This window comes from Miscanthus floridulus, chromosome 12, assembly GCF_019320115.1.
Source record: "Miscanthus floridulus cultivar M001 chromosome 12, ASM1932011v1, whole genome shotgun sequence".
NCBI lineage: Eukaryota > Viridiplantae > Streptophyta > Magnoliopsida > Poales > Poaceae > Miscanthus > Miscanthus floridulus.
In genome coordinates, this window is record NC_089591.1 from 56,848,948 (window position 1) to 56,921,036 (window position 72,089).

General features: G+C 45.3%; 1 pseudogene; it reads right to left on the reverse strand.

The window, feature by feature from the left end:
- Positions 1-11,813: 11,813 nt before the first annotated feature.
- Positions 11,814-34,998, reverse strand: LOC136498258 (uncharacterized; annotated as a pseudogene).
- Between the last annotated feature and the right edge of the window lie 37,091 nt (positions 34,999-72,089).

Consider the following 72,089-nt stretch of genomic DNA (forward strand, 5'->3'; position numbering starts at 1 on the left):
TGATCCTATCCGCCCGCTCTTTTGGACGGCATGTTAATGGACGGTGACTATCTCGCTCTTTAGATGACTATATAGGTGTTAGTAGAAGTGAGCTCAATCATGCATGGAATACTCCTACTCAGTTCCAAATTATAATTTCATTTGACTTTTCTAGATATATAGTAAATACTATGTATCTTGAAAAGCCAGAATAATTTATACTTTGAAATGGAGATAGTATATACCAAAGATCCCCCGTATCACGTATGAGATGTTTTGGGTAGGATCATTGTATATTATAATTAGAAGCATTAGTGCATCAACCTGTGCTCATGTACGGGTTAATATTCTAAGAGATATAAAGTATTAAAAAGTAATTGATAAATGTGAGGCCAACAACAAAATTTCTTAAATTGTATCTCCCTCATTTGTTCAAATTCTAACACAATATAATATTCGCGTAGATTCTTTCTTATCTTTAGTTGGTTGTGGTAGGATTTATTATATATATTACTTTATATGTTTTTCCATTGTCATCCATAGTTTTTCTCCTTTGCATTACACCATATGTCTATTTGACATATGTGTATTTGAAATCTCAACTTGAATTATGTGTTCCATCGATATTCTGCCTGGTGACACGCGTCATGCATGCATATCTTGAGTTAGTTTTTTTTCTCTATACTAACAATAATAGAAGTGGGTGATTTATAAAGAAACATATATAGAAGTAATTTATATGTAGATTCGGAGGCTTTATGTTATTTCTAAAATAATGGAGGTGGGAAATTTATATGAAAATTTAGAGGGTCATTTTATATTATTCTTAAAGTGAGAAGTGCACTTTTCTAGAGACGAAGGGAATATATGCGAAATTAAGGGATTTTTTATGTTACTTTGAATAGTGGTGGGGATGGTTAACTTATATGTGAATTTATTTTACATTATTTTGAAAATGGCTTTGGTGGATAATTTGGATGACAATCACAATCACATTATATTATTTTTCATAAGGACAGAGGCGGTAGGTATTTTATATAATTTCTATTAGCGGATTACTTAAAACCATTTCCATAGTGTTATTGGGGTGAACAATGCAGATATAATTTAGATTGCTACCTAATGCTACTCAAGATATTTTTTACTTAATTGTAAGATACTAATCACATGACATAAGTTAATTAAAGTTCCTAGTAGCGCTAGTGATACTGTAGTAGGATCAGGTGTATTATTGACGTGTCAGATAGTGCATACAGATATCATGAATTGACAACCAGCCTGTTCGCTGGTTGGTTTCTGAGCTAATAAGCCCGACTGATACTGGTTTATTGTGAAAGAAAAATACTGTACCATGACTAATAAGTCCTGGCTGAAACTAACAACCGAGCAGGCTGAACAACTGTGGCATCATGTGTCCCATGTGGCCTAGTCGCCTACTAGATGCACAAGTGGCGAGGTAGATCAAGATGCTTTTTCTAGAAGAGAAAGGAGTGTGGATTGTTAAGCTGCTGGCCCGTACTAGCTAGTTGTTAATTGATGCAAGTACGGTACGAAATCTAATTTATTCCTGATCGAAGAGCGGATTATTTTCATTCACGAGAAAAGAAGAGAGGATCATTTTGTATATACAAACCCTTTTAAGCAACTTCTCCAGTAATTGAGAGCACATGGAAACCTCCAATTCTCAACAACGAAGTGGCAAAATCACAGCCATTTGTTTGAAGGCCAACTCTTGGTCGCCCCATTCATCATGAACGTTGAGTGGTTCCGTGTAACCCTACTACCTAGCTCTCGGTCTCGATTAGTAAGCGTCGAAGCGAAGTTCATTGCACCGGCCGGCCCTCTCCGACGACAGCCCCGTCCGTCTTCTGTTCAGTCTCCACTAGTACCGGTCGGCGAAAAACTGTGGAAGACGGCAGGCAGCTGTGGCGCGAGCTGAGACAACGGGCAGACTAAACCAGCCAACCAACCGGTTTTCCTCGGCGATCGATCAAACACGGCATGCATGTGACTATGTGAGCAGAGCAGAGGTTGGATACATCACTGGCGCGCCTTGTCGGGCGTCGGCGACGGGCACGGATGACGGAGCCGATCCGATCGCCCGGCACGTAGACGTAGTGGTCTCCGATCGACGCCGACGCGCGCGCGGGGGCGTGGCTGGGTTTGCCGGTTTGGCCACCAGCGCGGATGAAAGCAACCTCACGGGCACGCGCGCCCAGCACCGAGGAGCAGCGGGCGATCGACGCGGACGGGCGGGCCCCCGGCCCGGCCAAGTTGCGCGCGCACTCACGGCAGGCAGCTGCAGCTGCCGAGCAGCGGCGGGAGAGGCAGCCAGCCAAGCCACCCCTGAAGCTTTCGCCGCAGCGCACACGCGCACGCCACTTTTGCCCGTTAGTTTACTCGCCTTTCCGCGTGCGCGAGTGCGTGGGCGTGAGCCAGCGGGGCGCCATGCCCGTAGTGCTGCTGCTGCGATCGCTAATTGGCACGTGATAGTAGGCAGCCGGGCTGGCCGCGCTGGGTCTCCTCCGGCGGTGGAGGTTCACGTACGTGGCGGCCGGCGAGCGCGACGGCTGGAGACTTTAGCCGCCGCCGTCGTGCGATTGTGGTGGGCGGATTGATGGGCGCATCAGCGCATGGTAGTTAGGTACCCGGGTCAGTACACTCACTCGGTAGTCGGGTTTGCGACGCGATTTTGGGATTTGAGCTGAAGAGTTGTGATTTGATCCGATACGATATGATCCGGGTTTTTTTGGGATGCTGCTGCATGCGATGGGATGGAATTGGGATGGGATGGTTGATTGTTCTTGGGTTTTGGTTGGTGAATGCCCACTGAAAATGTAGGGGGATGGATCGCAAGGCGTGTGTCAGTGTGTCACGGGCGGGCGCGGCGCCGGGATAGCAAAGATCATGGGACGCATATAAATGTTTGAAGAAAAAGGGGCTTCACGAGTCAGACGTGACGCACATGTGTGTACGCACTTCTAAACAAGGATTGAAATGCTATTCTCACGTAGCACTAGCACCGTCGTGGGCTTTGGGGCTTGACTGAACCGGCTAAGGGCTCGGTTAAGGTGGAATGAGCTCAGGAATTATTTCCACTGATCAAAGCTATATAGATTAGACAATCAATTCGGCTGGGAATTGTTTCAGGTGACCATTCCTAGTCAAACGATCAGGCCATAAGTCTATTATTTGTCGAAGCTAAAAATTAGCTAGCTAACTATTATAACATGTTTGAATCCTTAGCTAATAGACGTACATATCCATAGCAATGAATTGTTAGCTTTTGTTAACTAGCTGTGTTAGTTAATAGGCTAATGACACAGCTAGACGCTAAAAACTAGCCTACTCATTAACCCCTTGTTTGGATAGCCAATTTTTAGTTGCTGATAGTTACCCATGTGATTCAAACATGCCTTTATTCGCACACGGGTGCACCTGCTATTTTCTATCTGCAATTTAAATTTAGAATTCAGGCTGTTTTTTTCTCCTAATAAAATTAGTTTTTGTTACTATCTTGTAAAAATGCTACTGTGTCTCTCTGATGAAAAAAAAAAACAAAACATGTTACTGTCTTTGAAAGCATGGTGTGAAAGAAGTGCATATTATCCAATGGTTGGCTGGATGGACCGAGCTGTCTCGCTCATTTGGAGATTGGAGCCCCGCTAGCTTGCTAGTGGCTTTTGTCACAAACTGCTTTTCGTAGAGAGGTCCCGTTGATTGTGTGATCTCCTACTATAGCACCTCCGAGATACTTTGCTGACTCTGAGTCTGCGTTATCTCTATACATTCTGCTTGTTTTTCTCAAGTTTGTCAATAGCTCAACATATAGCGTGTACGGTAATGCTCGACGTCCATCTGCCTGGACACTTGTTCGCTGGGCCTGCGGACCGGCCCAAGCAACATGCCTATGGTAAATATTACACGTGACCCTGTCTCCATCGTGCACCGCTCCTCCTTCACAGCCTTGCAGTCACAGGCTCCCTGTCTCCCACGTCCAGACCTGCACTCGAGCCCCCCCCCCCCCCCCCCCCGTGGCGCAGTCTTGCCTCCACCAACGATGCCTGCCGTCGCGTGCCCGCGTCCACCCACCTCCTCCTACTCGTCCTGCTTCCTTCTCCTCCCCGCACCGCGACATCTGCCCTCCGCGGCCGCACCACCGAGCCGACGAGCCTCCACGACGAATGCTCCAGCAAGCAGGCGAGGGGAGGAGCTTCGTGTGACGCCAACCCGCCAACGAGTTCCCACGCCGATGTCGCACCGGCGAGCTCCATGCGGCGCCGCCAACCTTCATTCGTCCAAGCAGCAAGGTGACATTGCGCTGAAAGCGCATGTTGCAAGCGTATGTTGCAAGTGTATATTTCAAGTGTTTCAGAAGTTTGAGAGGTATGCTTCAATTGTTTTATATGTATCTTGTAAAAGTAGATCGGGATGTTGCACATGTTACGATGGCTATACACATATGTTTCAAGTGATGTTCGAAATGTTCCATCTGTTTTAGACGTACATTGCAATTATTTCATTTGGATGTTGTAAAACTAGATCGGGGTGTTGCATATATATGCAAGTGTTTCAGGTGTTTTTAAGTGTTTTATCTTGATGTTTGCAATGGATACACACATGTTTTCAAGTTTTTTTGTGTGTGTTTTGCTAGTGTTTTCAACATATGTTGCAAGTGTTTTAGATATTTCGAGCGTATATTGCAAGTGTTTCATCTATATGTTGTAAAATTAGATTGTGTTTTGCACATGTTGCAATAGGATTCACCTGCCGCAGCCGCCTGGTGCAAGTGTTGGGACGCCGCCGAGCGGACGGTCTCACGCGTGCGGTTTTTGATGGCATGGGCGACGTCCGGACGGCACGGGCACCGCGTGGACACGCGAAACACAGGCGCGACAGAGTGCAGGTGCGGACATTTGGACGCTGTCGTCCCTCCGGATGTCCGGGTGTTAGCACTACCGGTTTACATTTAACATAACATCTAATAGAATGTATGTTCTCTCAAGATCACGTTACCCCGTTATCCATATGTACATACGTATATCATGATTATACCATACATTTTTTCACACAAAATTTCAATGCTTCTTGAAGGAAACGTGTCTATTTTGGTCCAAATAATTTAGTTGAGAATTGAATATTACCACGCAGCTGACACGTTTGTCCCACTGGCAAATGGTTTCGGGAACTGATTGTGATTGATATGCAACCATCTGCGTGTACACGGCAGAAACGCAGAACTACACACGAGACACCGCACTCAAGACTCATGTAAAGGTTAGTGGCAGTCACAATCAAAGGCGATGTCCCTCACAAATTGAACGAAAAGGTGAGATCCATGCCGTGCAAATTATATAATGTCGGCAAATGTAATCCAAAGCGTATTTGTCTGTAAGCACTCGACACATCAATGATCAATCAATCGTTCCTTTCTACAGAATACTACTCCCTGCGTGTATATGGTTCTAAACAAGGGCAGAGGCAGAGCAAAAGGCACACGTAAGCTCAGTATAAAAAATCTAGTTAATCCAAACAGCCTAGCTTATAGTTTATTTAACCACCAAATTTATAAAAAGCTATTAACTGGTTCCATCTGGCTATTATACTGCAGATTATAAAAAGTATAGTTAATTCAAACGGGCTTAATCCCTTTAGGCTATGTTTGGATCCTTGGAATTGAAATCTATTCTGATAATCATAATGTAGGCATAAATCAATTCAATTAATATGGCCGTATGCGGAATATATTTGTATATTTTTGTTGGCCACATGAGGGAGGTAATTATGTGTTGCACTTGTGCTGTAGCGGAGCAATTTCGAAGAGCGTGCTATAAGCTGCAGAGTAAGGGCCTGTTTGGTTTCCATAAGTCAGGTGACTTATTAAGTCAGGTGACTGAAAACCAGTGACTTATAAGTCATGCCTGTTTGGTTGTAGATGACTTATAAGCTCATTAAAGGTGTGGGCCCCACACAGAAAAGGGTGACTTATAAGTTTTAAGCAGGGGTAAACCAACTTAAAACTTATAAGCAGGGGTGACTTATAAGTTGGTGGTGTTTGGCAAAATAAGTCGCTTATTTCACTTTTTAACTTATAAGTAGGTGACTTATTTGGAACCAAACATGCCCTAAAAACATATCATGAGGATTTATGGAATCAAATTCTAACACTCACCCCCTAAATTTAAGGCAAGATTATATCTAAACTTTGAAAACTTATGGAATGTTAAATTTCAAATAGCCTAGTTCATAAAGTAATTCCAATTCCTTCAAAATTAAAGGATCTGGACGGGCCCTTAGCTTTTTTTTTTCCTAACAAAAGTATTAATTTACCGTACTCACATCCAAAAGACTACATATCCCACATACTACAACTATGAAAACCTCTACTTCCAAAAGACTAAGCTTACAGGTCTTGTATAAGTGTCTTGTTCAAATACTAATAATAAATATAAAAAATAGGATTACCTTTACCAATTTGAGTACTTGAATATGGGTCAACAGATTTGACCATAGTGAAATTGACCACCTAAGCTAGGTCGTGACAAATACTAAACATTTAGCTACAACTGAAATGTCTATGAAATGAAGAGCAATAATTATTTTCAAAAACAAACTCATTATTGAGTGGATGGAAATATGTATCGTGACAATATTCATATTGAATCTAATTATGTTATGTTAAGTGGATGTAATTATTCATTGTGACAATATTGTCATAACAAATCTAATTATGTTATCTTGGATGGAATTATGTATTGTGACAATATTTTTATAATGAATCTAATTATGTTAACTTCAGTTATCAATCTTTATAAAATTTTGAATACTTTTTGTCAAAGGTAAACAAAAATTTAATTGTTTTATGAACGGTAGGAATGAAAATTGTGACTCTTTAGTTAGTATAGTATACGAAACATTATGGATTAGAGAATTAGAGCAGTGCTCTCTCCGTCGCACAAACAGTATCATGCTATCATTTGAATTTTGTCACATACGTGTCATTCTCACAATGCACCTTTCTTTTCTCCCAATATAGCTGTCTCTATCTTTCTCCTCCTCGTTTCCTATGCACAGCACCTTTTTCACCTCACCTTAAATGGATATGAATTACACGCGTGCATGGAAAGTTGAGAATGATTTGCGTAGCTTAGCCAACAATCAAAAGGCGATACTGCCTAGAGCAGCCAGCCAAAAAAAAAAAGTCTTGACATGACAAATGCAAATGCGCGATGGAAGGTTATTTTTTTTTGAAAGGGCATAAAGCATAGCTTGTTAGGCGATCCACGAGTCGCATAGTACGCTAGTTCCGATTGATCAATTTTGGTTTTAAAATTGATACTCGCCTTATTTGGCACAATGATTGAACATTTCTTCTTTATGACTACTAAATAGCTTTTATGATATGGGACCGTGGATTGCGTGACTCAATGGCGTAACTCACAAATCAAATAGAAAAGCATGGATAGGATAACAACGTCATCGAGGAAGAACGCTTCAATATGCATCCATGACTAAGCAGTAAGCACTTCTTTTCCATGAAAGAAAGCTGACTGCATGGAGCTAGTTATTTTTAATAAAACACCTTAATACAACTCTTCTTTTGGAGAATCGACTCAACAAGCTAAGATTCCACCATAATAAATCCGATTTTCAAAACACAGTACAAAAAAAACGCTCATATACATGCATCCTATGAATGTACACAAGCACACACACTATCCTATTTATAAGTACATTTGAGAGGCTAATAGATCTTGAGATTAGTGAAATCATCACAAACGCCTTGCTATTAGTGAATACGTTGTCTACTACCAAAAAAATATCATCGTTGAATCCTGAAATAAATCTAAGAAAATATGAGCATTATAGCTAAACAATATTAATGTTGAGAACTGAGTATATATTGGCTAAGATCCTAGTCAATATTAATGTTAATATTGAGAACTCGGTCTATATTGGTTAGGATCCTGGGTTCGTACAGAGGAGTCTAGTCATCTGGATATGAGACTCGAACTCGGTATGAATTAAGGCCTTTTTTTTTGCACAACTCTAAATAGCTTCGACTCTTCGCTAAAGTGCGTGGAGGAGCTGGAGCTGGTAAATAGACCTTAGCATTTTGCGGGCTAGACCAAAAAAACCCTTGTCTATTTTGTGCCAAAAAAATACCATCCATGACCGTCCCAACGAATGAATCGGGCCTAATTTTCCGGTAGTGTAAACTAGCTAAAATAAATATTTCAGACGGACCTCGGACCGAGAAAAAAGTTTATGGGTAGCGGGATCTCTATCAAGGCCCTGCCCACTAAGGTTCGTGGGTGGACCAAAATTTAGCGGGCTCAGACCAGACCCGCAAGCTAGGCCGGGCTCATTTTGCTCAGGTCTATGGCTTCACCGGCTCCTAATTCATTTTGAGTTGAAAGAGAAAAAGATCTTTGCTACAGTGCACAAAGAAGCCGAAGGCGGAGCCATCCAACACTCTACCAAACCGGGCCTAAATTTTGGAAAAGAAACAGTACATCAACACGATGAATTAGTTTGGTTGGCATCTTTTTGCGGTAACTGTTTAGCTCTTTTCTCGCTTCTTCTCTTATGTCATAGATACAAGATACTCCATCTAATCACAGGAACAATAATGTTGTCCTCTACTTTTATATATATCAGATGTCTGATTTTTTGTTGTTATTGCTCAATGAACATATAATTTTATCATTATTTTTCTATTAGAGAAATATAAATTATCTCTTATGTTCTATTCTTTTAGTTGTACTAGTTGGTTTTATCCAGTTCTCATATGATATTTTAGTATTATCCTAAGTCAAATTTCTCTAATCTTAATGGTGTTTATAGAAAAATGTATTAACACCGATAATACCGAATAAAACACTATCAAGGCTTAATTATTAGTGATTGTAATAACATCTAATTGATGTGATACATGTTAGTAAATTTCTACATAATTATTAAAATTAGAGAAATTCCAGTTTGAGACAACTAAAATGATCTACAGTTTGTAACGGATGGAGCAACATCTTTCTATGCCTCTTACCTACCACCATTGCTTGATCCCAACATGCATGTGCGTCCTAATCAAATAATTGGACCGCCAGGCTTCGATTAGCCATGCCTTTTACTTTCTCCGGCTGCACTGCAGACGTTAGAAAAACATAGGTTCCCGCGTGCTTGTCCATTGGAAAATAGCACTTCAATCAGATTCCACATAGAAGCACTACTAATAGTAACACTGTCCATTCGCAGGTATTTTTTTAATTAAAAAAGGGTACCGATAAGCACGATCAGTCTGCTGAAAATGAGTGATCATCAAAAGCACTGTAGAATAAAAAATCATCATAACAAAATAGCAAACCAAAAGGTCTTTCCTTCTAGATTTAGTAACCAAGCATCAGGACAGTCGACAGTGGTTGGAGGTTGGCGCTACTACATTGCCATCCACCATGGATGAGGCAGCAGAGACAGAGAGGACGCCTGTCTTCCTCGACAGATTTAGTCGATTTGATGAGCACAAAACAAGTGCCAATCTGCAGCACCAGAAAGCTCGTCGGCGACGTGCTGGTCGGAGGTGACAGGATGCACGACGAGGATTGATTTTGTCTGGAGGCGAAGGGGGCCGTGCTGTCTCTCGTTCTCGTCTCGGCTTTCTTTCTCATCGCCATTTTTCTTAGTGATCTTGGCCTGTGATGATACTCCCTCACTTTTTCGTTGTTGTTGGAATGTTGGTGTTGGGAAACGGTGATCTTTGGCAATTGTGGAAGTGGTGGCATTTCAGATTGGACATGTGCCCCTACACTTTGTGCTGCTGCCACTTGCAGTGCTTTCAGAAATCCATGATATTCAGGTGACATCTGTAATAACTAATAATCAATGAAACCAACACTCATTTTTACTGAAATAGAGGATCTCTCGAGCTTACTAGAAGATAGGCACGCGTTGTAAATGTCAGGGCTTGCACTGGACCTGCAGAAATGGCTAGAATAACAGAGGAATTATTCTAGAGGGAGTGATGATTGTTGGCTGGGGCATTATAACGTGTACTGAGCAGGTGCAGCAGAGTATAACTAACAAAATGCAGATTAGATTGCAATTATGGTTGGCCCTGGGAATAAAAATGTACACTACCAGGCTGACAAATCGTAACACCTCTTTTGTCTTGTGCAGTTGTGCTAGTCAGCAGTAGACAGTCACTATTCTAGTGCACAACTGCTAATTCACCTGCCCATATTTTACGATATTAAAATACGACATCCGTTAGAAGTTTATCATCATCATATAATCGGGGCCTGTCAACTTAACATAGTTTCAGTTTGTCAACACTTGGATGGCTGGGTAAAAAACTGAAAATGCCAAGCGGAACAGATACTCGATCACTTGGAGGTCACTTCTGGCATTTCTCTGCACACATCACCCAGCCTAGAGCTGCACACATCATGGCGTAGAAACTGGACTGAGCTCAGCTGAGCAACACTCGTCTCGAAGCCTCGAAGTCTTCGCACGCATGTGCAGCTCTTTCTGCAGGCGAGGACAGTCCAGATTTCTGAGAAAAAAAAGGCATAACACGGCCGGCTTGGCGTGTTGGTTCAACCAATCGCGATAAACTAAGCACCGCGCGCATGCATACTAAATTTCCAACGCGATCCAGTGAAGTAATGATGACTTGACTGGGTCAAGATTTCCCACAGCTCCAATCGTGACAAGAGCAGAAGGCACAAGCCAAAACAGATGCTCTGATTCCCTTGTGAATTATTGTGCTGACAAAATTCAGTGGTTGCAGTGAAGGTGAGTGTTCGCAGCAAGAGCGGGGCATGCCTCCTTGATCCTGTCGCTAGCAAATCCCCGTTGCTGAAAATTGAAATGCTGAAAACGTCTACTCGTAAGCTTGTATACCAAACTTCCATCTGTGATCTGTCTGCTAGAGTTTCAGGCCATTGGCCAATCATTGGCCATTGGATGATACTACTGAATCTTCGGTTCATCAGAAATTTACCGGGCGTTTCAGTGGTACTTACGGCAGTTAAATTAATGCAAAGACCATAGCCAGTCCCCAGTCAGTCAGAACTCAGAAATTCAGAACATGTAGATCGGTCTCTACGGCACGTCCCCAAACGAACCAGCGGAAGCTTGCAAGTTTATATTTTCGCCAAATTCAGCATAAGACGGCGGTTAATGCATCATTAATTGCTTCAAGGCTGCTCAAACCTCAAGCATCGCCGTGTCAGTTGTCACGTCAGCCCTAAGCCTCTCCCCGCGACTGCGACTGCGACTGCGGCCAGGACCACGATTTCTCGCCCAAGAACGTGCGTGCGTGCCCGACAGGAAGAAGGGGGTAATGTTCACGCAAAAGCAACGCATCCGGTTTGCCGTGGATCGGAGCGGACATCGATCGTCGCATCCCCCTCGCCGAACGTCGCGTCGGATCGGACGGAAGATTTGAATCGGGGTCGACGGCGACGGAAGAGTGAAATGGCGGTCCAGCCGTCCAAGAGATGGGACAGCGCGGAGGGAGGCAGCACCGGCGTCACGCGTGGGAGGAACCCCAACGAGCGCGTGACGCGTTTTCCCGGGGCAATGATCGGAGTCGGCGACGGCCCCGGCAAGTGACGCCTGATGACAAGTCTCACGCTGCTCCTGTCGATTTCTATTTTCGATGTGTTGATTGATTTGCAAACACGAAAGAAGCCGAGCGACTAGTATGCACCCCTCATGAATAAAGCCCATGGTGTTTGAGCCCATGGGCCGTAGCCCACATGAAACGAAAGCCTAAAGAAGTAGCAAAACAAAGTTGACGTTCAGACATGAATTTCCATTCTTTTCGTGTGGTTTCGATGTACAAGTGTAGATATTTAAAGAATATAGCATATAACGATCTTTTAGCAGGATATATCAGCAGGAAAGAATCAGTGGGTTACAGAAATCATGTTTCTCTATCGTCAAGACTATATTGTAGGTCTATGTGGCATGAACTCATCATTGACAAGTTGGTTCCTCAATACGGCTGGGGAGATCAGCCTCCAGACTGCAAAGGTGAAGACCTCAACGTTAGCAGCTTCTTAGTTGTGTACAATACAGAACCTTTTAGCAAACATAACTGGATGGCAGACAACGGGGAATAGGCGACTTACTGTATATGCTAGCCGCGAACCACTCGTTGATGATCTTCACCCATGTACTAGCCCATCCAACATCTATGCTCCACCTGGTTATGAAATGAAGGATGTGAGAGTTGGAGGTGTTAGATGGATCTCTAATCCTAACTGGACCCAATGGCCCCCCCAGTTGGGCCTTTGATTCGCGCCCTGATCGGGGCCCAGCCCACCATGGTTGGATGCCCATGTCACCCTGTGCTATAAAAAGAGGTGGGGCCGGCGGCTCTGATTACGAGGTTGACCTGAGCCGAGCTCCCCACCGACACCAAAACCCTAACCCGATCTAGAGAGGGGCGCAGCCAGTGACGGGAAGCCACCAGCCGCGCCGCCCGCTCCATCGACGTCGACATCTTCACCGCCCTCTTCACCGACCGTCGCTGCCCATGCACAGACCACACCGACGAACATGATGGCGTCCTCTGAACCCCCCCCCTCTGCAGTGTCAGGTTCAACACCTTCTCCCTTCCCTCTCTGTCTCTCTAGTTCTACATATATTAGGATGTACTGCGTCTTTTATCCCGAATAGAATCACTCTACTGGCTAGATCTATGATCCTAGTGATCCTATAGCTTCAACAATGGTATCAGAGCCGGTCCACTAGGTGTAGATCTCGGCAGAGGTGTTAGAAAAGAGAGAAAGGTCAGATCCGATTCGGATCTGAGAAGACAAAGGGTTCGGTTGAACCCTAACCCTAACTGGGTTAAGGAAAGGGGAAGAAGAAGAGGGTTTCGGCCTTAAGAACGTAAGAGCCGAACCCTAAACCCATGAAGACTTCACGGGAAAGATAAACAGTGAAACCCTAACAAGAAAAGAAACCCTAACCCTAGATCCCCAATCGGTTGAATCCGAGAAGAACAAAAGAAAGAAGCAAATCAGAGGAGGATGTTGGGGAAGGGGAGGCCTATCTCACCACTGTGTAGCGCTGCTGCCTCGCTGGTGCGCGGGGAGAAGAAGGCCGAGCCGGGGGCGCTGCTCGCCGGGCTCCGGCCAAAGAGGCGTCGTGGCTAGGCCGCTCGACGGCGGCGCGCTCACCCACTGGGGAGCGCGCACGCCGGCGAGGGGGCGGGCGACGACGCCATCGCTCCACCGTTTCGCCCGCTCGACTCGCTCGGACTGTGGCTACGCTGTGGGGAGAGTGGCGAAGAGAGAGAGAGAGAGCACAGAGAGTGAATTAGGGTTTTCCCCGAGGGCGCCGCGGCGTCGGTTTTTATTCCTAGCGAAGTCGACGCGCGATCGTCCGATGCTAGGTGAACGAACGAGCGTGATCAGGCCAGCGATCGGCCCAGGCGGGAGCGTGCGCGGGCGGCTTTGCCGGCCCAGGCCCAGATTGCGGTCTGGGAGGCACAGCGCGTGCGTCAAGGGAGTTGGCCCGGGCCATTTTGCCGGCTGGGCCGAATGAACAGTGCTGAAATGAATCAGTTTTTTGTTTTTTCCAGTAAATATTTATTTCCTAGAAAATGAATAAATGGTTTAAAGAAAATAGAAAAGAGAATTTTCCTGTGGATAAAATTCACTAAATTGAGATTTATTTTCTGCTGCGTATTTAAAGATATTATTTTTATTATTAAATTCGAACCAACGGGAGAATTTAATTTTGAAAAATAGATATATTTTAATTGATTATAATATTGTTATTATTCTGACCAACATTGATTAATGGTAATATTATAATGTTATTTATGATGAGTTTTGTCATGCATTAATTCTATTTCTGCCCAATGGTGATGTAGAGTTGGTGTAGAGGACAATTATATGTTTTAATTTTGACCAACGTTGGAACTAAGCCATGCAATTGTTTTTGTTATTATTTATGTTCTCACTCTATATGAATTGTGCTTTCAGGCGGATACAACTTGATGGGTTGTATCAAAGAGATCCCCACTCTCAAAGGTGATAACTACACGGAGTAGAAGAAAAAGATTGACCCGACCTTATCTTGGCTGAGGTGGACTGGGTAGTCACCTCACATTGACCCGGCCTTATCTTGGCTGAGGTGGACTGGGTAGTCATCTCACCGTGTCCCACTGAGCCTGTGGCACCGATGAGGGAGACAAACAAGGCTGATGCCGCTTGGGCAACCAAAGAGAGGGATTTTACATCCTAAAGAATGTCCTATGACCTTGAGCATAGGAAGTGGGTCACTGCCAACAAGAAATATTTGGCTGTGATAAAGGACACGATTGAGCCTGTAATTGTGGGCTCAATCCCAGAGTGTGATTGTCGGTGCGGGACCCATGGGATACCCCACAGGGAAGGGAGAAGAACTAGCCTGACTAGGATTCTTCCTCTATAATCTTAGTAATAGTATTATCCTGTAATCCTACTAGGAACTCTCATTGTAAACCGACTAGGACTCTGGCCTCCTGACTATATAAAGGAGAAGAGGGCTCCTTGAGTCGGGAGTTCAGACAACAATTGTACGACACAACACTTTACAATCAATCCAACACAAAGGCTAACGCCGACTGGACGTAGGGCTATTACTCGATCAATGATCGAGGGTCCGAACTAGGTTAAATCGACTGTCTCTTGTGTTTACCGTCGAGTTCTACATACTCTGAAGCCCAAACATACTGCCTCGGAGACCCCCATGGTAGGCTATCGGTGGTCAAACATCGACAGCTAGCGCGCCAGGTAGGGGCTTTCGACGATTTTGCATCCGAGAGCTCGATGGACCTCGATAACATGATCTTCTCGAAGGGATCAATCTTCATCTTCGGTTCATGGATCTACGAGGCAGGCAACGACGACAAGCTCCAAGGCCGTCTCCTCGAAGATTCGGATCATCATCAGGACTTTTTTATTTCGACGACAACAATAGATCAGCTTGCCAAAAGATTCGCGCAGTTTGTAATTTCCGATCCAACTTGGATTCTGCGACTTCATGCATCCGATTCGAACTCAAGTTCCGCTTCCGAGACTAAGTCTTATCCTAGTTCTTTCGGAAAACCGAGTTCTTTTCTGAAAAAGCTCTGGAACATGACGTCAACCTATCAAGAGTACTACTCAGAATACACTCAGAATACTTCAAAGAAGTTGGGTCCTCTTCCGTTCGGACTCCACAACATGGCGACGTCTAATCAGACATGGCCCGAAGAATTCCTCGATCCGGTGCTCAGAATGCCACTGAAGGGAGCCTAGGAAGGTCTCGTTCTAACTATAACTTCTCAAGACTGCATCGTTCACTGGCCAGGTACCATTCCTGAGGATGACGACACCCAACTAGTCGACGATACGACGACGAAAACTCTACCCTACCAAGAAGGAGATTCGATCTATGACCTTGAAACATCTACTGAAGTTATCAACAGCTCTGGTAGTATGGAAATCAACGACGATGACAGAACAACTCACGCTAGAGAAGTATTCATGATTCGCCGTCCTCGATCACCATTGATCCCCCAGAAGTACCTGACGTGAGGTCTTCAGATGAATCCGAATCCAACATATCACCATTTATCTAGGGGCACGATGGTGAGACTGAGAGTCAGAGGCAAGCGAGAGAAAGAAAGAACAAATTGAAACAAAGATGTCAACGCCGTGCTAAGCAGCGAAAAGACACTTGGATCAAGTATGAATCAGACCTAGCCGAGTATAATAGAAGAAAATTAGAACGAGAGGTTGAAGAAGAACGAGCAGCAAATACACCCTACGATAAGATTTGAGAAGCACTAGAAGAACTCAAGGCGACCTTATATCCCAATGAAAAACAAGAACAGCTCCGAGATTTTTTGTGATCAACAGTCCTTAAAACGCACGACGGAAGGGCAACGTCTCATGAACAGGAAGATCAAAATCAAAGGAAGTCCGCTTTCGAAAGACTTGGACCAAGTGGAAGTCACAACGGAGAGAGCCGAAGAAATCACAGTCAAAACAACCGAGTCGAGCAACCAAGAAAGACCAGAAGCAAAGCACCTACTCGGACAGCCACGCAGAGCTACTCTCACCAAGACGACAGTTGGCAAGAAGGGGGGCATAGAATCAGAATATACGGAAGCCAAAATGCATGATAGATTCCCCTGTTTTGCGAATCGACTTGCTTCAATACGACTACCTCACAAGTTCAAGCCGTCCAACCACTCCAAGTATGATGGCAAGACCAAACCAAATCAATGGCTCAGGATTTACTCATAATTGATTGAATTGGCCGAAGGAGACGATGACATCAAAACCTTGTTCTTTCCCACGGCCCTAGAAACCATGCCACTCCAATGGTTTGACAAATTGAATCCAGGATCAATCAGAAATTGGGAAGATTTGCAAAGAGTTTTTTGTGAAAATTTCACGGGAATCATTACACATCCAATCACCCACACAGAGTTAAAAGGACTCAAGCAGAAGGGAGGTGAAAGTCTCAGAAATTACTATCGATGATTTGGCGAACTACGAGCTCAAGTACATGACATCACACAACAAGAAGTAATTGAAGCCTTCTCTTACAGAATCATGGCTAGGTGGCAATTTCAAGACTTCTGCAAAGAAAACCCAAGAAACAATGAAGAATTCAGAAGAACAGTAAAAAAATGATTACTGCAGAGGAGAAGACACGAGAAAGATTTCTGGATAAAAACAACAGAGACAACCCGGACAGGCAAATTCCTCGAAACAGCAGACATCAGGAGAGAAAGCGTGGTCCAGACAACACAATAGCAATGGCTGACAAATCAAAGAAATTTACCAAGCCCAGAAGATATGACAACATTGAGAACATACGTTGCCCCTTGCACCCCAACGGAAAACACACCATCGGAAATTGCTACACCTTCAACAAAAGATACACTAGAAAAGATAGTAAGGGAAACAATAAAGAAGACAATCAGAAAAAAGGAGACAACCTTGAAGACAAGGGATTCCAAAAATCTAGGGGAATAGTGGCAGTAATCTTTGCTGGGGTTCCAGATTTTAGAAGCAAACATCAAGAAAAACTAGCGTTATGAACCATCATGGCAGCAGAACCTGCTACACCAAGATATCTCAATTGGTCAGAGTATCCAATCCAATTTTCAAGAGAAGACCAATGGACCAGCGTAGAAAATGCAGGCCATTACCCACTGGTTCTAGATCCAACCATCACCGGTATGACCGTTACAAAAGTACTAATCGACGGAGGAGCTGGACTCAACATCATTTTTTTCAGAAACTCCAAGGAAGATGGGACTACAACTCACCGGGATGATCACACCAACAAGCACACCTTTTTATGGCATAGTACCCGGCAAGGTAGCAATGCCACTTGGACAAATCACTCTACCGGTTACCTTTGGAACTCCCTCAAACTACCGTACCGAGTTCATCAAGTTTGAAGTCGTAGACTTCGATTCATCATATCACGCAATCCTCGAGCGCCCGGCACTAGCAAAATTTATGGCAATACCGCATTATCCGTACATGTTGCTTAAGATGCCAGGGCCTAACAGTGTTCTTTCTCTTCGAAGTGATTTAAAGCGCGCATTTGACTGTGATGTTCAGGCTATTCAAATTGTAGCAAGAGCGCAAGCAAACGATGGAAGAAAAGAAATAGTCACTATTGCCGCAGAAATAAGTCAAGAAGAACTAGGGATACCGGCTAAAAAGCCAAGCATCCTAGCACCACCAAAAGAAGCCAACGTCAAGCAAATCGACCTGAGCACCGGTGATCCCTCAAAAATAGCAATCATCAGTGCACACCTATCAACAAAATAGGAACTCATGCTCACCAACTTTCTTCGAGACAATAAAGATATCTTCGCTTGGAAGCCGACCGACATGCCAGGGGTCCCAAGAGAGTTGGCTGAGCATAGAATTGATGTCAATGAAGGCTCCAAGCCTGTGAAACAACAACTACGATGATTCTCTCCCGACAAGAAGGCAGCAATTAAAAAGGAAATTACAAAACTAATGGCAGCCGGATTCATCAGAGAAATCCTTCATCCAGATTGGCTAGCAAACCCAGTTCTAGTGTAGAAAAAGAATACGGACGAATGACGCATGTGTGTCGACTACACAGATCTCAACAAACACTGCCCAAAAGATCCGTTTGGGCTACCACGCATTGATCAGATAGTCGATTCAACAGCAGGATCTACCCTATTATCCTTTCTGGACTGCTATTCCGGATATCACTAGATCGCATTAAAAGAATAGGACCAAAGCAAGACATCTTTCATCACTCTGTTTGGTGCCTACTGCTACAAGACCATGTCGTTTGGACTCAAGAATGCTGGATCCACTTACCAAAGAGCTATCCAAACATGCCTTGGTGATCAGATCGGCGAAAACATAGAAGCATACGTGGATGACATGGTTGTAAAAACAAAGAACTCGGATGTACTGATTGAAGACTTAAAACAAACCTTCAAGAATCTGAAAAGATGGAGGTGGAAATTGAACCCAAACAAGTGTGTATTCGGAGTTCCTTCAGGACAACTACTCGGATTCTTGGTTAGTCATCGCGGAATCGAAGCAAGCACCAAGCAAATTCGAGCCATAACAGAGATGGGCCCTCCTCAAAGCGTCAAAGATGTACAAAAACTAACAGGCTGCGTGGCGGCACTCAATCGTTTTATTTCAAGACTCGACGAAAAAGGGTTACCTTTCTTTAAATTGCTAAAGAAGACAGACAAGTTTGAGTGGACAGAAGAAGCCAATGAAGCTTTCAAGAAACTTAAGGCATACCTCACATCCTCACCAGTCCTAACACCTCCAAAGAAAGACGAAGACATGATGCTATACATTGTGGCAACTTCTACTGTAGTCAGCACGGCAATAGTAGTGGAAAGAAGAAGAAGGGCGCGTGTATAAAGTACAACGCTCAGTATACTACATCAGCGAAGTACTATCAGAATCAAAAATTCGGTACCCGCATGTGCAAAAACTACTATATGCCCTACTGATCACTTCACGCAAGCTTCGTCACTATTTTGAAAGCCACAAGATTACCGTAGTGATAGATTTCCCACTCGAATACATCTTACACAACAGAGATGCAACAGGGCGCATATCTAAGTGGGCGATTGAACTCGGTGCTCTCGACATCACAACAGAGACGCAACAGGGCACATATCTAAGTGGGCAGTTGAACTCGGTGCTCTCAACATCGATTTTACCCCGCAGAAAGCAATTAAATCTCAAGCCCTTGCTGATTTTGTTGCCGAATGGACAGAAATTCAACAACCCGTACCAAGCACCATCCTTGATCATTGGAAGATGTACTTTGACGGATCACTCAAGCTAGGCAAAGCCGGTGTAGGCGTCCTCCTAATTTCTCCGGACAGAAAACAACTCAAGTATGTCCTTCAGATATTATGGCAAGCTACTAACAATGAAGCAGAATACGAAGCTCTCATCCATGGGTTACGAGTGGCAATTACCCTCGGAATCAAGCGATTACTCGTATACGGCGATTCGGCAGTAGTCATCAACCAAGTCAACAAAGATTGGGATTGCACCAAAGAAAACATGGGTGCTTACTGTACTGAAATCCGAAAACTCGAAAAACATTTCCAAGGATTAGAAATTCTACATGTCCTGCGGGATTCTAATATTGCAGCAGACATCCTCGCCAAGCTTGGATCAGACAGGGCAAAGGTCCCACCTGGTGTATTTATAGAGGAGCTATTAGCTCCCTCTATCAAACAACCCGGTGAGATAACCCCTAAAATCTCAGCCAAAGACAACCAGATCTTGGTAATCACCACTTCATGGACCCAAGTTTTTATTGATTATATGAAAGAGAATAAGTTGCCAGCAGAAAAACAGGAAGCCACACGAGTTATCCGCAGAAGCAAGAATTATGTCCTAGTAGGAGACAAGCTCTATAGAAGAGCCGCATCATCAGGAGTACTCCTAAAATGCGTCTCATTTGAAGAAGGCAAACAAATCCTAGATGAAATATACTCAGGTTGCTGTGGAAATCACACCGCTTCAAGAACACTAGTTGGCAAAGCATTTCGCACTGGTTTCTACTGGCCAACCGCTTTGAAAGATGCAGAAGAACTCATCAGAAGATGCAAAAGTTGTTAGATGTTCGCAAGACAAGCTCATGTGCCAGCCCACAACCTCATCTGCATACCACCTGCTTGGCCATTCTCCTGCTGGGGGCTGGATCGAGTAGGACCTCTCAAGAAAGCAAAGGGCGGTTTCGAGTACATCTTTGTAGCAATCGACAAGTTCATCAAGTGGATCAAGTACAAACCACTCACAAAATACAGCGTAGCCAAAGCAGTCGAGTTCATCCAAGACATTATGCACCACTTTGGCATGCCCAATCGAATCATCACAGATTTGAGTTCTCCCTTCATAGCTACAGAATTCAAAAGTTGGGCACAGGATTGTGGCTTCAGCATAGATTACACATCAGTCGTACATCCAGAAGCCAACGGACAGGTAGAAAGGGCTAATGGACTCATACTAGCCGGATTAAAACCAAGACTATATGAAGAACTAGTAGACTATGGATCAAAATGGATTAAAGAATTACCCAAGGTTGTATGGGGGCTACGGACTCAAATAAGCAGAGCCACCGGATACTCACCTTTCTTCCTGGTGTATGAATCAGAAGCCATACTACCCGCAGACTTAATCTGGATGTCACTAAGGATAGAGCAATATGACGAAGGAGAAGCAGAACACACCCGAAGATTAGAACTCGATAGTATAGAAGAAGTCAGAGTAAACGCTACCCTGTAATCAGTAAGATACCTCTAAGGACTAAGACGCCACTACAGCAAAAATACACAGTCTCGATCATTACAAGTCGGAGACCTAGTACTAAGAAGAATACAAAAAACCGACGGACGCCACAAACTACTCAGTCCATGGGAAGGTCCTTTTATTATCACAAAAGTCATCGAACCAGGCACATACAAGCTCATAACTAAAGATGGGAAAGAAGTCAACAACACATGGCACATCAGTCAGCTATGAAGATTCTACGCATGAAAACAACTCAACGGAAAATATGTATACAAGACACAAGAGATCAACGTTCATGATCAACAAAGATAGCGCTCACCAAAAACATATGTATCATTATGACACATCAATATTCATGATCAATAAAGATGATTCTCTCTCGATAAACGTATGTCTCATTATGGCTTTCTCTGAGTTGTTTCTTAAATGCAAAATGGCTGAAAAGACGCCTGAGCATCCCGGCCGAGAGCAAAATAGCTAAAAAGACACTTGAGCCCGCTGATGAGGGTAGCTAACAAGCTAACACCCAAAATAAAATGCAAAATGGCTGAAAAGATGCCTGAGCATCCCGACCGAGAGCAAAATAGCTGAAAAGACGCTTGAGCCCACCGATGAGGGTAGCTAAAAAGCTAACACCCGAAATAAAAAGTAAAATGGCTGAAAAGACGCCTGAGCATCCCGGCCGAGAGCAAAATAGCTGAAAAGACGCTTGAGCCCGCCGATGAGGGTAGCTAACAAGCTAAAACCCAAAATAAAATGCAAAATGACTAAAAAGACGCCTGAGCATCCCGGCCGAGAGCAAAATAGCTAAAAAGATGCTTGAGCCCGCCGATGAGGGTAGCTAACAAGCTAAAACCCGAAATAAAAAGCAAAATGGCTGAAAAGACGCTTGAACATTCCGGCTGAGAGCAAAATAGCTGAAAAGACGCTTGAGCCCGCCGATGAGGGTAGCTAACAAGCTAACACCTGAAATAAAAAGCAAAATGGCTGAAAATACGCCTGAGCATCCTGGCCGAAGCAAAATAGCTGAAAAGATGCTTGAGCATGCCGATAAGGGTAGCTAACAAGCTAACACCCAAAACAACTGAAACTAAGCTTGAGCATAGACCACATCAATTTCAAGACAAGACCCTCCAGCTACTTGTTCCAAATAGCAAGAGGCTCGGGGGCTACACTAGAGATACCCAAGAACGCAAAGATCTATATATAACGAGTTGTTTACATGGCACAAAAGAAGGCCAGACAAGCACTCGACAGATCAAGAAAGGTTGTCAACACAAAGATCTATATATAATGAGTTGTTTACATGGGCAGAAAAGTACTCGACAAATCAAGAAAATTTGTCAAGATAGCGCGCAGAATTGTTTACAAGGCAAAGATGAAAGCAAGACAAAGTACTCGACAAGTCTAGTAACTCTGACCAATTGGACAAATCATCCAAGGGATAAGCAAGGCATCCAGGCAAAGAAGACATCGACAAAAAAATCTTCATTCAAAAAGAAGTATAATGTCATATTACAAGGCACGGGCATAAAGGTCAAATACATCAAGCCTCATCATCAGGAGAAGAGATAACAATATTAAGATTATCTACTATTCTACTAGCTAAGTCTTCAACCTCAGGCTCCATCCTCTCAATGGCATCAATGTATTCTTGACTATCAGCTTCCTCTGCTATCTTGGACAAAGGAGCCGTCGAAGCAAGAACCCGGACCTAGGCTAGGACATTCTTAGTACACAGTTGAGCGTACCTCTTCACAAACTCTTGGAAACGAGTCGGAATCCAAGGAATCAACTGAGCCCAAGATTGCCCATCATCCGCTGGGGTTCAGAGAACGTCGGCTACTGAACAAAAGGATTTCCACAAAGCTTTCCAGTTTTTAGTAGCCGTCGCCAACTTGCCAGACAAGTCTTCAATAGTTTTTTAGGCTTACACAAGATCTCTATTAGCTCCACGCCTAATCAACTTAGCAAGCGCAAGTTCCTCCTCAGCATGAGTAATTACCTCCTCAGCCTTGTTGTGACTCGTATGAACAAGAGTCTTCATTTCTTCAATGCCCTCCGAGAGCTTCTGCTTTTCAACCCAAAGAGCTGGACAAGACAACAAACAAGTCAGTAGAAAGGAGAATTTGAATGCAGAAGGAAACAAAAAGAACCCGCAATACCATTGCACTCCTTCTTCACGGCCTCCAAGTTCTTCACGGCCTCCAAATTCTTTTGAGCCTCCTGGAAAGCAGCATCCCTCTGCTTTTCAGTCTCAACAACCTGGGCATGAAGAGATTTTTCCTCCTCCTAATGCGTTTGACACTCAGCCTCCATCTTGGCCTAGAGGAGGTCAAGATCAGCTTTTAGGGCGCTCACTTTGAAAGACAACTTTTTCTCGTTTTCAGACGAGAAAAAGAAGCTGGTATGATCATGAGAGAAGGACTGAGCAAAAAGATAAAGAAAAACAAAGCATAAGGATAGAAGAAAAGTGAACATCCAAAGAAGGAACGGCAGAAAAACTTACCTGGAGCTTTTCTCCAAAAGAAGTCACAAGGGTCGATAAGCTTCCCTAGGCGACAGTTAACTTCGATAGTCGATGAGTGGCATCAAACTGCTGCACCACATCATTAGCAAAAGGCGGACCACCGGAGGCAAGAGAAGGAGAAGTCGGCCGAGGCGAAGAAGGCAGGACCAAAGCAATCTCCTAGGAAGCCAAGGCCAACCCCTTAGAAGGACCCGCCGCAATGGTCGTGGTCACCTCCGGGGCAACCAAGTCAGCTACGGCATCGTCGCTAGAAAGCTTCATCGCCCCCACAGCCACTTCACCGACTGTGTGCTACGAGTCCTGAGGCTTAGTACTCGGTGGCACAACAGAGGGCTGAGAAGAAGTCGATGGGGGGACGAGAGAAGACAAAGGCCTGAAAGTTGATAAGAGAACTCGCTAATGAGAACAAGAGAAAAGCAGAACAAAAGCAAAGAGACGAAACCAGAATCCACTCACCCAGCTATCTTCTTCTTCGTAAAACAAAAAGAAGACCTCGCAGGAGGAACCACAGCAGCAAAAACGTCCCCGCCACTAGGCGGTAGGAGCGGCATAGCTGGTACCAGAGCTACAGAAGAACTCAGCTCTAGAGCTATAGAAGAACCCGGTGTAGGAGGCTCGGAAGAGCTCATACCCGACGACCATTTACTACAAAAAGATCAAGACCAAAGTCAAAACAAAAAGAAGGTTTCAAGTGTAGGGAAATTAGAAAACAACTCACCGCCGCATGAGGGGCACCTCATCGTCCTCTTCTTCCTTAGTCTCGACCAAGGCCACCAAAGCGCCAGCCGAAAAAGGAACGAAAGTACTCGGTTCAACACAAAAACAAGAAGACAAAGGGATAGAGTGTATTAATATGCTCACCTAGGAGCATGCTAGCTACAACTAGAGTACCTGGATGAGTACTTGGCTGGCGAGACTTCTTGGAAGAAGGTAAACCAGATGAAGAACCATCCGCCTGCCAACTCTTCGAGACACTACGAGGACCTCGAGGGACTGGATGAGGAACATATTCTTCATATACATCAACAAATCCGGAAGAAACTCCAGAAAACGCTATGGTGATTGGGAACTTACTAGTTATAGAAGCCCCAGCAAGGTTCTCCCCAGTATTCACCATGGCAGGGAGGACATCAAGAGGGATCGGGTCAATAAAGTTGCGCCCCAATCCCTACGAAAAGAATAAAACAACAAGACAAGGAAAATTAAGCAAAAACGGATACAACAAAAGAAATACAGAAAGTACCCGCGCAAAGAGAAGACGACTTACAGCTAGGGGCGGGTTGTTGACGGAGAACTCGGAGACAGTAAGCGGGACAACGCTTGCTCCTTTCAGCATCTTCTGGAGATGCTCAAGTACCTCCTCGTCGGTCAACTCAAGGGCTGGGACCATGCGCGAAGGATCCTCAGCCCCAGAGTACTCAAAGCCAAGGTGCTCTCGCTCCTTCAGAGGCTGAACATGGCGACGAAGAAAGCTCGAGATAATACCAAAGCCGGTCAAGCCCTGTTGTTTCAAGATACTTATCCTATCAAGAAATGGCTGGATTGCCTGAACCTCAGCCGTCGTCACAGGGTTCTTATCCCATCGGTCATTAACCAAGGGACCAGATCTAGAGTGGACAGCGAGAGAAGGGATCAGATTGGCGGCATAAAACCAGTCGGCACACCAATCCCTTACAGAATCAACCAGGTCATAGTCAAAGAACTTGCTCTTAAGACCCTAGTGAAATTGAATCCCGCAGCCACCAAGAACACTGGTGTCTTCGCGGCGGGGTTGGGGTTTCAGGCGAAAGAAGTAACAGAAGAGAGAAAGAGAAGGGGGAATTCCAAGGAAAGTTTCACAAAGATGAACAAAGACAGAAAGGTGAAGGACTACATTAGGAGCAAGATGATTCAGGCAAATCCCAAAATAGTTGAGAAATTGATGAAGAAAGGCGGAGACAGGAAGGCAAAGTCTAGCACGAATGAAGAAGACGAAAAGAACGATCTCACCAGGACTTGGAGCAAGGACCCGATGCTCGCCTGGAACTCTCCATTCAGCAATGGCCTTGCTCTAGATCAAACCATCGCTGACAAGTTCCCGAAGCTAATCTTCGGTCATCGTCGGAGTCAGCCAAGACTTCTGGGCAGCCCTCATGGCCACGAACTCCTGATTCTCAATCATGAAAAGTGATGATTCCTCATCCACGAAGGTTGCCTGGGACTTGCTCACGGCCTTCTTCTTACCTATGTACTAACGGAGGCAAAAATCAACTAGGGGAAGAGAAAGCTTGGACGGCGGCACTAAGATGGTGGCGGCAATGGCGACGGTGGATTTCTGAGAGCTAGGGTTTCAAGGCAAGAGATGTGCAGTAAAGAAAAAGAAGATGAATGGTCTTTAAATAAATTTTACATCGATAAAAATGGCCCACCAGGCCTGTTAAAGCACGGTGTGAGAACACAACGGTCCATTTACTGACACAGCTAAAATGACAGAGGGCACAAATCCACACAACGGTACAATTCAACGGCCAGATTTCAGACTTATTCATCCAGCACTACGATGGAGTTATCAGATTACTGCAAAAAACAACCCGTCAACCATGAAGAAAATAAGGGCTACCTCACAAGGAACATAAGAACTCGGTTCTTACAGAAAGAACTTGGGAATCTTAGGAACAACTAGGACTACAGCAGAAAAATAAATGACAACTCAGAAGACAAGATTCTTTCCATTACAAGCGACTTCAAAAATAGAAGATTACAAATCTTACAAGACCTAACGAACTCGGTACCATGAAAAGTAAAGTAGCAAAGAGGAACCCGGACATGGCTTGGCTCTGGAATGACTACGTGTCTCAAATTACTACTCGGAAGGACAAACCGCCATCGGCTACACTGTTTTCTTCAAAGGACGGACACGGTGCATCCAAGGTAGAAAATCAGTAGCACGACGGGACAACATGGAGCAGAGAAGGCCGGCAGGCATCTGTCTACCCAAGACCGATGTGATGCTGGATATGGTGTTGATCTGCACCGGACAGTCTTAGGATAGGCGACGAGGATCAACCTAGAATTGCCAGATGAAGGAACGAAGCCCACATCACAAGACTTCCTCCAACTACCGCCACATACATCCTGGTACAATGCTGCTACGGGATTAGCCCACCTCTAATCCCTATCACAAGACTTCCTCCAGCTACGACATGACATACAGGAACTACAAAACACGCCCGGGGCTGCTCTACTTCGCAAACTACCATGTTCATGACCACGGAGGCTTCAACAGAATGTTCAATGAATGAAAACAAGCACTCCGAGAGGATATTTATAGATCAAAGGAGCGGTGCACATGGACTAGGAGTACAAACAAAACAAGCCTAACAAAGGACACAATGAAAAGACAGGGTTCAATAATGGAAGACTCAGGCGAGAGGGAATAGTACTCGAAGACGAGCATATTTGGAAGAATATACCAACACAGTACAACCCGTGAATAAAAGGCATTTACACTCAACCACCACCATACAACTACATCTGACAATAGCAGACTACTAGAGAATACGCCAAGACTCTGCATCCGAGTTCTTCCTGAAGAAAACAACCCGGATATATGCTCGGGGGTGAAAAAGGAGAGGTATACAGTTCTGTCGAACAACTCAGATTCAAGACCCTCCAACTTTTTATTCCAAATAGCAAGTGGCTCGAGGGCTACACTCAGTGAGTGCACTTTTTTCTTCAAAAAAGTGCACGTCACTCAGAACACTTCTTTAAGATAAACGACTTTAAGGCCACAAGATAAAAAGAACCCAGACATAGCTATATCTGAGCTCTTTCTGACAAAAAGAACCCGAACACAGCTAAATCAGAGCTCTTTTCAACAAGGAAGCCAGGGAACCTTTCAACGAAGAATCAGGAAGATTTCAAGAAAAGAACCTCAAGCTCCTTGTGCCAAACAACAAGAGGCTCGGGGGCTACATCCAAATGGGGGTACTTTTTTTCAAAAAGGTACACACCACACAAAGATCTCACGAAGCGCTATACGGTTTCGCTCAAGAAAGCACTCGGGCGACGCTTGTTCCTGCTCGACAAGACTTGAAGGAACAAGACGAGGCTTCCAGAACTCAACCATGAAATGCTCGGGGGCTTGTCGGTGCGGGACCCACGGGATACCCCGCAGGGAAGGGAGAAGAACTAACCTGACTAGGATTCTTCCCCTGTAATCTTAGTAATAGTATTATCCTGTAATCCTACTAGGAACTCTTATTGTAAACCGACTAGGACTCTGGCCTCCTGACTATATAAAGGAGGGCAGGGCTCCTTGAGTCGGGAGTTCAGACAACAATTGTACGACACAACACTTTATAATCAATCCAACATAAAGGCTAACGCCGACTGGACATAGGGCTATTACTCGATCAACGATCGAGGGTCCGAACCAGGATAAATCGACTGTCTCTTGCGTTTACCGTCGAGTTCTGCATACGCTGAAGCCCAAACATACTGCCCCGGGGACCCCCGTGGCAGGCTATCGGTGGTCAAACATCGACAGTGACACCGTCACCGAGTACCTTGAAAGAATAAAGAGTTAGTTCACTAGCTCTTCAAAGACATATGCTACCTAGCTGATAAAGTAGTTGGTGATAGAGAGGTACTTAGGTAATGGTGGCATAAGAGAGCACATACTAAGGATGAGTAATTTGGCATCCAAGCTAAAACCAATGGATCTGGCTCTCAAGGAAAAATTCCTTATCCATCTGATTTTTGCTTCCTTGCCAAAAGAGTTTGACACTTTTGTTGTCAACTACAACATATAACCCGAGAAATGGGACATGGAGAGACTCATGGCTATGTATGTGTAAAAGGAGAGAATGAAAGCTGCCAATGGTGGCACTATCAATTATATGAAAGACAACAAGAAAAAGAATAATAATGCTAACTCCTTCTCAAAGCCAAAGGGAAAGGGCCCCATGCTGCATCAGTCTCAGCAAAATAAGTTTATAGTAGAGAAAGACCAGTGTCTCTATTGCAAGAAGATGAGACATTATAAGAAAGATTGTCCCGATTACTTAAAGATGATCATGGCAAAGAAATGTGAGAACATTATTATGTTTATAAATGAATCCCTATATGTACATTATTCAAAATCTACTTGGCGAATTGACTCAGGTGCAACTGTTCATGTTGCTAATTCTTTACAGGGATTCCGTTCGACGAGGACTACGCAAAGAAGTGAAAGACACGTTAAAGTTGCAAATGGAGTACGGGCAGATGTTGAAGCCGTTGGCGATCTTTCTCTAGAGCTTGCTGATAGCTTCACACTTATACTTAGAGATGTTCTTTATGTTTCCTCGTTACAGAGAAACTTGATTAGTGTTTCATGCTTGGACAATGATGGATATGATTGCCATTTTGGAAATGGCAAATGTAAGATAACATTTAATAATACATGTGTTGGTTTTGCTATCTTACAAAATGAGCTTTATTTGTTATCACTACGTGATGATGTGAATGTTGTATGCGATGATGAGAATGTTGTGTGCGACAATGAGAATGTATCCTCGTCTGTGGATGTAAACAGAAAACGAAAGAGAGCTCACGATGCGTTGTCGAAATTATGGCACTGTCATTTAGGCCATATTTCGAGGGGGAGAATAGAAAGACTAGTTAAGAATGATATTCTTCCTCCATTAGAGCTCTCAGATTTAGAATAATGTAGAGAATGCATAAAAGGAAAGTATGTAAAGAAAATTAAGAAAGATGCCAAATAAAGCACAAGAATTCTACAGATTATTTACACAGATATCTGTGGTCCGTTTCCTATAAAGAGTGTGGATGGTTATGATTCGTTCATAACATTCACAGATTATTACTCCTGTTATGGCTACATTTATCCAATCAAAGGAAGAACAGAAGCATGGGATACATTTAAGATATTTAAGGCAGAAGTTAAAAACCAACACAATTTAAAGATTAAGATAGTCAGGTCCGACCGTGGGGGGGAGTACTACGGTTGGCATACCCCATATGGCCAAGTTTTTGGACCTTTTGCAAGGTTCTTACAGGAGAATAGCATAGTAGCCTAGTATTTTACACCGGGCGAACCTTAGCAGAATGGAGTAGCTAAAAGGCGCAATCGTACCCTGATGAATATGGTGCGTAGTATAATAAGTTACTCCACCTTACTGTTGAGCCTGTGGATGGAGGCGTTAAAAATCGCCATTCATATTCTCAATAAAGTACCAAGTAAGTCGATGCCCAAAACACCATATGAGTTGTGGACAGAAAGAGTACCCTCACTAAACCACTTACATGTGTGGAGGAGTTCTGCTGAGGCTAAAGTATTTAACGCAAAGAGAATGGATTGATTACAATGAGACCTTTTCTCCAGTCTTATGTAAGGATTCCTTCAGAATAATAATGGCATTAGTGGCATATTACGATTTAGAATTACATCAGATGGATATAAAGATGATATTTCTCGACGGGGACTTGGAGGAAAATGTTTACATGGCACAACCAAAAGGTTTTATCATGGAAGGAAAAGAACGAATGGCATGCCGCCTAAAGAAATCCATTTATGGATTAAAACAAGCTTCAAGATAGTGGTACTTGAAGTTTGATCAGACAATAAGGAATTTTGGGTTTAAAGAGAATGTAGAGAATAATTGTGTCTATGCAAAGTTTAAGAATGAGAAGTTTATCTTTCTTGTCCTGTATGTGGATGATATCTTACTTGCTAGTAGTGATGTCAGTCTACTACTGGAGATAAAGAAGTTTTTGTCCTCAAAATTTGATATGAAAGATCTTGGTGAAGCCTCGTTTGTTCTAGGGATCGAGATTCACCGAGATAGAAGTAAAGGAATATTAGGACTGTCATAAAAGACATACATAGAAATGATCTTAAAGAAATTCAATATGCACAAATGTAGTCCCTCACCTGCTCCTATAGTCAAGGGCGACAGATATGGGGATTTTCAATGCCCTAGGAACCAATATGAGATCGATCAAATGAAAGCGGCTCCATATGCTTCAGCTGTCGAAAGCTTGCAATATGCTCAAGTATGTATGCGCTCTGACTTGATATTTGTTACCGGGTTACTTGGTAGATTCCAGAGCAATCCTGGAATAGAACACTGGAAATTAGTAAAGAAAGTCTTACGTTATTTGCAAGGAACGAAAGGCCTCATGATGACGTATAGAAGATATTCACTCCGTATAGTGGGATATTCAGATTCTGACTATGCGGGAGATGATAGAAAATCCACATCTGGATATGTATTCACTCTCGTAGGGGAGCTATTTCTTGAAAAAGCTCAAAGCAAACCGTCGCTACATCGTCCACAATGTATGCCGAGTTTGTAGCGTGTTATGAGGCAACGGGGCAGGTGAACTAGCTAAAGAAGTTCATACCCGGTTTGAAGGTAGTTGACGACATCTATAGACCACTTAAGTTATACTGTGATAATAATCCGACAGAACAGTATGCTCACAACAATAAGTCAAGTGGTGCTGCCAAACACATTGACATAAAGTATTATGTTGTGAAAGATAAAGTCCGGGATCATGTCATAAGTTTTGAGCATATAAGTACTGAAAAGATGCTCGTGGATCCGTTTACAAAAGGCTTACCACGCAACGTGTTCAGAGAATATGTAGCCGGCATGGGTTTAAGGGAAAGCCTATAATTCCTGGATAAAAGAAGGCCCAAAAGTTAAGTATCTATTTTAGAATAGAGTGGTGTGTTGTAGCTGTTAAATCTATCGGCAATGGACCGTGACGATGAGACATGCTCTATGCACTAATCTGTACTGGAATGAACAAAAGTAAATGATATGAAAATGAAAGATGAAGGAGATCAAGGGGGAGATTGTTAGATTGATCTCTAATCCTAACTGGACCCAACGACCCAGTTGGGTCTTTGATTCGCGCCCTGATCGGGGGCGCTCAGCCCACCATGGTTGGAGGGCCATGTCACACTGTGCTATAAAAAGAGGTGGGGGGCGGCGACTCTGATTACGAGGTTGACCTAAGCCCAGCTCCCCACCGACACCAAAACCCTAACCCGATCTAGAGAGGGGCGCAACCAGTGACGGAAAGCCACCAGCCGTGCCGCCCGCTCCATCGACGTCGACATCTTCACCGCCCTCTTCACCGACCGTCGCTGCCCGTACGCAGACTACACCGACAAACGTGATGGCGTCCTCTGAACCCTCCCCCTCTGCAGTGGCAGGTTCAACACCTTCTCCCTTCCCTCTCCGTCTCTCTAGTTCTACATGTATTAGGATGTACTGCGTCTTTTACCCCGAATAGAATCACTCTAACAGCTAGATCTATGATCCTAGTGATCCTATAGCTTCAACAGGAGGATGTAACCAAATGCTTCTTCTGCTGTCTACGATGATGTAGCAAAGGAAAATCACGCAGTATGCCACTGATGACTTGAAACTGCTATTTTGATTTGATTCCAGAGTAAGTATGCATATTGCCCCTTAAAATCATATGGACTACTGAGCAGCTATTTAATTGCGTGACGGTAGGATATCTTACTTTCGTGTTGGATGATTAAGCTCCCAGCTAATGAACAGCATTGCAAAATACATAGCTCCCATTGCAAACACAATGTGGAAAATCTCATAGCTGTAGGGGGTGTCCTCTTCCAATTGTACTTCATCATTCCGAAACTGAAAATGATCAGTTTTCGTTAATACGCTGGATAAAGGTACCACTTCTGAGTTCTGAAGAAATTCTTCAAGTCAATAGTGATTAACAAGATACACATGAGAACTGTGATTTGACCAAAAACATGTGAATTATCATCAAACGGTCATTTTGACACTTTCAAGTAACTTGGCCAATGGTATCCCTAAAGAAGTGAAGAGTGATTTATTTTTCAATCTTACATGCAAATACCTGCATAACTGCTGAGTGTTGATTGATAACTTATAAACCGGAAGACAGGATCACATTTACATCAGTTGAGAACATCTTAACTACCCAGTGATGCCAGAAAATAAAAATGCGAATATCATAGAGAAAATTTGAGGGTAATAAGCTTACTTGGAAGGATTTGGTGTCGATTCCAGTAGAAAACGTGGCCATTACAATGGAACAAATTGCGATAATGAAGCTCTAGAAAAGCACAACTTCAATCAGGTAATGTCAATGGCATAACTATTCAAAAGAGCTCTGATCTTTTACTTACAATGATAGTAGCTGAATCACCATCCTTGGCAATTTTCATATGAGAGTGGCACTTGCCGGTTTGCGGCTCACTGCACATGTGCATAGTATGAAATTAACATCAAGCAAACTGAACTATAGAAGGCTATGTTTACAGAACAGTGAATGAAAGGAAACATTAGCACAGAATACTTTGCAGTATGGAAGTGGAAACTCTTCTGAGGAATACAAAAACTACAAACTCCTCAACAGTTCCAAGTGACGTAGACTAACCCGTGTAGTGCAGACCAACAAAGGAAGGCAATATAGGAACTCATGATCCCAGAAGAGAGAAGACCCTCGTTAACCTTCTCAGCAAACAAAGTGAACTAAAATCAAGGCCTCATACATATCAGGCAGGGTAAAAACTCAAAAAGTTTTACAGAGACTTTTACTTGTTAGTTGCCGTAATGCTCAGATGTGCTAATAGAAACAAGGCTACTATCAGGATTGCAGTTTGATATTCACATCCGAAACCTGACACTGGTTTTAAACTCAACATAAGCTACAGCTAAGACCTGGTGCTGCTTGCATCCTCGTACCTTGGAGTGCAGTGAGACTGCCATGATTATAGTCACCAAGATTGCCGTCCATGTAATAGTGAAGATGTTGAACGCACAAGAGGAGTTGGGGACATACAGAACATACAGCACGCCAATTCGAAGAAATGAAGCAATGTAAGAGATGGTTGACAAGAATAATCCAAACAACCCACTGAGAATCACATAAGGGTAACATGCCATGGTCAGTTATAGGTTGAGGACCTGAAAACTGAAGTAATTGGAACGCCACAACTTCCAGCACAACTAAATCAATCCTTACCATTGACTTGATCCAGGATCTGGCATCCAACGTTTATTGCACCATGATATGAAGTGGAGCATGCTTATGAGCTGGAGGAGGAGAAATATCCTGGAGGGACAAATGAAACAGAAGTAACATGTTTACTATAAATAAGACTACAATCTGAAACAAATGTAAATATTGTTCATTAGGGCTTGAAACATCCCAAATTTGAGCAATATAAGGACTGCCATTTAAATTACCCGGCACCCAGTCGAGCAATTACACCTGCAGATAGAACAAAATAGTTTTCTTTCAGCGTGCTAAAATCTAAGTATGGATACACTGGTGGAAATGTATACTAGGACCACTACAACAAAACTGAAACTTGCATTTTTTTTATCATATTTTGAACTTTCCAGAGCAAGGAATTGTGAATTGATTGGCCTTTCTAAGCACTAATTTCTCATACAAGCTAGGTCCTATGAAGTAAAACAAAATTTCCAGTTTATAACTGCTGTGCATTCACTTATGGCCATCATATCTTACACCTACAGCAACTACATTTGCCACAGTACTGGATTGAACTTACCATAAAGTTGGATGAAGATGTTAGGGATGATAAATGGGATGCCGATCGACATGGCATACACAAGAGACTTCAGAATCCAGCATCCAGAATGCCACGAAGTTACGAGCTTCATGGAGCTTGCGAGTTCCAAATGTCGTGGCAAACATCACCCAGAAAAATATCTGAACATTTGTTTTAAGGAAGTGAAAAACCCAAGAACACAGCACACCTTCAAAATGTCAAACGTTTAGTAGTTCTAGAACCACTGAACCAGGGCATTTATAATCATGAATTCCTTGATCATGCCCTTTTAGCCTTTTAGACAGGTTGTTGCCAGCAGATTTTAGGAATTTAGTTCAAATTTGTACAACATACTAGCAACTGGATGCAGAAAACCCCATTCCGAACGGGCCCTAGTTTGGTCCAGGACTAAGACTGGTAGTTGAGAACATTCGAGCTGCATGCCTCGTATAAACAATGGACAAGCCTATCAGTTGCATGAAGAGAAACGAAACGAACACACACCGTGCTTGTGAAATCAAGGATACGAAGCAGCCCAAGCTGACCCGAAGCACTCCTACGGACTGGAAGCACTTGGAGTCCCCTGCTCCGCAGACCGGCACATCTGAAGGTGTAATCGGTGACGGTGAGCACAGAACGCGACCTCCCTCAAACCGCAAATGCGAGAGCTGAATTCTGAAGGGAAGGGAAGACGGAAGAGGAACCCACGATGCAGGCCGCGGAGCGCCCTGGCCCCGTAGTCCCTGACGAACCAGTCCAGCAGGTTGGTGGCGAAGAAGACGAACCCGTACGCGTACCGCGCCCGCAGCGACTGCCGCCGCCTCGCGTCGTACGCGCCCCCGTCTCCGCGCGGCTCCGCTCCACCTGACTTGATCACAGTCATATCCCCGGCTGCTCAGTGCTCACGCCGCCGTCGTTGCCTCGTTGCTGCTCCCGGGGTGGAGAGCCTCTCCCACCCCGTCGGTCCAGCAACGGGTTTCCTGCGCGGAGGCGGAGCAGCAGGGTTGGGAGCGCGCTTGCTTAGGGTCGCCGCAGCAATGCCCTGCGAAATTCGGACGCGGAACGGCGGAAGCGAAGGGAAGCGGGAACTCACAGGGCGGCGAGCTGCTCCGGCGGTCCGGCTCCGGGGGTACGGTGGTGCGGAGGAGCGGCTGCCTCGTTCGCTTTGCGCCTTATTAAAAGCCGGGCGCAGCGGGCCGGCTGTTGCAGGCTGCTGCAGCCGTGGGCCGTGGTCCCAGAGGTTTGGAATTGGAATTCGCCTGATGCGAGATGCCGAGATCCGACGGCTGTGGACGCGTGATGCAAGAACCCAAGGGACAGGTGGCTTCAGCTTGCTGCCTGCTAATAGAACTAGAACTACTACTACTGTCCCCGGGGTTCCTGCGCGCCTGGCCCCGCACGTCAGAGAGCTGCTTTTCACGCGCACCCGCGTACGTCCAGGCGACCGTTGCGAGTCGCGGCGCTCGCGTTTTTTAAGCGCACGGGGTGGGGACTTCCGGACTGCGGTGCAGCGTGACCCGTACGCCCGTTTTTCTCCAAGAAATCACGGTTTGACGCCGCGGACACTTGTCCTACCGTGCAATTAGGGGAACACGCGATCGAGCAGAGGACGCTGTTGCCCGGACGAAATCACGAACACGAAGCCACCGATCTGATACGTGATACCTCTGCGCCTTACACAGTCCGTGTGTGCCTTTGGCTCGTTCAGTCGTTCGATAGGGCAAGTTTCTTGGGGTTGGGTGAGGAAAACGACGAGCGCCCCCAGCTTTCGGGCAGACAGGCTTCTGGACATTTGAAACGTGGGAGCCGTTCCCGCGACCCGGCGCAAAATGACACGGCGGTAGGTTCGTCCGCATACTGCTTTTGCTGTTCTTGAGGCGCAGTTAAGCAGCTATCTGCTTGTCTTGTTCTGTTTCTTCTTTGGGCAAACTTGCAGTCATACTAGTACAGCTCAGTCGGTGGTCTTTAGTGATTTTTTTTTTTTAGTTTTAACACTTTTTTAAACTAATTCTAATTCTAACACGGTCTGTTTTTTATTTTCAAAACTAACACTTTTAGCCGCGCCATGCATGGTGGCGCGGCAGGGGCTGACGTGGCGACGACCGGACTGACTGACCTTTGACGTGGCGAGGCCTGCCGCCCCATCGATCTTGGCGCGACAGTGCCGCGCCCTGATCCGTGGCGCGACAGAGCCGTATAAAAACCCCGCGGCCAGTCCGGCCTGCCCGAGCAGCCTGCCCGCACGCCCGTGCCTGGCCGCCGCGCCCGCGTCCCGCCCGGTCCTCCGTTGCCGCCTCCCTCCCTTCCCTTCCATTCCCCGGCCGCCTCCCTCCCTCATCGTCCTCGTTCAAGGTAATGACGCACTTTTTATTTTCGTTTGAACGGTGGATAGGAATATTATGAATGTGAGTTAATGTTAGGAGGAAAATTATGTTTGGGAACTATGGACTATGGTTTGAAGGTTAATTATTTAGCTAGAAGTATATTTATCATGTATATTTTTGTTGCTATAAGTGTTGGTTATATTATTTTAGTTGCAATGCAGATGATTATATTTTATATTAATTTGTGTTGTTTTGATTGATGTTTAATTTGAACCGTTTTATAAGATGTAAGACATGTTTCGGGAGCAGTTGTGGTGAAAATGGGGTCGTCCTAGAGAATTGTACCCCGACGAGTCTAGCAAAGATGCCCCCGTCCCTCCTGAACTCCCTGTCCCTAACTGTGACACTGACAGAAACCGACCAACCTCAATTGAGCTGCTGTCGGTGCTGTAAACAACTACAGGTGCTGCCGCGACCGTGCGCAATGTGAAACGAATATGAAGCAAATAAATGGACGACAAGTTGCCACATAACATTTTCATTGGTTTATGAGTCTGCAAGTTTTAGATGACAATATTCGTTCGACATAAGTTCGACGTAATGAACTAAATCCTAGGAATGTAAGGATCACTTGAACGCCTCTTGGAAACCTCATCGTCCAATGGAAGAAGGGGGTAGTCGTACTCCACATCAAGAAGGGGGTACATCTGGTACGGCGTGGGAGGGGCCATCCTGTTACAAATTGATAAACAAAGGGTTAGAATATTCAAATTAACATATTCAAATTAATATTACGCATCATTGCAAAATTTGAACTACTTATTATGCAATACGAACACAATATGAAAACACCTGCTGCTCTCGTCTTCTGTGCCTGCTAGCCTTGTGACCAGATTCTTTACAAACAGAGCAAAGATTCCTACCACGGGTCTCGTTGAAGTCTCCCCCGCCGTACATGTCTTCGTCGTACCCTCTCATAGCGTCCATGTTCCTCTTGAGTCGCTTCTTCTTCCTCCTACCCTTCCCTACCTTCATTAGATCTGGATACGGCAATAGTCATAACCATTATAAGGTGGCCACTGTGTCGGATCAAGGTATGACTCGAAGCTCATCTCCCAAATACTAACGGTGTTCGAACGGAGATAGAAGGGTGACTTATATGATAGATCCTCATAGTTGTACCCGTGAACCCTACGGGCTGTGATCATATGAGAGCAAGGGGCATGCATGATCTGAGGGACATTGCAACTGCACTCCACCTTTTCAAGATCAACACGGTAGTTTCGTCCACCATAACATTCGCCGTCCAAGCTTGTGCCACCTTTGTCCCGTACACTAAAGATATGGCGGCGGGGTCCATACGGCTCGGCGGTGTGCTGCTTGGCTAATTCCTCAGCCTCCTTCAAATGTTCAGCTCTGGCCTTTCCAAAACGTCCCTGTTCAACTATATTCCTCTGCATAAGTTCCCACCTCTTGATAAAATATTCGTTGCACTTATAAAAGGAGAACTCAACAATTCCAGACACAGACAATGATTGAACTCCGGTAAATACACGGTTGAAGGACTCCAAGGAGTTAGTGGTCATGATGCCATATCTGAAATCCCCTCGTCATATGCTAACGTCCACTGAGCCTTCTGTTCGATCTGCGCCTCTAACCAGGCCTTCCCCGCTTTATTTACTATCTTGTCTAGTTCTCTCTTTGTCTCCTTAAACTGGTGCTATGTACGTACACAACATAGAGCCTTTACCTTGTCACATACCTCCTGCTTCCACTGACGCCGCCAGAAATTAGTGGCAAAGTGTCTCATGCACCATCTATGCACTAGAGGTAGGAACCCATCTATATGCTCAGTTGCAGCATTAAGAAGCCCTACGTGATGGTCCGAGATCAAATATATAGTGCGAGATGGGCCAAGCACTTGTACACGTAGAAGCCGCATGAACCATGACCATGATTCATTGTTCTGTCCCTCTGCCAAAGCAAAAGCCATGGGTACTATCTAGTCCTCAGGATCAATAGCAGCAGCCATCATCAAGGTGCCTCTATACTTTCCTGTCAAGAAAGTGCCATCAACAAGTACGACTGGCCGACAAAACTGGAACGCATGTTCCGTTTGCGCGAACGACCAGAACACACGATAGAGGATGCCTCAATGGGTTCCGAAAACACATCCCTCCAGTGTCCACAAACCATTTTAAGTCAGGATTGTAGTAATGCATTGCACATAAGATGCGGGGCACCCTGTTGTACGCGTCCTCCCAACTACACCATCGAATCACCAGGGCAATTTGCTTAGCACGCTAAGCCTTTCCATATTTCACATCGTACTTAATGAAGCCAGATATGGACTGTTGTAAAGAAGACACGAAATGTTGTTATTGTCATCAACGAACCCTAATATACGATGGGCAAGGTAACGTTTAGTGAGCTGCTGATGATTTTCCTTTCCCCTATTGTCTAGGCAAGTGTGGGGTTTGACAACTTTAGTTATCCTCCACTTGTCACCACTCTATCTCTTTCGTGCATTTAACCTCCACATACAACTGTTTTTGCATATCACGTGGTACCTCAACTCTTGGTCCGAATGAGTGACGGTGTACGACCTATGGTGATACACAACATAGTCCTGAAGGAAGAGCTTCATCTCTGACATTGTATTGAATATCATCTCCTTCCTAAGGGTTTTTTTTCTCATGGTCATACAATGATTTCCTACACATCTGGAGACCGATGTCACAAACTGCCATATCCGTCATGCCGACATCTCTATAGTTCGGAACACCTCTGAAAGGTACGTTCATCAACCTTAGTTGCTCAAGCTCAGTCGCTGTGTAAGGTGGTGGTGGAACATACTGCTGCGCTTCGCTAATTTTGTCCCATGAATCATAGGGGGTATCATCTGCTGTCAAATCTGTGACTAGTCTACCCTGAGCCTAGACGCCATATAAAACCTCAGTTGGTACTAGCAATGGCATAGTATGAACCGGTACTAGCATGGCATTAGCCGGTGTTGGCATAGCATCTGTACCTCCTTGGTCATCATCAGAATCGTCTGAATCACTGCTAACTACATCACCAATCCTATCCTCCTCCTTCTGCTCCTTCTTTTCCCGTTAGAACTCATTCACATCGAAGTCATTGCTTATATAGCCTACTACAATTGAATGAAACTGCTCCTGCGTCAACTGACCGTCCAAATCTATGTTATCCTGAGTTGCTTCCCCTTCGACCCCTAATTCTTGTTCATTGCCTCCAAAACCATCAATGGACGGGCCGTCCTGAACACCCTGCATCCTATACCCATTCTCCACCACCACCTCAGCCATGAGCACATTAGAACCTTGGAGCACCATAGTATAGCGGGACCAGTGAGCAGGGCCGCGCAAAGGCATGAGGATATAGTGTGCCCTAGTCTTCCCAGTATCAAACCTCCCATTTAGTGTGAAATCACTGCTAAACTTTGCATTTAAATGGACACAAAGGTCGTTGAAGCTAGGGGGTTCATCAAACCATTCAAATTCTTCATCTTCTCTCCTAACACTTTCTCTGTATAAAACTCTAACACAACAATCCATCTGCAAAAGCATTTCCAGAAACTTCATCAAGTCGTCGAAATCGTCGTACGTAATGTCCATAGTAATATTAATACATATTCTAACTATAACTATACTAACTAATCTAATATTAACATCTATACAAGGCTAACTACAACGACTAATTAGACTAAATCTAATGTATAACTAGACTCAATAAATGTACTAACAAAACTACCTAATTTTACTATCTATACTAACTTACTATATTACCTACACTAACTAAACTAACTAACTATACTAACTATACTTTACTAATTATACTAACTTTATTAACTATACTAACTACACTAGGGGAGTACCTCACGGTAGCGGCACTCGTCCTCGCGGCGGTGGCACGCTAGACTAGGCCGGGAGGCACGGGCGCGGGCCTCGGCGGGCGCGGCGGGCATCCGCTGTGCGTGTCCGGAGGCGGTGGTGCTCCGGCGTGCGGGCGCGGCAGCCGCACTAGGCGGCCGACGGCCGTGCCGTGCAGGCATTTGTGGCACGGCGGCCGGTGTGCTCGGCGGTAGGCTGACGCGGGTGGGCGAGTAGGCTGCTCGGGCAGGCGGGACTGGCCGCGGGGGTTTTATACGCCTCTGCCGTGCTATGGATCAGGGCACGGCACTACCGCGCCAAGATCGGTGGCGCGACAGACCTCGCTACGTCAACGGTCAGCCAGTCCGATCGTCGCCACGTCAGCCCCCTGCCGCGCCACCATGCATGGCGCGGCACAGGCCTTTGGCCGCGCCATGGCAATAGGCGTGTCTAAAAGTGTTAGTTTTAAAAATAAAAAACAGACAGTGTTAGATTTAGAGTTCGTTTACAAAAAGTGTTAAAATTAAAAAAATCCCTTTAGTTAGGACTTAGTCCTGTTGGCTTTGCTGAAAAGCCATAGCTGAAAGCACTGTTCGCTGATTTATTGGGAGAAAAAAGCACTGTACATTCACTGAAATAGTACGGCTCATAAGACAAGCGAACATGGCCTAAGGATAAAGCTTCAAATCACCTCTTTTAAATTGATGTGAAAGAGATGATTTTAGAACAAAGAGAGTGTCCTCCGAATTGGTTCGGTACAAGCACCTTTGGTTCATGGTTCTCGAAAAAGAAAAGGGAACAGTTTCGTGCATGTGTTGCCAAAAGAAATTGGACACCTAGCTAGTAAGGCACCACCAATGTAAGCACGTAATACTAGCAGTGTCCCATAAAAAAAATAGATGACATAGACGTTGAAATTTTAGAACACTACTAGACACATAATGGAAAACACACTTACTTTTTATACTATGACACCTCTGATCTTCTTTCCTCTATCTATAAGGGCTTCTCTAATACCGTGGGTGTGACCATATTAGCAGTCTTAGAAATCCACTTAGGTTCGGATGCCATGTTGTGCAAAATATAGACATTCTGCGATTATCATAATCACTTGTAGAGAGGCGCACAGCGGGTCTATGGACTAAGGATGTCCGCACCGGGCAGCGCTAAAGCTGCCGGTAGGCTACCGGTACCGTGCGCGCGGTGCACACCGCGCGCTTGTAAACGGCCCAGGAGCGTACCGGCTGCACAGCAGACCGCCACAGACCGCGCGCGAGAGAGCAGCCTGCTAAAACACTGTAGCACCAATGTAGCAATAAGAGAGAGTTGTGGAGAGAGAGAAAGAGGGAGGGAGGGAGGGGAATAAAATATGTAGTAGTTGGTATAGAGTATGGGATAGAGATAACACGGGTGCGGAAGAAATAAGTATAGAGTAGAGAATCTCGATGACTAGGATAGAATATTCCTTTTTAGAGATGGAAATACAGGTCGACGAGTGCGGATAGCCTAACAAGGCGAGCAAAAATCAAGCGCAGGGGCATGGCGATTACTAAGTGCCATAAGACTTGTATAGATAATCGAGGGGATGGCTAGCTCCTCCTGCGCTTCCACGACGGGCGGTGACTCCGTGGTCGCTCCGCTGCCTGAGCCACCCCCTAGCCACCACCTCCACCACCAATGGCCTCACGCCACCACAACCCATCCCTTTGCCCGCATCCCCAACCGGTGAACCTCAACGACGTCTGCTAGCACTCCGCCGCGTGACGAGGACTGCTGCCAGGCTAGGAGTTCGGATGCAGGAATTCCTCCTCCGCAACTACTTCTCCACCATCGTCCTAGGTGCCATCACCGCCTCCCCTCCCGCCCTAGTTTGGATCACTCCTCCTCTCAAATCCCCCAAAATTCAATGTCTTTTTCATCTCCAACACTGTTCACTACCTCCTCGTCGCTCCTCTGAGTTGCCTGCTTGTTCGTCGCGTTTCGGTCTGCGTGTTCTTGGTCCAAGTCTCATGTCAAAATATTGTGAATCTGCTAGTTGTTCAGGGTCGTTTGTGTCTTGGTTCGTCGGTCCTCCACCTGCATCCGTCCTTGGCGGCGGCGGAACGCCGGGCGACGACACTCTCCCCGACGAAGGACAACGCACTTACTGCTCAACCACCTGAGGGCCCACAGTTGACTCTGGATGTGACTACACGCCCGTGTATGGCTTGAGACAACCCAGAAGCAAGGGCACGTTTAGTTGGCAAATTTTTTTGGTTTTGGCTACTGTAGCATTTTCGTTTGTATTTGGTAATTAGTGTCTAATTATGGACTAATTAGGTTCGAAAGTTTCGTCTCGCGATTTCTCACCGAACTGTGCAATTAGTTTTGTTTTTCATCTACATTTAGTACTCCATGCATGTGCCACAAGATTCGATGTGATACTTTGGGGTGAAATTTTTTGGAATCTAAACCGGGCCTAACTGTGCCCTCTTCACGCCAGGAGACTATTCTAGATTTGCCTCATACCTCCTCTGCTAGAAATCAGCTACAGCTTGCTCTGAGAGCAAATGGACATCATGTCACCACCCGCCCGACAGAGGCGCATTCATGTTCACAGCTGGTCGCCACTGACGACATGCCTATTCCCAACTCCAAACCCTACCTTCAGGCTCTTCTCTTCTCTTATTTTGCCCCAAAACCCCCGCTCCCCAAGCCACCAAAGCCCCTCACCCATACCAACGGTTGCTTTCGCTGCTTGGCAACTGACCACCTTGTGAGCGCGTGCCGGGACCCTGTCCGCTACCACAACTGCCGTGCCTCTAGCCATTGGGGCCATAGCTGCAAGATGTCACTTGCCCAGATGCTCAGCCATCTCCACCGCTGTGAGGCCACCATCCTAGTTCCCACCTCGCGCCACACCATCCATGTTGTTCCTTTCACGCCTTGCACCAAGCCACTGCTGGCTCACCAACCTCCGCCACCCCCAGTTCATCGGTGGCCGACCACCATTGCGCCGTGACATTTGACCCATGCAACATGTTAGGGCGCGTTTAGTTCCCAATTTTTTTTGGGTTTGGCTACTGTTTGGCTACTATAGCACTTTCGTTTGTATTTGGTAATTAGTATCTAATTATGGACTAATTAGATTCGAAAGTTTCGTCTCGCGATTTCTCACCTAACTGTGCAATTAGTTTTTTTTCGTCTACATTTAGTATTCCATGCATGTGCTGCAAGATTCGATGTGACACTTTGAGGTGAAAATTTTTGGGAACTAAACAGGCCCTTAGCTTCCTCTAACAGCTCTAGGCCGGAATACATTGCGCCTTCTCTCGAGGCTTTGCTCCCATTTGGTCCTGCCACTCCTACCGTTCCTGAGGACCTCCCTCTGCCTTTTATGGACATCCCGTCCATTGCTGATGTGCGAGGAAAAGCTTTGGCTATCACTCCTTCAACCCTAGTGCTTTGTTGAAAGCCCTATCTTGGTTTTAGATAATTAATGAAACCTAGGACTAACCTTTGACATAAGTATGTGAATTAGATAAAGTGGTCCAACCCAAGTGGTGAAGCTAGGTGATGGCCATGGTGAAGGTGATGGCTACAAAAGAGGTGATCAAGTGCTTCATATTTGAAAAAACAAGAAAGAGAAAAACAAAAATAGGCTCAAAACAAAGGTATAATGATAGGAGCCATTTTTTGTTTGCACTCAAGTCATCATAGAGGGTGTGAGCGATTCAGGATCGATAGCCGTACTATAAAAAGAGGAAATCTTTGGCTAGGTGGTTTATCGAGTGCCACTAGGTGACATGATTCATGCATTGCATTTAGGAACCTAGTGTGTTAACTTTGACCCTCATAAAATGCTTTGAAAAATGTTAACACACGTGCACACAAGTTCTACACTTTGTGGTTAGCAAGTTGGAAGCATGGGCAAAGCGGTTGAGGAGATAGAAAAAGAAAAGGCGACATCAGTCTCTGACCGAACGCTGCACTAGATGCGGGACCTGACCCTAGGCATTGTCCGGTCAATTATAGTGGTGGCACGGTTGCTGGCAGAGAAGGCCGAAGAGCGACTGGACGTCGGGATCGGACGTCTAGTCAGTTGGCACAGAGAAATTGCAGCGTGTGGTGGCGAGCGGATGCTGGCGAGACCGGATGCGTGGGGAACACTATTCCTGTGTCCGGTCAGTACTCAGTGGCACACACATAGTTGAGCTGTAGCGACCGAAGTTACCGGCGTGTCCGGTATTCTATGATCTGACGTGTCCAATCAAAGTTTAACGGCTCTAGAACCTCTCTGTACTTGACCTAACGCTGCGTGGCTCAGATTCGGTCGATCGTGCAGTGAGTCCAGTCATGACTTAATGTTTCGCGCGACTGTGACTTAACCATTGGAGATGAACGAGTGAGGTTTAAACGAGGACACGTGGATGGCCGAGGGCAACCAAACACTGGCCGACTAGACACTGGGGTGTGTTCGATCAGCCTGAGAGTATCCAACAACTCTTTGAGTCTTAGGGCTCTATAAATAGGAAGGTACCGGCTTAGGGCTCACTCTCTTGACACTTTGACATACTTGACATTCTTGTGAGCCTAAGCAAATACCTCCCACCCATCTCTATCATTGATTCATCATCATAGTGAGATTAGGAGTGATTCTAAGTGCATTTGCTTAAGTGATTGCATCCAATAGCACTTGGGAATCATTGTGGCTGCGGATTTCTTGTTTCTCTTGGTGGTTACCACCACCTAGATGGCTTGGAGCAGTGAAGGAGCTTTGGCACATGTTGGTGATTGTTTGTGGCTGGCTCCGGTGATTGTGAGGGGTCTTGCACCTTCCTTGATGAAGAGTCGCAAGGTAGCTCTAGTAAATTGCTCGTATCATTGAGTTATCTCACTTATGGGTAGGTTCTTGCAGCGCCTCTTGTGATGGGCTAGGTGTGTGATACCTATTAGCCACCGAACCACCAAGTATTAGGTTGACACAGTGGGGACTAACGTGTTGGCAAGAACGTGAACCTCTAGGAGAAAAATCATGTCATTCTTAGTGATTGGATTTCTCCCGGTGATTGGTTGTCATCATATCATGATCGGTTCACTCCTCTACACTGGTGGTATAATCACCCTACTCACCCCTTTACATTCCTTGCAAACTAGTTGTAGCAAGCTCTTTAGTGTAACTAGAATTGAGAGCTTGCTTGGTAGTCTAGTTTCATCTAGTGGAGCTTTTTAGTGTAGTCTTGTTGAGAGCTCTTAGTGAGTAGCAACTTAGCCTCTTGTGTGATTAGTGATTATAGCAACTAGAATTGTTAGTGTAGGTGGCTTGCAACCCTTATAAGAGCTAGAACAAGTTTGCATTTTGCCATTTGTCTTACTAATCAAATTGCTCTAGTGTATTTATAGAATTACAAATAGGCTATTCACCCCCTCTAGCCATATTAGGACCTTTCACTTCCTCTTCAACAATCCTCGCAAATCCCCTCCTTCTGATCCCTCCTCCTCCTCAAGCTCGGCTTCGAGGCCAAACTCTAGACCCGTGCTGCTGGTGGCGCACGTTGGTCTGCCACCTCAGTCTGATGATGATGGCTTCATCAGTAGCGATTTCAAGGAGGTGGAGAGAGATTCCTCATCGCTTGACTAGGATGGCCATGCCCACTTCGTTGAGGTCTAGGCCATCCCTGGTTGCCCTATGGTGGACTGACCATCTTGCTTTCGCCTACATCACCCCTACGGCACCTGCTGTGGAGGTTCCCCATGTTTTATGTTCATCACTGCGTTAGGTGGCCCCCTCCATGCTGGTGGAGCTCCTTCCTTCCTCTCGAGGGGCAATGCTGCTCAGGTTCGCAAACATGGCTGACCGTGGTCAGCTATGCACACACAACCCCATCATTGTTGTAGACCGGACAGTCAGCCTGCAGCGTTTGGATGAGTCAAACAACTAGTTCTTTAGGACCCCAAACCGCTGGCCTTTGTCATGGTGGATGACTACCCCTAACTCTCTATGGAGAGAGAGAGAGAGGAGGAAATCAAGTTCAACCTAAGTGGTTTCTGCAAGGTGCTTGAAGTGGACCCAACCTACCTCGACTAATCACAACTTCGGTCCTCTACACCTGCTGCTGGAGATTTATGATGAGAGGGATATCCCTTCAAAGGTTTGGATCATAGAAACCCAACATCAGGGTAGGGCTGGTTCCATGGCAAAGATCACTCTGATTATGGTTTGACCCCATGCTTACCAGCAGCGTGAGGATGGCACTCTTGGGCACTTCTTTGGGCTCACCACCCCTACCTTCAGCTAGGCCATCGCTAGGCCCGGATGGACCTTTCTGCCTCAACCAACAAGTTCAGCCATAGCCACACTACCTTCACCTTGACTACCTACCACCAGCATCACCTCCTCCCCCCTCCAGCATCTATAGCCACCAACACAGGCTCAATCCCCTCACCATGCCTCCACCAATACCCGTACCCTTGGACTTGCTGCTTTCCTAGCAAAGCTCTTCCTCAAGGCTGCCAACTCTCATGTTGCACCCTCCATAGCCTTCTCGACTAACTCCTTCACAACCGCTCCCCCAAGCTTCTCTCCTGCTGCCTCACCCAACCACCAGAACCTAACTATGAAAACCCACCGGTGCCTGCTTTGATCACCCAATGTCGCCACAGAGTGGCTGTGGCCGTTTCCCACCCTCCTTTGATCATTAGGAGGTTGAGCACTCGCCTCACAGTAAAGAACAAAGGAAAGTATGTGGATATGACAGACAAGGCAGTCAAGAAGAAGGCACTAGAAAATACGCTCTCATCCTGCTCTCCGGCTCTGTAGTGTCAAGTTAAACGCCAGTGGGATCCTCACGAAGAGCAAGATTGCAATCTCGATCACTTGTGCCAGCTGGCCTTGGTTGCATCGATGCGACTTCTGTGGATGTGGTGTCCCCGACACCAATATGATTCTAAGATTGTTGGTTTAGTCTAGTGCCCTTAGTGTAACGACCCAAGTTCGTTACAATATAGGCTGATCATTTTTGGCCATTGAAAGAAGCGATCAGTAGAGGTCATGTACAAATCCCTAATGCCTTGAGCAAGACCAATCTTTGAGAATCTACTTGATTCACCCTGCAAGCACCTCTGGATAGCCATGGTCAGGCGGCTCACACTCGAAGCAACAGAGAAAAAATCCCTGATTAGATTAAGAGTCATCCTATTCACATCATCAACACCAACTCAACCTTAGAGAGTACCCTAAGGCCTGATATTTTGGTCCCCAATACCAAGCCACTTAAAGGTTGGACCAATTCAGCAAGGACAGTAAGCCATCGAATAGTTTCGCTAGTTCTACCAGACCATCTGATGAAGCATAGAACAACAACAAGAAGTGGGAAATGAGTTGTTTGCCACTTAAGGGAGTAGAACCCACATGTCACCACGAAATGGGATAACTCTTAGCTAAAGCTAAACTCTCTCACTCATCCTCCCATTTGCAACACTCACTCAAGAACAAGCAAGAACCCTAGGAAGCTCAAGAAATCCCTATCTAGCTCAATCACCCAACAACTCTATGGATTTCCCCTTCGATTCATCATTTTGGTACTTTGCAAGAGGGAGCTCATATGAGGTCAAGCCATTCTTGGATGAAGAAGCAAGAGTAAATTAGAAGGTTTGGATGTTCAAGTTTTTGGCTATGGATGCTCTCAAATCTCAGAGCTAAGGATCCATCTCAATCTCATGATTTTATCTTCTTTTTCCCAAGTTTCTAGTTTAATCCCAAGCCTATAGCTACACTTAGCAAACCAAGCTCTAAACCTAGCTATCTTGAGCCTCATGAGCCACCTAAACCACCCTAGGAATGTTTTGCACATGCATAGATCACATCTTAGCACATAAGTTCAAATCCCAAGATCACCCAAGAACTATAGGTTTTGTTGACCCTTAGACAGAGTGTCCATCAACTCAACGAGTGTCCACCAACTCTAGAAAACCACCTAGCAGAGGCTTATCTTCTGTCGACTTGAGTCAACGGAGAGTCCGTGGCTCACCTGAAGTGTCCGTTGATTTATAAGAGTGAATAACCTATAAACCCTGAGAGCACCAAGTTCTCAGCGGAGAGTCTGTGACCTCTCACAGAGCATTTCGCTTATTTATAAACTCAGTAACCTAGAAAAACCAAGACCTCCTAGTTTCTATCAGGAGTGTCTGACACATAGTTCGGACTAGTCCAATGGATGATGTGAACCCTAGAAACACCTAAGTCCTAAACCAATCGGAGTGTTCCTCAGAGTGTTCGTGAGGCAACGAAGAGTCTGTCACCACCGACGGAGCGTCCGTCGACCCAGACAGAGTCAAACCAGACCCTAAGTCACCCCGATACCTAACCCGATGGAGCATCCGCCACCTGGGTCAGAGCGTCCATTAGTTATTAGAAAGTGTGAAGTTGTTTAGAAAGCTTACCCAAGAGGTCAACAATACTAGGTTAAGCTTAGTTATGAATAGGGCAATAGTAGAGCCATAGTTAGATGTCTTTTCCCATGCTCTAAACCAAGCCTTTATCTTTAAGTCCCATCGGTCATCTTCAATCCTGATCTTTGTCTTCTTTTAGGGACCAAGTAGCGTGAGGAACGTGTATGGGTTATCGTCCTCAACTTGAATTCGTTCGAACAGGATAACCAGGCAAGCACCCCACTATTATAAGCTCTATTTTGGATACTTATGATGTTTCATTATGAGTTATGCACTTCATGTAGATTTGGTTAACAACTTAATGATGTTTCACTAAGTTAGACTTACTCACTAATTCATTAGAGCCTTTATTTAATCAATGGGAATGGTACGCTTAAATGCTTACTTGCTTAGACAATGGTAGAAGTCGAGTATGAGGAAGGGAACTCATACTTGCGCGTATAGGATGTTACATCGAGATAATTTAACTACTAAAATGAACGAGGGTTACAACTTATCTACTTCCCCAATTTTGACTAAGGACCCAACTTAACCTTGAGATATGAACATGATGATTAATTTGGTAATTCTTGCTCATGCGAGGGGTAGGTCACTATGAGTGTGGGATCTCAAGTGACATAGCTCATGGAGCAGTTAAAGACCATGCATTGGGATACGTGAGTTCGAGTAACCGCCCAGTACAGACCACATGCTAGGGGATGGGGCTCGCAAGCTGAGTAACTAATTGTGTCTAGTCTATCCATGAAACTGGCAAGAAGGTGGCGCCAGTTAGATAGTGGTAGCATTAATCGGGCACCAGTCGAACCTTTCATGTAATCATGTGACATTCGGGCTAAATTAGGGAAAGGTTGGAAGACGTGAGGCAACCCTTATCTTGTGCACAAGGTATGGTGGTCTGTCCCATTCTTTCATGTGGATATAGTTGTACACCTCTACAAAGTTTTGAACAGCCTGAAGTCCCTCAGGGATGGAAACTCTTTGGTTGTTCCTACTTTCTATACCCATGGTAGTGTTAATGTTGAATATTGATGATGATATGGTTTACATATGTTGATCACTTTTCTTGTTACTATGAGCTTACTAATTTCAATATCTTAATAATGAATCATGAGTATGTCATCTTAAGAAACACCATTGCTTTCTGCAAATGTACAAATGCCTGATAATACCCTTGCATCCACCAAATATTTATATGTTGGAATTATGTCCTACGAGTACGAAATGTACTCACTAGTGCTGACATTAAGTTGTTTTGCAGGTAATGTCGTTTGGTTGATGTGAGCCAATGCTCTATTCATCGTTGCATAGTAGACCTTGGAGTGGGCGAATCCAAGATGAACTACAAGTTACCTTCGATAAGATCTTGAGTGGATAAATGAAGAGTTGAACCTAGAAAGGGGATTCTAAAATTGTGTATACACCATGTCTCGTCTATTTTTGTATTATAATGATCTTTGGTAAAGTTCCTTTAACTACATTAAATCCTTGGGCATGATGTTGAGTGTTATGTGCATTGGTTTGTCACATGGGGTGTTTTGTATCAATCGGCCATTAAAAAGATCATGAAGTGCGAGGTGTGGTGGAAGCCCGATGACGAGATCCTAACATACAGGTATGTTAAGCCTCAGGTTCAATGGTTCCAGAACAAAAAAGACCCCCCGACCGACCCCTTTAGGATCGATCGAGGGCTCAGGGGCTATGCCTATCTGGCACACTCGCGTGCACCCTCTGGCAAAGAGACTTGGCCAAGCCTGACTCAACCGTAGCTTCTGCCTGGGGCTCAGGGGCTTCCTCGAGCCCTAGGCTCCTGATCTATGGCACGACCGAGCCTAGTTCTGGGCTCTTGCCTGGCTAATGATGCCAACCAAGGCCTAATTATAAGAAGACAAGCCCTAGGCTACCAATGCCTAGGGGCTCCTAGGCATCGCTCCCTAGGTGCGCCCCTACCAATTGCTCCCCTGATAGGGTCACGTCCAGGGGCATGACATAAGAAGACAAAGCTTCACGTGGCCTCTGAGGGCTCAGGGGCTTCTAGGCCCACGCGTTAGCCCTCGGAGCCGACCTCCTTTGCCACCAAGAAGACTCCAAAAGGTCTCACCTAGGAGAGGTCGGTCCAAGCCGACACCCTCTGACACGCAGAGTGTCAGAATAGAGCAGTCGAATGATGCCTTGGCTTCTTTGGCTCTAAGACACCTTGATGGTCCATGGCGCACTACTGCAAGCCCCTCCTAGACTCCGACGCATGTAGACCATAGACTAGAACTCCCAAATCATCTTATATTGGACCAATCTCATTATATAAGGGATAAGGTCAGGACCTAGAGGGGGGTGGATGTGAGTTCGATCAGCAGACACTCCATTCCATTCCATCTGCCTCTGCTCTGCATGAGAGCAAGGACAACCTAGAGAGGGGCATCGAGAGCCTCTCCTCCACTTCATCCCACCACCTCCTTCCTCTCTGACAAGGGGGAGACTCCATCTGTGGCGAGACAACCTTAGGATTAGCACCGAGCTAACCCCCTACCAAACTCTCTTCCTTTACACTCTGTTATAACCCCCTAGATTTTGGGTGCTCTTGAGTATAAGGATCATTAGCTGCTGGACGTAGGGACCGAATTGGCCTAAACTAGGATAAACTGTTGAGTCTTTTTTGCGTGATTCTTGTGTTCTTGAGTTCACCCGAGCCACCAGAGACCCCGTACTTTGACACCTACTTGAACAACATGCTTACCGTGGTTTTGATCTCGCGACAGCTGGCACGCTAGGTAGGGGGCAGCGTCAAGTGTGATTCTGGCTCTATGGTGGCTGGAGCCACCTGCCTTGTCGCCAGAGCAAGTGGCACCGCCCTAAACGATGGTGTCCGCTTTCCTGGTGAGTTCTCCGTCGCGGCCGGTGCCTTCGCTCTGGGTCTAGTTCTCAACTTTAGGAGTCTGGCCTACATCGCTGACTACTATGGCAAGCTTTGTCCACTCCATGGGGTAGCATCGGCGGGCAACATGCCCCCAGCATCGCTTGCTCTGCCAAGACTCTTGGGAGCTGATCTTGAGGTTCTGGCCCATTAGATCCGGTGTGGTCTGGGCCCAAACCCCACAGTGTTGGACCACCACTAGATGTTCTATATGCTGACCAACGTCCACCATCAGATCACCACCACTAAGGTGCTCCCACCACCTGATCACTTTTGGTACTACCTCCCGAACCTGCCTTTTAGGATACAAAATGCGGTGGCATCCTTTGGAGTTGGAGCACCTCATCAGTCACGAGATGCCGCATAGCATCATCCTCTTCGACGCAGCGGGAACTGACGTCCCCTCGCTCCACACCTTCCTCGAGGTCCTCTTAGGGGACGGGCCAGAGGATGACTCTAACGACATTGACTATGACACCCTACTGTGCATGTGCTACCACGTCGACAACGAAGATCTTGCTGAGGAGGTGCCCAAGCTCACGCCCCTAGACCAGAGTCCTCGCAGCAGCACGACCTCCCTTTAGGAGAAGGTGGACCACTTGCACGCTCGGTAGGTGGACTTGGAGGCCACCGAGGCAGAGCTGAAGCACCAAAGGCATGACTTTGCATGGTAGCAAGCCCCACATCCTCTCGACGACGATGATGCCCGCATAGGGGCTCCTAGTGGCATCTACTTCCCCCGCGTAGCATACCACATGGTGGCCACCGCTTGCTGCTTGGAAGACATCTCCAACACACCGGACTCGAACACCAATAAGTGGCTGAACAAGGCAAAGCGGTTCCTCTATGTCACCCTCGAGCAGCAGGCCAAGAGTTTAGCCTCTCGGCGTCGCACCGTGCTCTCCCGGCTATCCTAGACAATGGCCACCGCCAACGGAGTCTGCTCTAATGCTCGCACCCTGTAGGTGGCAGGGAGCAGCAGCAACACCTCTGATAGTAGCTCTGAGTGGCCATGGACTCGGGGTGCCAAGCTTTGGTAGGAGTGAAGGCATGACCTTTCTCCTCAATGTCCCCCCGCACAGTACTAGATCAGCGACGACTGTGACATTCGTGACACCATCGAGGAAAGACACCATGCTCAGGCGTAGTCCTATACCCCTGAGCGAAGGGGCGGGGGCCTCATTCCAGATCACTTCGGCCTCCTAGCGTCCAGGGCAGCGATCTGGGCAACCCCCTACCCCAGACGTTTCTAGTCACCAATGCACATCTCCAAGTACGACGACGAGACCTACCTGGACCATTGGCTGGTGTAACACCCTGGGTGTTAGTCACAAATTAAGTAGTGGATTTGGACTTAAGTAGGATATTTCAAGCAATGATTATGATCTCTAGTTCATAATTTTGAAGTGATGATGAAGGTGTTGAGGTCCAATCTGTGAAATTGAGTCCCAACTTGAACTTAGACAACACACCTTTGCTTACATGCGGACCCTGGTTAAGATTAGGCATGAGTAATGTTAAACATGCTTATTTCATGAGCATTACATCAACATGCATCCATCTTGACCGGTGGAAAAGTTTTATAAAGTTTGGAATCAAGAAGTCACATGAAATGATAAGTTATAACCTTTCTTCAATTGCTTCATCAGGTGAATGGGAACATGGGATGTCGACCAAACCTTACACCCTTGCTCAAACAACTCTAATTCAACTCATGAACAAAAATTATGAAGGGTTTGTGTTGAGCAAATGTCAAGAAAATGCTTCTAAGTGTGGGAATAACTAAAATTGTCATTTTCATGATATGGTTTTGACCTATGTTGACCACTAGTTTGGAGTGCTTGCATGGAGTTGGACCATAAATAAAAGTTGAAGTTAGAATGGAGTACAACAAACTTTATTTTTGGACCAAGCCCTTATTTGACTCCTAAGTAGCTCAAACAGTGGTCTCAAGTTTGAATGTAGTGCTGTTTTGGCCCCTCTGAAATATTTCTGTCCCCGATTAACAACTAGTTGATATGTTTGTGATTTTTTATCTTCTAAATTTGTGTGACAGCTCAATTGGATTCCTTACTATGAGTTGGAGTACACTGTGTGGAGGAAACAACTAAATAAGTCTCATCACTTTTGAAGCTCGTTTGGACGTTCAAATTGAATTTCAAAAATAGAACCTCACACTATTCGATCCCTGTTTGGACTGAATGTCTGAACCCTGAATTTTAGTTTTGGGTACTCATCTTTAGAGCTTTGTATCTTGCAAACAAAGCTGAATGAGTCCATGATCTTTTCACCAAAGTTGCAGAGCAAGATGTGTACAACAAACTTTGTTTAAGAGTCAAGAGCTAGTTTTGTACCTAACTTAGTCAAACTGAGGCCTCAAAACTAGACCCAGTGCTATTTTGGATCTAAAAAATTTGGCTAAGTCTGAGATTACAATGTTGGTGTCGATTGGCATCTTGCATTCTCAATTTTTTTGTTAACCAACTCAAATTGAGCCAAACATAAAAGTTAGACTATATGTTTTGGGGAAGGGGATGCAAAAAGATGGCATCAGTTTTGACCATCAAATTGGATGTTTTGCTCATCGCTGTCAACTCGCTAACACTGTCATTTTGGGGACTAATTACCACTGATCTAGAGCTCCAATGATCATGGTCTGTTAAGAAAAGCTAGAGAGCATCAGGAGTACAGCAAACTTCGTTTATCGTCCGTTTGCCAAATCGGCCCATAGCTGGCCCAAAATCACATCCCATGCCAGCCACTTCATCACTCGCCACATGCTCAAGGGAATGCTGCCATGGCATTCATGCAGGAGCACCATGCGCCCCTGCCTCTGAGCTACGTAGGCCATTTCCCCTACGCCCCTGCGTCGATGGGGAGGAGCACTAGAGTGCCCTCATTCACTCTCCACTCCTTCTAGGGCTCAGCTCATTGCTCTCCCTTGCCATGCCATGGTCGGCTATAGCCAAGGCTGTCGGCATCTTGAGCTCCCACCACTGTTGCCTGCCTCCACGCCTTCCCTTTCCTAGCCAAGTGTCGCTACGCCTCCACCGCCACACGCCGCCCTGACTTGACCCTTTTTCTAGCCTCGTCGCCGTTGCAGTTGGCTGTCGCCGGAGCTACACCTCTACGCGCCGCACACGCGCATGGCCACGCCACCTTGGGCCATCTTCGGCCAAGTCGAGGCCACCCATGGGTGAGCACTGGTCCCCTAATGCTCCACTGCCACTCCCCGGCCACCGGCGTGGCCTCCTTCGGCCTTAACTGGCGAGCAGCCACGCCTCCTCTATTTCATTCACGTGAAGGATGTCGCACTCAAATTTGAGGAAAGAGAAAGGGTTTTCTGCAGAGTTGTGACTCATGTAAATAGTGGTTGGAAGGACTAATTCACTGGAATTTATTTTCGTGGAAGTTCGGGGTCCTTGGTGCTAAGTTTGTTTTTCTTTTATGGCTGAAACTTTAGAAAATCATAATAAATCGTAGAAAAATTGTAAAATAGTAAATAGGGACCTTTTGGAATCCTTGAAAGTAGGTCTATGCAGTAGAGTCATAATATGACATGTGTTAGTAGAAGGTTGTTGCTGTTTTTATTTATCTATGTTAATTAGGGTTTTCTAGGGATAAATGCATATCTAAAGTGGTGGTGCTTCAATTGCTGTGAAAATTTTATGGTAAGCTAATTATGCTACATGTGTGATGTGTTAAAAATTTCATGGCCATTGGATGTAGTATGGTTGAGTTATTGATTTAACTTGTTTATTGCTTGATAAATGGTTTTAAATAAGCTATAATTTTTATGTAGGTGTAAAAATGGAAAATGTGGTTCTGCTACCTTTTTATGATATTGTGCTCCTTTAATAACATATAATATTGCCATGTGTTTACATAAAGTGGTGTGTTTTAGATTTATCTTGCTCTCACATGTTTTCTTGCATTAGCAATTTGTCTTTTTTGTAATAATTAATCTATAAAACCTGAGCATGTGAAATTTGTGTAGTAGCCATATTTTGATAACATCTACCACTCATAAAAGTCTCATCCCCAAACTAGTTGTTCTCATATATCACTAAAATTATATATATGTTTATTGGAAAAAGGATTAATAAAAGCATAATTGTAGATAAAGCTTGTAATTATATTTGGTGATGCTTTGAGTGATTGGGGTTAAATAAAGTGTTTCTAAGTATGTTAGTAATGGTTGAAGTTCTTGAATGGCTCATGTGTGCATGCTCTTTGTTAGCAAAACAAGTAAAACATCAAATTGTTACATTCTGAAATAGCTGCATGTGAATTTTCTATTGTGATGATAACTTCATGGATCAAATGTAGTTTTCTGTAAATATGGTGAATACAAAAGTTGTAGATAAATTTCTTATATTTCTTGTCCTAAAGTTTCATGATTTTAGTCCTTCTGATTTAGGAGTTATAGATTTTACAAGTTTGCTATCAGCTTTTGCATGTGCTCTGAATAGATCTGACTGATTGTATTGTTTGGCTTATTTTAATATGAAATCGTATATTTATGATAATAATAAAGTTATATATAACTTAATAAGCTTTCTAAAAGGTTAAGAATTATGTTTGTTGGATGATTAGAACTCCAGTTATGCATTTTTAAAGTTACTGTCAGTTTTCTGTCCTTAGTTGTATAAGCTCTGCTTCATGATGTATTTTGACCTTGTTATTTGTTGAATCAGATTTTGGTGTTCATAACAAAGTTTTAGATAATTTTATTCACTTTCCAAAAAGTCTAGGATCACCCTTGTTGGAGGCTTATAACTGTAGTTATGGTTAAATTGAGTGGTTGTTGTGTTGTTGTCCAGATTTTGTGCATATACTTGGAGTTTATTGCTTATGCTTGACCTTGATTGTATGATTACTAGGATTAGCTTGTGCTAGATGATTCCTTAAAGTAGCTTAATTTTAGTGCCTCATTGGTGAATTCTTGGTGTTATTTTCTTGCTACCTTACCATGATAGGCCTGTGCAATAATTAGTTAAATGACTTGCTCTCTAGTGCTTAAGTCAATATGATGTTACCTTGTCCTTACCTTTGTATGCCTGTTGCAATGCATCATGAGTTGTTTTCTATGCATTCATATATCTGCATTTTTCATCTTATCTAGGTATGTTAGATGCACCACGTAAAGGACATGATGTTGGAGCCGAACCCAAAGATGGAGTTTGGTGAATCCATCCAGAAGACAGAAGGACTAAGCAAGTGCTGAGATGGGAGATGCTCACCAAGCGAGTATTATCTAACAAACACTAACCTAGTGTTGAATCCCAGGCAAGCCCCGGAGCATTCTAAACCTCCTATGTTTTACAAATATTAACTTTAGTCCTTTTTTGTTTGATGCATTAGGTTATAAGAGTTGATTGGAACCACTTGATGCATATAACTTCCTTGTCAAGAAATATACCTTGAACCCTATGTAGGCCTAGGATCGAATATATGCTTAGCAATACTTAGACCGGTAGAAGTTGGGTGATTTCCTGTCACCAGCGAAATATAGGTGGATACCAAAGCATGGTTGGCTATATTGCTATCATGAAAAATAACCATGTGATGATGAATAAACGGAGACTAGATGGGATCTGGTGATTGAGAGGCAGCAGGATATGGAGATTTTGTGTGCATGTTATATCCCGTCTGTGTCGATTAAGGACCGTACCATTATTGGTGAATCTATCGAGATTGAACGCATGCCTCTCACTTAGCTGGCCAGATAACTCGTTCCGACCATGAAGTCGAGTAGCTCAACTTAGGCTAGGCCCATTCTATAAAAGTACGCACTCTGGATGGTAGTAAGGATGTGCGGGGAGCCAGACATGAGCCTAAGGGTAGGGTAGTCTTGATTGTCCTGGCAGTTGGTCATCCCTGATTTTGTGGTGCTGATCGAACCCATGAATTGGACCTGAGTTGTAACAAAGGTGACCTAAGACTATCTTGGCGCAGGTATGTCTGGGTTTATGTTAGGAATAACTCCCCAGCTGGTTGGAATCGATTCAAATCGCCATCTCTCCCAGATAGTGAAAAACTCTAACTCACACCAACATCGTAGTAATTAAATTATGCAATATGATGGTTATGATGAACATAGAATTATTACACCGGCTATGGTTACTATTGTTATGCTACTAAATGATATACCACAGGTTTGACATAGGTTAGTTGCTAATCTAGAGATGAATAGCTATAATTAACTTGGTGACCAAATTATAAAATGTATAGCTGAATTAGTGGCTTTTTATGCAAAATGTTTTCAAGCTAGCTCCACTTATAAAGCCTTGCATAATCCTTGGTGTTAGTTTATTTCTGGTTTATGACGGGTAAGTCTAGCTGAGTATATTCGAGTACTCAAGGTTTATCCCACCATATTGTAGGTGAAATTTTTGGCCTAAGGAAGATGGTGGCTAACCACTGGTGGGCTCCGTGACTTTATATTTATTTCTCATCTATATGCTTTTGTTAGAGGATGTCACTTATGCTAGCAATGTATTTGAAACTTATATTAATGTAATCATTAAAAGCTATGTTGTTTCCCTTAACCGGTTTTGAAACCCAAACTTGTAATATTATTTCTGCTGCAACTCTATGTATGTGATGAGTATTTGCTTAATCACGCGATCTTGGTTGTGATGTTGATTTACTAAGGTCATTCGTGACATGCGGCGAACTACCGGGTTTATATATGTGAAAGTATGTGCGCATCAACGTGCTAAATGGGGACAATCATACTTGATCTTATGTAAATTGGGCGGTTCTGTCATAGCTGGTATCGGAGCAAGATTAAGCATAATACTGTCATGTACATAGTTTTAAAAGCCAAGTTTTGGTTTTAAAAAGCCTATTTTGACTAAAACTTTAGCTACATGCAAATTTGTCAAAACTTATTTGCAAAACTATGCTAGCGACAACCTCCAGTTAAGCCCAATTAAGGACCTTTAGGTGGTAAAAAATAAACTAACACTAACTATGGGGGTTTACTTTCTTGTAATTTTTATTTCATCATCCATACGACATGCTATTGTATGGACGCCGTTCGCTTGAATGGTAATGTATGGATCAATATACCTCTATGTCCAGGTAAGTTGGTGAGTGGCATGACCACAAGATGTGAACGTGCGGTCAAAGGTGAGAGGTAGTTTTGATACTTAAGTATATATAGCTCATATATATACCAAAGTATTTAATTGTGGGTTAGCTTTGGTATAGCTGTATATGCATATTTATATGTATATATGGATGTATTTACTGATGGGTAGCTTTGATATAGAAGTATATATATAGTGGGTATATATATATATATATGAAAGTATTTAGCTTGCAACTTAGAGACCATATTTTCATTTCCGCATATATATAATTGTGGGGTTGGGCTGAAATGAAATTCTTCTGTAGGTACGCTATCCACGAATGTGTAGATTGAATGTAGCTAACGACTAGCTATATATCAAGAGAGTACGTGTTATGCCACTGACATAGAACGCCCGGAACACTTCGAGAAGGTGCTCAAGTCCCCCTACCTATTCCATGGACGATAGGCAAAGCATCTTCTCGAGGACTGCACTACCATGAAGGGCTACATCCGTGGCACCCTTGGCCAATAGGGCAAGGCCTAGAAGCCTTCCCCAAAGGCCGGCGACCTAGCGGATGGTGCCTAGGAGGAAGACAATGAGTTCCCCAAGACCGAGAGCTACCTCATGATCTTCGAGGGCTCCTAGGCATATGAATCCTATCGGCAGCGCTGCATCACCGAGCAGGAGGTGAACATCATCCACACCCTTGCTGCCCCAACACAGCTCCAATGGTCCTAGACGACCATCACCTTTGACCAAGAAAATCAACCTGATTGCATCCCCCATCTGGGGCGCTACCCGCTCATGGTCAGCCTAATCATGGGCACCACGCGCCTCATCAAAGTGCTGATGGATGGGGATAGCGGCCTTAACATACTCTATGTCAGCACCCTCAACAAGATGGGCATCCCTTAGAGCTACCTATGCCCCAGCAAGGCGTCGTTCTATGGGATTGGGCTCAATGTCAGCTTCGACCAGCCTGGTGATTTCTATAAGGAGCCGCTCACCTAAGAGGTCATTGACTTCCCCAGTGTCTACCACACCCTCCACGATCAACCGTGCTTCACCAAGTTCATGGTTGTCCCCAACTACACCTACTAAACTCTCTTCATATACACTCTGTTGTTGCCACTTGGAAGACATCTCCAACACGCCAGACCTGAAGACCAATGAGTGGCGGAATGAGGCAAAGCGGCTCCTCCGTGTCTCCCTCGAGCAGCAGGCTAAGAGTTTAGCCTCTCGACGTTGCACCCACTCTCCCAGCCATCCTAGATGATGGCCACCGCCAACGAAGGGCGCTTCGATGCCCACACCTCGTAGGTGGTAGGGAGCAGCTGCGACACCTCCAGCAATAGCTCTGACTACCCATGGACTCGGGGCACCAAGCCTCAATAGGAGCAAAGGCGTGACCTGTCTCCTCGGTGCCCTTCCGCGTGGTACTAGATCGGCGATGACCATGACATTCATGACACCATCAAGGCCAAACTCCACACTCAAGCACAACCCTATACCCCTAAGCGATGGGGCAGGGGCCTCGTCTTGGATCACTTCAGCCCCCTAGCATTCGGGGCAGCGATTCGAGCAGCCCCCTACCCCAGGCGTTTCTAGCCACCAATGCACATCTCCAAGTATGATGGCGAGACCAACCTGGACCATTGGCTAGAGGACTACTGCCTCACCATGAAGGCTAGGGGTCAAATAATGACTTTGTCATCTAGTACCTTCCTCTACTTCTGTCAAGCTCAACTAGAGCTTGGCTCGAGCAGCTCAAGCCTAGCAGCATCCACTGCTGGGGTGATCTCCATGCGGTCTTCATAGGCCACTTCTATGGTACCTACACCTGCTTGGAGAACTCCTAGGATCTCCATAATAGAAGCAGAGGGCCGATGAGACCGTCGGGGAGTACATTCAATGCTTCTCCAAGAAGCGCAATGAGCTCACAAACATCACCGACACCAACATGATCAATGCCTTCATCTGTGGCATGACCAACGAGGTGCTCATCCACATGCTCAGCCATGAGAACCTATGCATGATGCGGGAGCTCCTAGATGTCACCACCTAGTACGCCACTGGTGAGGAGGGGCCATCCAGGCCAACTTTAGCAAGAAAGCCAAGGCCACCGGCCACCTCAGTGGTGGTGATGGCGCCGATGATCCTGCCTTGTCCCAGCGATGTTGCTATAGGCGGGACATGGATCAGAAGCACCATGGGGAGGAGATGGTCGCCACGGCCGACCACACCGCTAGACCTTGGCCCCGCATGTGCGCTGTATGCCTAGAACACTTTGAGAATGCGCTTAAGTCCCCCTACCTATTTCATAGGGGCTAGGTGAAGCATCTTCTCGAGGACTGCACTACCATGAAGGGCTACATCTGTGGCACCCTCGGCCAATAGGGCAAGGCCTAGAAGCCTACCCTAAAGGCTAGTGATCCAGCGGACAGTGCCTAGGAGGAAGACAATGAGTTCCCTAAGGCTGAGCGCTGCCTCATGATCTTCAGGGGCTCCCATGCGTATGAATCCCACCAGCAGCGCTGCATCACCGAGCAGGAGGTGAACATCGTCCACACCCTTGCTGCCCCAACATGGCTCTAGTGGTCCTAGATGGCCATCACCTTCAACCAAGAAAATCCTCCTGATCACATCCCCCATCCGTGGCACTACCCGCTCGTGGTTAGCCCGATCATGGGCACCACGCGCCTCACCAAGGTGCTGATGGATGGGGGTAGCGACCTTAACATACTCTATGCCAGCACACTTGATAAGATGGGCATCCCTCAGAGTAGCCTATGCCCTAGCAAGGCGTCATTCTATAGGATTATGCCGAGGAAGGAAGCTGTGCCTCTCGGGCACATGTGACTCAATGTCACCTTCGGCTAGCCAGACAATTTCCATAAGGAGCCGCTCACCTTTGAGGTCATCAACTTCCTCGGTGTCTACCACACCCTCCTCGGTTGACCATGCTTTGCCAAGTTCATGGCCATCCCCAACTACACCTACCTCAAGCTTAAGATGCCTGGCCCAAAGGGGTCATCACTGTTGAGGGTAGCTTCAAGCAAGCCTACTACTGTGAGCAAGACTACGTCGCCCAAGTAGCCACACTCGTTGCCACCCTATGCTCCCGATGGCCTTGGCCGTGATGCAGGAAGGGGGCTAGCGGAGGAAGCAACCAATACGGTGGTGCTGCTTGACCGATCGAGCATCGGCGAGGCGGTCAAGACCTCTAGTGGCAGTGGTGTCTCAACTAGCCCCTCCATCTAGGTGCTCGGCCCCTATAAGAGGCTGACCTGATCAAGGTGAGTTCCAACCTTTCCCCATGAGGGAAGGCCATCGCCGAGCCATCCGCCTAGAAGTGATGCCTCCCAAGCCATGGCCCACCTACCGACCTCCTTCACTAGTCTACCCCTCCAACAACAAAAGCTAAGATAAGTCTCATCCTCCTAACCCTCTTGCTTCATTTACCTTTGTTTACTCTATTCATTGTCTTCCTTGACCTGAGCCATCCCAATGATGGCTTGGCCGCATCGCAAGATCGACTAAGCTAACCACTTGCTGACCTTTACTAAAGGAGGACCACTACAAAAGGCCCCTAAGTGAGGCGAGGATGGGATGAATGGAGCAGGAGAAGTAGGCAAAAGATCAACAAGGCACTAATGGAGAGGCCCCGACCATCATGTTACCAGCTATATCCTCTTTCCCCTCTCTTGTGTCCATTCTATTTTTCTTTGCAGCTATCTGCCCATCTCCCGATCCTTCATCAAATCATTTTGCCCCACCACATGCTAGTTCGAGGGCCCCCTAGAAGGGGCATCACCGAGGATTCAAGTCTAGCCTACTAGGCTTCAAGGTCGCCCAAAGCAACTGAAAGTGCAAGGGATGCTTGGGAGATGAGCCCATGTGGCTATAGCCAAGACACTCAGAAGCGTCCCGACCATCGGATGAGTGATGTCTGAGTATCGGTCTTGAGTCGGTCATGGTGACCCAACAAGGGAGGCAGTGAGCCCTTGAGCATTGATAGATAGGCTTAGGAACTATAAGAGTGGCTCAGTTGAGAAGCCGAGAATCTCCCCCATGGAGAACCAAGCATGCCGGCACGAAGGCCCATCGGGTCCCAAGACCACTGGCCCTTCCATCGACAAAACAAAAAGAACTCGATAGCTGGAGGCACAAGGATCCTTCCCCTTTCTCGAGGAAGGGTAGCCAGGCAAGGACTCGACAAGCCTCGGTGTCAGGGAGGCGTTGCTAGTAGCAACTTAGGGCAAGATCACGGACGCTTGGGCCACCGGCGGCAATGGTGGCCTCGGTCGCCCACCCAGCTCCATGGCTCTATAGCTACCTTTATGCCATGCCATCGTCTCCCCATCACTAGAGTCCTTCCACCCTCGAAGACGCAGCCGCCCGGTGGACAACACCAGCTCACTCGGAGGGAAGCATCGCACTTCATTGCCACCACCATCACCGCCGAAGAAGATGGATCTAAAGAAGAAGAGAGGGGCCAGAGGAAAGGATTGAAGACACCGCATCCCTAGGTGGCCTCCCATTAAAGCCAAAGGTGGTGCGCTATGAGCGGCTCTAGGCCCTCCGATCAGCCATCAGCGGCTACAAAGGACCCTAGGGAACTGGCTAGGCATCCCTTCAATCCCCGCAGCACACCTCTAGGCGGTTGCATGATTATGACCATGCAGTAAAGGCAGAGTCAGGGAACCACTAGCGACAAGTCAAGTCCCTGCTCTACTTTCCCCCGAGTGCACCGCCCACTCCACGCACGCCTCCTCGTAGGACTTGGGGGAATCCACCTCCCCCCGGGCCCACCAGCTATCATCAACGGCTCGGATCCATGTGCACCAAGTGCCGTGGCTCCTCCTCCACTAGATCTGCTCCACGTGGCCTCAATGTCCCATCTCCCAAATGAGACAAGATGGTACAGGGGCGCACGCGTGTCATAACTCCTTCACCAGGCACGACGGCCCAGACGCCATCAACCGCCTACTCAAGGAATCAGTGAATGTGACATGCCCAGAAACCACCCCCTTCGCTAGTAAGGAGGCCCCACAATGGCCTCAGGGTCTATGCTAACTTCCCAGATGGAGCAGCCTGACTCCCCAATCAATGGGCGCTTGGGTGGCGCATTCCCAAAAACCAACCAACTCCCCGGAGTTGGGTCGGGAGCCGCTGAGTAGTGGGCCCAATGAGGACCTCCGTCCGAACCTTGATGCGCTCCCACTTCCCTGATCTAAGGCTACATAGGGTCATCCTAGAAGACCAGCTTGAGAGGATCGGGACCTGTTATCGCAGTCCTCAGAAGGGCGTGGAGCTCCGGATGATCAGACGACCCCGAGCCAGAGCCCATCGCTCTTGATCACCTGACCCACAGTAGGCTCTAGTTAGAAAGGAGGGTGCCCCTAGGCCAACAGTCGGCAACTCCCAGACAAGTCCACTGAGCTCTCGCTCAAGTCGAAGACCCCTACAACATGGACTCGTGAAGGGATCAGCATCATCTTCGCTCAGCCTCGATAGCCGATCACCATCCATCACACTGAAGAAGGCCCCAAGCAGGGCACAACACTCGCTAGTAGAAGCCATCCCTGCTAAGGAGGGTTCGGTCATGAGAAGATGAAATTTAGCCCTTCGTTGCCATCATGCTAGGTGAGGCCATGAAGGGCTCAGAGGCTCTTGATGACAACCTAACATACATGTATGTTAAGCCTTAGGTCCAATGGTTCCCGAACAAAGAAGACCCCCTGACCGACCCCTTCAGGATCAGCCGGGGGCTCAGGGGCTATGTGAAAGGACCTAGGATGCCGCCTAGAGGGGGGGTGAATAGGGGTTTCTAAAAATTAACACCTTTAAATGCGGAAACAATTAGTAAAGGGAGTTTCCTAAATGGAAACTCCAAATAAGAGTAATACCACCCCTCATAAGTTAGCCACAGAGTATGTAAAAGATACTAAATAAATCTAGGAGCCACAATCCTACAACACAACGATTAGCGCAAGGATCAAATAAATTCAGCACTGAGCTCTAATACCGGACGTGTCCGATAGGTATACCAGACGTGCCCAGTATGCACGTGTTCTGTAGAATAGCCTGGCATAGTGATTAATACCGGACGTGTCTGGTATACACAATTTCTATAGAACAGCCCCAAACTGGCTCACTTCGATTTCTATCTTCAAACCAAACTGTAGGTATCTACTGGAGATGACAGTAAACACAGAGAACCTGCACAAGAGCTAGAGCAACACAAATATTGAATGAAATGGAAATTGAGACACGATATTTGTTTTACCGAAGTTCGGACTCGTTCGAGTCCTACTCTCCGTTGAGGGGGCTACGGGTGACCTAGCAAAGGTCAGCCCTAGAGGGTACCACGAAGGTCACTCTAGTCGGAGTCTTTTCCAACTCCTTTTCCTCCTTCCACTAGATGATTCCGAGGTGGCGGAATCGACCGTTACAAACTTTCCGAGGCACACCATAATCTCTCGGGTGCTCTCCGGCGACGCCTAACTATCTAGGACCAAAGAGTCCAAGAGTAACAAATGCAAATCACAAGATTGACAATATGCACAAGTGCTCAAGTGGTTGGATTGCTCTCTTTTTGAATTTCACTCAACCCACAATTTGATTTGGCAAATTTGATCAATCACTCACTAAGAGAGGGTTGGGAGAGTTGACAAGGCTCAAAAACATGTGTGTGTATCAGCAGAATCAGCAGCCTCCAAAGGTGGAGGCTTGGGGGTATTTATAGCCCCCTTGAAAAACTAGTTGTTGCTATGACTTACACTGCGCCAACGGTAACTAAGTTACAGTGAAGTTGTGAGGCATTGGAACTCCCGATGAATGCCAGGACTCCCGACTCACATCGAAACTCCCGACTCACGTCGGAACTCCTGACCCTCAGCAAATTTGAAAAACATGTAACTGAGTTAAAGTTAGTGAGGTGTCGAAACTCCTGATGCATGCCGGAACTCTCGATCGTCGCAACTCCCGACTCACGTCGGAACTCCCGACCCTCAAGGCTTTTGAAAACTAGCCGTTGGCCTCTAGTCATGCATACCGGACACGTCCGGTATGGCTAGGACAGTGAACTCTCCAAGTCAGTTAAAGCACAAGACGTCGGAACTCTCAACCATTGCTGGGACTCCCGACTGTCGGAACTCCTAACTTACGTCAGAACTTCCGACGAACCAACCCAAGAACAATAGTTTTTGCACTGCTGGGTAAATACTGGACACGTCTGGTATCAATACCGGACATATCCGGTATTGCCAGACCAGCAAAGGTAAAGTTAACTCTTTTGTCGCTCAAATACTCAAAACTCATATGGGTTGGCTTGAGCACTTATGAAACATTATCTATCAACATGATGCATCCCTCTTAATAGTATGACATACCTATTAAACTCAAGATCAAAGGAAAAATTAATTTATACCACTTGAGTTGATCTCTTTTGAATTGATGCCGTCCCTGCCAATCTTCATCAAGTAAGGGTGCTAATCATGTTGATATTGATCTTTTCACTTGAGCATAGCCATCTTCAGCATGTGACTTGATTCCATTCATCAAATTTGAATAATCCCAAATGTATCAAGTCACTTTCATCAAACACTCCAATAGTGATTTGATCCTCCACATAAATATGAACATCATAGCTTGATTAGTACCTCAACTAAATGCAAGTACTTCCTTCTTCACCCTAGCTAGGTTCTTCGGCCGCCAAGCCATCACTTGCCCTTCACCCTTGCTTAGTACCTCGAAGCCTTTCCTTGCTATCTTCACCATCTCAAGCCATCAAGTCACATCTTGTGTTGAATCATCCATTCATATATTGTTATCTTTTTCATTTTAATTTAGCAAGCTTCATATATGAGACCAATCCATATGCAATCCCTTATGTCTCATTAATTAATTCTTACAAGCTTGCTTTCACATAGGACATGGAAATCCCATAATAATTAAGCCTTTGCATGAATTCCATTTGCATTGTTGTCTTGTGCTTGAACTAGATTGTTTACACAACAACACATCATTTTGACTTTCATTAAGTACCTGTGAGATAACCTATTACCTGTCCACACTTAGCAAACATGTTAGTCCTTTAATCACGTTGTCATTCAATCATCCAAAACCCACTAAAGGGCTAGATGCTCTTTCAATCTCCCCCTTTTTGGTGAATGATGACAACTTGATTAAAGCTTACAAAATGATATAAACATTTAAACTTTTGGGTTCAATGATTTACGAGAGGCTCCCCCTTAATTTGTGCTTATGATTAGAATTCACAAAATGACCTCAAATGTCAATTGCACATACTAAAACATATAGGAGACTCCCCCTAAATCATTGCATCCGTGGGGTGCATGTGTGTGTGACAAAGTGAAACCGTGATGCATATGACAAGATATATCACACAAGAATAAATATAAAGGCATCACATCAAATATTTTCATTCTAGCATGCATAGTCCTTATGAAAATAAATATAACACATGTAATTCACACATAGCACTCATTACACATTTTCTCAAGTCCAAAAACCACTAATATATAAATAAAGATAATGTCTCAAGAGACACATAGATAAAGCATAAGTCTCATCTCTCACATGATACAATCTATCTCAAATCCAAGATACATCAATGAAGCTCAAAAACAAGAAACTACAGCCTGTAGTACATATCTTCAGGTACAAAGATAAGCAAATGAAACTATCCTGAAGCTTTAATCAGTCTCTCTCCCCCTTTGTCATCTATCACCACAAAGGTCCAACAATGACATACTAAGGACAAAGGAGCTACAAGCTGTCACTGGAAACTAAGATCACTCATCATCATCATCTCTACCAGCATCCTCGTCATCTGAGTGTGTAACACTGGCTAGACGAGAGCCACCCGCACCAGACAGGTCATAGCCACCAGACCCGTAGTAGCCGCCACTACCAGTGAGGTCACTCCACCAGTCAGAAGCATAGTCATCTGTAGTGTTGGGACGTGGCTGAGAGTGAGTAGGCATATGAGCCTGAAGTGGTAGAGTGTCAGGGTGCTCAGGTGCCTACTGCTGCTATCACTGAATGAACTCAACATACTCTCTATCATATCTGGCCTGCTGTTGCTCCTCAGTCTCAGGCTCACTAGCTGCCTCATCTGATAGTGGAGACCTAGGAGGATCAAGCTCAAGCCTAGAAGCAATTTGCTTCAAGGTTCGAGTATCCTTTCTCCTAGCCTCCCTCTCGTTCTACTGTCGGGTCTAGATGTCCCGGCACATCCCAAATATGGAGCTGAAGAGCTTGTAGATAGGCGAGGGAGGACTGCCATGGCGTGAAGAAGAACATGATGAAGCACATGGTGGAGGTGAGGCTCCTACTGGTGCACCACTCCTAGGTGCATCTACCTCTAGTGCTGCTGCTGCTCCTCCTGGTCCTGCTGGAGGTAACCCTGTCTTAGGCAGATCTACAACAATCTTCAGGGCCTTGTGAATCTTATCATACTCGAACATGTGCCCTATCACTTGCTCAATCATATACATGATATAGGGAGCAAAACCACAACCCTTGAGGGGCCTCTCTCCCACGCTCCTGATCTTGAACCAAATAAAGTCAAACACGCTGAATGGCCGAGCATCAGGTGCCATCCTATGGAGTAGGTTCCTAGAATAATCTGCAATGTTGCCCTTATCTCCACCCTTGCAGTCTATAGTCTTCCTAAATATCCTGTCTAGGTATCTATAAGTGAGGTGAAGACCTAGAACCTTCCCCACAACTCCTCTCTCACCACCTGGAGGGTACATGTAGGTGAGCTGCTCAGGAGGTAACACTTGCTCGGTGTGGATCCTGTCCCTCTAGAGGTCATCCTCTGAAAAGCCAAGGTGAGCGGCAAAAACATCATAATCAACACTGTACCACTAACCCTCAAGCATCTAGTGCATCCGCCTCTCATCCTCCTCAACGAATAGAGTAGCATAGAACTGAGCTACTACTTTGTGTTCCAGTCATGCTGGAACTCCATGATCTCATAAACCCCAGTGCACTGGCAAATAGCAATGGCATGATCAACTAAGGCCTTCTGCAACTCTGTAACGTACTGCCAGTCAATCCATTGAGACCTGGCAATCACTGGGTTCCTAGTGAGAATCACACTAGAGTAGAAGTCCAGGTGAAAAACTGTCTAGAAGCGGTGATCATACTGAACCTTAGGTAAGCCTCTTGGATCAACCCTTCGCTCATCTCTAGCTCTCCTGGTCATACCCTTTCCCCTATAGTCAACTCTAGGAACATAAGAGGACACATTGGGCAAACGTGTCTCAAGGAGACCATAATGCATACCCTGACCAGGCTGGTGCTGAACTGGAGGAACTAGCTCCTCCTCCTCAATCTCCTGCTCCTCATCTAAGCTATCACCATCTGATCCTCTATCAGTGCTCTTCCTCTTTCTTTCTTCTCTAGACTTCACTCTGAACTCATCAGTGTCAGTGTCAGAAGAAGAGCTCCCTAAACCCTCTACATACTGAGCTGCTGCACTAGAGGCAGCCCTGGTAGACCTCCTGTTGGTCGACTTGAATCCAGGATGCATTTCCTGTCTCGCCTTCTTGTACTTTTCAAGTGCTGGATCATGCCTGTGCTTAGACCTCGGCTCCTGTCGTCCACTCATAGATGTTGTCCTATATCTAAAGATTTGCAAGAAATTTCAGATACATGCCCAAAATTTAATCTCAAATTGCAATCTATACGTAGAATCTTTGATCCATGGTTTTACATCCATCTTTGACACACAACTGTCAATAGGTTTGCAAAATGAAGATACAAAAGAAGCTAAGCCTAATAAACAATTCGAGGATAGGATTGAATCAAAGGAGAGTAGAGAGCCTGCTCTACTGGGCCATACCAGACACATCCGATAGCATACCAGACACATCCGATATGGGCGACCAGCAACCCTAACTAGGGTTCCTCGATTCAAACCATCACGGATCAATTCCAAACTTTGGACATTGCTTCTATATCACCAATGCAGTATATTGACCGAAGGAATTTCAAAATCATGCATTGACCATGTAGATCGGATGAGGTCCGTGATTAGGGTACCTTGAGAGGAAAGATGAGAAGGCGATGAGAAATCCAAGTCCCTAGGCCTTCAATCTTGATGCAAGCCTTCTCCAATGCTATCTCCTTCTCTCCTTTTTCTTGGTGAAGTCCTTGATCGCCCTAGGAGAGAAAGAAGTCAGCGGTAGGTTGGCTTGGAAGAAGACAAGTCTGTCTGGGCCAAAGGGGTACACTCTGTTTTATAGCCCCACTCATACCGGACACGTCCGGTAGCATACCGGACACGTCCGGTATACGCGGGTTGGCCCAAATAATTCCAAAAATTATTTTCTCTCTTCCAATCCCCTTTTCTGTTATTTCTCAGTCCAAAAAGGTATATAATGATGAGGACATCACTACTTCATTGCATACAAGCCAAGTAGAGGAGGAGGTCCAGCATGGGCGTCCAATTCATCTTTTTCGTGGTGGAAGCCGAGTCCAACTCAAGTTCGAGTCCGGTTCGGGCTCCAGGACTAGTCTGCCTTAAACTAGTCACCCAGGACACATCCAGACTTTGTTTTTGATGATCCACATATGGATGGAAAGCTAATTGGATAAGGAAACCAACACAATTGGCTTCACATCAAAAGGCCTTCAGAATCAACAGGAATTGTCGAAACAAGTCAGTGTACAAAATCTATCAGGGTGCTACGACACCGTCTTTTGGTCCGTTGGACCGTGTATCGTGTTTGGGCCCATTAGGGGCCGCATCCAGGGGGGTGACGCCCAAGACTCTATAAATACCAGCCATCACTCTCCTTAGGGTTTGGGTTTTGTTTAGTTCTTGATTTCCTCGTGAAACAGACATCATTTTGCTGCAACTGTCACTGCCAAGGCCGCTTGCTGTGAACCAGGGCCCTAGTTCTTGATCTTGTTCGCCTGTGGCGATTAGTCCTTTCGAATAAAGATTTGAACCCCTTCTCATAATCATAAGCCTCATATTTATTTGTAATTTCAGATTGCGTTCATCCCGTTCTTGCTTGTGTTCTTGATTCGCTTGCAGAAAAGCCTTCTCGGCGAGGTCAATCGCGTTCGCGTGGTTGATAACCAACGGAGCAGTGGTGTAACAGTTGCGGGGGTTTGAATCAATCTTAGTTCGAAGCCTAGATCATGAACGTTGAGTCTCCACCAATCGACGCTATCATACCTTTCGGAAGATCAGGCCTAGTCTATATCATATAATCTTGATCCAAACCGAGTATCATCACTTTCCTTATCCAATGCCATAAAATGATTTTCTCTTATCCAAATATTTGGCATATACACGATTTCGCTTACTTGAGAGAAATAAAGTGAGACATAGTAGATTGTGGACTTAAGAAAGCCATGTCATGTGTGATTAGCCAATCAAACAATCAAGGGGAGCTATAATCATCACATGACAAGGCTAGGTCACAAAGACCAAGATTCAAATAGTTTTTCAAATTCACACCACCTACACATGCTAGTTATGGGTTTTGAAAAATATCTCTCCTATGTCACACAAATGCACATTCTAACATATAAAGGGCCTTAGATGCACTTACAATGTATGTATGTAAACACATACCTTTGCCTTGAGCCCACAAGAATACCACTAAGAAGATAAATAGCATGATGATCTTTATGTTGACCTCAATTGCCAAATAATCATGCTAGATATATTTTCATCCAAAGAACTACAAAGAATGCTAGATAAATTTGTTAGTCCACAATGGTGCAAAATAGAAATTTAGCTCCCCCTAAATAAGTGCTTCAAGTAATTTGAATGACTTTCAACAAGCACTTTATTCTATTAAGAATTTGGGAGTCAATTTTCTATTTTGAACCATAACCAAATAATTTGCCATAAGTAAATTTGAGTCTAAGAGATGCTCATAATCCACTTAGATTTGGTAAACCACAAGCTTCTGAGTAAGTTAAGGATATATGAAAATATACGGATCAAAGACTCAGTTGTAATTCAAATTGTGTTCTGGTTGCTGCAATACCAGACACGTCCGGTAGGTATACCGGACATGTCCGGAATACACAGAATAGAAACACTCAATTTCTGTCCCTAGCCATACCGGACACGTCCGATAGGTTCAGGACAGAACCAATTAATTCACTGCTTGTAATTCTTCGTTTAGCTCTAGTATTTATTGTAAACATGCATCTCAGCAAATGAATTGGTTTACTAGAGAGCCGTTAAAAGCATCATATGACAAAGTAGAATTCTTTTTAATTGAATCTAATTATCCACTTTCATTATTTCACAAATGTACCTATTTGTGAACTATAGAACACGAAATGAACAAAGTGACTATCCTAAAAGGTTTAGGTACTTGTTACCAATGGTGAGGATGAAATATATGATATATTCATTGAATTATCTTTGGGTCAACCATATAAGGGATTATGATAAGAATTGGTTGATAGATTGAGTGAATATTGTCAAATTGCTTGCTCAACCACCCTGAAGGCTTCATCTCATCACCAAGT